Source organism: Solea solea, chromosome 12 (assembly GCF_958295425.1).
Source record: "Solea solea chromosome 12, fSolSol10.1, whole genome shotgun sequence".
NCBI classification, from domain to species: Eukaryota; Metazoa; Chordata; class Actinopteri; order Pleuronectiformes; family Soleidae; genus Solea; species Solea solea.
In genome coordinates this window covers 6695775-6757763 of record NC_081145.1, presented here as the reverse complement: position 1 = coordinate 6757763, position 61989 = coordinate 6695775, and the positions used below count along the sequence as shown (strand labels likewise).

Below are 61989 nucleotides of genomic sequence, written 5' to 3'. Positions count from 1 at the left end.
GGAAACGAAGGCACTCAAGCTGCATTGTGGTCAGTAATACATGCAGCATGTTTACTATGGTACTGTGTCATTCTGAATCCAACATGAATCTCTATAGGAAGTTGACATTTGCATATGAGACATGCTGGAACAATTATGATTCTGATGATTATCTACAGGTCCCATCAGACACTGAGGACCATCTGTACAGCAAGATGCCTTGCATCTTCCCTCTACAAGACTTGGTTAGTCTAAGCATTACTTTCTCACATCATTGACCTCACAGATCTGTTCTCTCTCCGTCAGGCTTATCTGTATATCCATTTAGGGTAGTGATGTTACTGTGGCCAGACAAGTTGCCATCGAGGAGGAGCCTTATCAGAGTCCAAATAATCAGGGAAAGGAAATGTCTTATTCAAAGTTGCATATTATGTATAGAGAGAACCCCTCGCCGGATGGGAGTGCATACAATCCCTCTCCAGAGGGAACGTACCCTGGATTTGAGGTGGAGATTGAACAGCAACTTGCAAAAGCTGATGCACTCTCCTCCACGAGCAGAGAGCATCTCTCCGTGAGCTGTTTTATGACTGTGGAGTCATCGATCTCGACACTGTCTGCATCCCCACCGATCCTGCTGCTCCACCAACCTTTGTACGACAACACAAAATTCCGTTGGCTGCTTACGAGTCTATCCAAGAGATACTCGACAAGCTATTGGAGAAGCAATTGGTTTCTGGACAATGAGAGTTGATCCAGCAGACCAGTACAAGCTGGCCTTCTCATTTGGTAACCGGCAATACACCTGGACCCATTGTCCGTTGGGGTACTCAAATTCCCCGGCCGAATTCAACATATTGCTACATAAGGCCATGAGCGACGCTGCCGCTCGTGGAAATCTTATCTATGTGGATGACATCCTCATGAGGAATCGGACGTGGGAAGAACACCTGGCTGAGATCCAACATGTGCTGGGGCTAGGTTGGGCCAGTGGTGAAGACAGAAGGTAGAGTATGTGGGTTTGACCGTGGGCGCGAATGGGATTGAACCCCAAGCAGGGAGAGTTCGAGCCAATCAAGACCTTAAGCCCCCCTGGACGTGTCAGGACTCGGAAGCTTCCTTGGGATCTGCAACTACTCCCGCCAGTTCATTGAGGACTATGCAGAGGTGGCTAGACCTCTCAATGAGCTTCTTAAGAAAGACAGAACCTTTGAGTGAGCGCAACCCCAAGACCAGGCGTTCCGCCTAATGAGAGCAAAACTTTGCACTGCACCCTGTCTAGCTTTCCCAGACAAAGACGAGTTTCACTTAGAGGCTATCTTCTCAAGTCGCTGCATTAGCGCAGAGGCATGACACTGACAAGCAGGTCGCTTGGAGCTTACACCAGCCGACCCCTGACTGGTGTTGAGATTAAGTTTTCTGACCACCGTGTGGGTTGTGGAACATTTCCACAGCTACATTGGGGGTCAGAAAATCGTCATTGAGACCAATCATCAACCAGTCACCTTCTTGAACAGCCACATTGCCATGTGGATGATGACGTCGAAGTCAAATATGCCCAAAACCACAAAAAGTCTCTTGGGCGGTGTTGGGGCCGAGATGTCTACTGTAATCCACTATTCTATTGTTCTTCATGGGAAAGGCCTACATGCAGTTTCAAAAGCCTGATTTGAGTTTTAAACAAAGTCTCAGTCCACCATTTGGGACATTCTTGGTTTTACGACGGGTCAGTTTATCTCATTGGCCGTTCTGTTTTATGGCCTTGCCCCTGAAAACACTATAAAACCAGAGGACAGACATTCTTGTTCCTCTTGTTTCTCTGTTTGGTGCTCCACCTTTGGGGGCCGCCCAAAGGGCCCCAGGGGCCCTGGAGTCCAGAGCTCCGGCATGTGGCCCCATGCCCCACGAACTATGCCCTTTTTGAAGAAGCCGAGCCAGTTTCACACTTGCTGCCCGAGTGAGAAACTTGATTTGCGTCTAACCACTGTTGGGCCCAGCATAAGTGGACTGTGAGGCCTTACTGCATTCTTGAAGCCTGACTGCGGCCTGGTCAAAAGTTAGGGGTCATAAAAGCCTGGCCTCATGGGCCGAGAGAGACAAAGACATTCCTCTGGCCCCCCACTTTCAACGGGCGGGGGCCCAGAGTAGGCCGGACTCAAACTCCCAGAAACCACTGCGATGTGTGACATCAGCAGCATACGGCTCATTGCCCATTGGTGAGAATCACTGGGGGTCAACCCCCCCCCCCAGGGGAGACCTTAAAACCCACAGGCGGCCGTCACCTCCTCCCTTCCAACCTGACATCGTCTGCGTTAACGGAGGTCACAAGCCCCTGTAAATCGTTCATAACTCCCCTTGAGAGTTATTCCAACTTTACTTGCATTAGAGGAAGTGGCAATTGAGCATGCTCCTAACACGGTCGACCCGCTGTCCCTATTGTATGCTGCACGCTGTGCCCGCTCTGTCTCTCCCTCATCTCCACTTCCACGCACGGCTGTAAATCACTTGTGTTAAAATCAGTGAGATCGCGACTAGCGAACTGTATATATAACTCAGGTGTATTTCTGATTAATGTTAACGTGTGTCACGCACACGCTGTGAAATATAGTTGTGATTGTAGTTCAGTATAGATCGCGACTAGCGAGCTGATTGTGTTTAACGGCCCGCACAACTGCTTGTGAATATTATTTGTCCTTTGCACGAAGCACGATCACACGGCAGGATAGACGATTTTACTCGATCTGTAAAACTAGAGTAACTGGACAAACTCCAGTTAAACTGATCAAGGGAAATCTATTTCTAGAAGTGGGAGGAGCGTTACCGGGACAACCGTCGCGTCATAGACCCCTCCCCTCCTTGTTTACCTTTTAGTTTCGTTTGTTCACTTCCTGGTTCCCACGTAGTCACCGGCTACCAGGGAGGGACACGCCCCGCTGCGCACATTCAAGTACGTTATCAATGGTAGTTTAGATTAGAAGATTAATGTATGTTATTTTTCTTGTTTATTAACTTAAATTATAACCTTTTCTAAAGTACTGCTTTCTGTCTTTTGTGTTTGTGTGTAACAAGGGTAATTGAAAGAAGCCAGTGTATGACCTCACACCTTCCCTTCCTAAATTTTACCTTTATTATGAATTAATGATAACTGATAGCCGAGAGCCATCTCAAGGTCGTCAAGTGACTGTCATTCTCCTCTGTGAGAGGAGTGGTGCCCCGTTTTATTGATAATTTTAAGAAAATTAATAAAATCTATTATTCACATTTTCTCACCAATTACATCGTTGAACCCCAACACAACGCATCCTTCCAGAACTGAAATGGGGACGCTGCAGCCGCCAGCTGCCATCCTCCGACCCACGATGTCCGCACCTGGGCCGACATCTCTCTCTCTCCGAACCTGACGCCCTCCACGGAACGCATAGAATCATCAGCTGTCCGCTGTGATCCACACCACGGCCCATCCACGCTCCACGACTCCAACAAACTGGACCGGACCCGACGGACGGCACAACTTATCAGCTCACAGAAGAGTGTTCTGGGCAGAGTTAGGTTAGGGTTCTGTGTTTTATAAACTTTCCTTTGTGTTGAACGTGTTGGATTGCGCACCCACACTTTCGTATTTGTTTACACGTTTATTAATTCCCTTCTCATGCCGTGAGATAGTTTTCTTTGATCGCCCTGTATGTTTAAATGTGCTGCTGAAAGCAGAGCACACCACTGCAGCCCCTGCAGTGATGTTTCTTCTGCCGCGGTGAGAGAATGTCGGTATAAAAACGTTAAGATTCACAGACTGGCCTGGCTTTGCCTGTGTCAAGTCTGTGTAGTTTAAACTGACAAACTTTCACGTACGCAATCCTTTTGTTTCATTCACTGAACACACTGTGCTTTAAATCACACCTTTGGTCTGCCACTATTCAAACGCGATTCTCACTCACTTTCTTTCATACATAAATGGGAGTCTCCTCATAGGCGCCATCTTGCGTCAAACCCGTGTCTCTACAGCCATGCTATCACATGTTCGACCCAAGATCTGCGACCTCGTGTTAATGTGTTTCTGGCACCATCTTTGGTGGAAGCGTGCGTCTACAGTCACTGCTACTGTGCATGCCTTCTCCACTTTGGTGTTGGAAGTGGGAGTGGCTTAGCTCAGCCAACCGTGTCACTCCCCTGTCTTATCTTTGTCTCATGTTACACTCACCCACACGCATATTAGTGTTTATAGCCCGTGTTGTTGTAGCTTAGCAAGTGATATTTGTTGATTCAACCAATAGATTTTCGTTCTACATTAATGTTCACTTTTAGTGAACATGATTGTTACATTTATTAACCTGAAGGGATGCTCTGTCTTTTGTACATGAATACTGTAACGGTGGTTGAGAGGGTCTGTGCTCGGATTCATACCTTCAATACTGTTAAATTGGAATATTGTTATGGGAATTATGTACCTCATGTAATACATGAAGACAAATGTTCAATGCAACCGTTTGATGTGACCTGAGACCATTGACCCTTTGTATTGTTTTAGGAACTGTTTGATGTGACTTGTGAATAGAGACAAAAGGGTCAGCGACTTAGGGCAAGTGATAACAGACCCACAGAGGCGGGGGTCTGCACCTTATGGCAGGGCGATAGCTGACCCATTGAGACAGATAAATACCTTGCGATTCCTACAAGACAGGGAGTCTTCGCTTTGTAACTGGCCTGTGTGTGTTGCTTTGTGAATGCTCCTCTTGTACAAGATTAAACCCTTGTTTGGACACTGAGCTGACTCCGATCTCCTTCCTATGGATCTCAATTCTTTTGACAACTTGGCGCCCCAATACCTGTTGCTCTCTTCACATCAACGGACCTGAAGACCTTGCAAGGCGGAGGTATGAAAAAAAAAAAATCCTCCTAAAAGTCCTCCACCACAGGGCTCTTAAAGCTCCGTTTTGGTCAGTGAGGCCAGGTTCCGTGAAGAGTGGGACAGTGACGGGGCCAACCAAGGAGGGGAGACGATCAGCCAGACAAACATTCAGTCAGGGTCTCAAATCTTCAAAAGGGTAAGAAACAACCATTTCTAAATTTAAAAACAAATTCAGCTCAAAAGTCACAACAGTAAGTTGAATATGCGGTGCCAGACTTCGAAAGAAACTGTAAGTCATGGTATTCTTCTACTGAAGTGAAAATTGAGCATAGCAATTCGGCAGATAAAAAGTAACAACAGTAAGTTTGAATATGCGGTGCCAGATTTTGAAAGAAACTGTAAGTCATGGTATTCTTCTACTGAAGTGAAAAAACCGGTACAGAAATGGATCGATCCTAGCTTATAATAAAAATAAATTGATTTAGGGCAGGGACCTAAAATATAAATTAAAAGCAAGTCAGGGACTTGGGGGAGCAGAACTCTCTTAGATTTAGGGCAGGGACCTAAAATTATTACCGTCTTTGGAAGGACAAGGTTTAAACTAATCCCTCAGGGCTGAGAAAACAGGCGTCAGGGACTTGGGGGAGCAGAACTCTCTTAGATATAAGAAATGAATAGACCGGTAAAATAAATAGATAAATAAAAATTTCAGCTAATAAGTACGACAGTAAGTTGAATATGCGGTGCCAGATTTCGAAAGAAACTGTAAATCATGGTATTCTTCTACTCAGTGAAAATTGAGCATAGAATTGTAAAACTTAAGATAAAAACAAAATTTGAATTTAAGATTTCTTTTAAAGTCGACATATATATTTACACTTGGAACGGAGAAAAATTTGGACTAAGTGTTGTCTTGTGTTGTTTTATGTGCCTGGTGACATAGGCTCAGGCTGCAGAGTGTTTGTGGGGAAAAGCTGTTTTGACATGAGGTCATTGCAGGCTGTGAAGCCACAAGGGCTGCTGATGGAGAGATGGTCCTTTACAGTGACAAGCAAAATACCAAATTTTATTTGGGATTTGTTCCTGATAGTGGATGCATTGTTAAAAACAAGAATAGATAAATAAATAATAATAATGGTAATAGTGATAATAATAAAATAAAATTGAATAAAATAGAGTTGAAGGAGATTTAATTTAGGCTATAGTTAATAATATAATAGGATTAAATTGGTTCTAAGAGCTGACTCCTTGTGGTGAATGTGACCAGCTGTGTTGGCGGGGGGGGAGACACACACAGTGACAGAGAGAAGGGGAGTTTCAGATACAAAAGTAAATTTCATAGGAAAAACTAGAAATGAGCAAGAACCAAAATAATAGATTGGAGGTTCGATTAAAATGAAATAAAAACAGTACTAATAAATTAACATATTAATTAAATAAAAAAAATAGTAATTGGGGTATAAGTGTTGTTGAAACTCATTATAGGAGATGAGGTGTTTGCTGTGTGGATGTGGTTGATGTGATGAGAAGATAACTGAAGTGGTCATAAACTAAGTAATTATAAGGCTGAAATAATATAGAATAATGTATATTTCCATAGACATCTCTTGAGTGTATTTGACAATTAGTTTAGGAGATATCAGAAGTTATGAGGAGAGACGTAGGATGCTGTAATCTCTTCAGGAATTCCACAGCAGAGAAGAAATGGAGGACCCAGACGAGTTGACGATTCATCGGCGCTACTAGTCAATAAACCAGGTCATGCACTCACACACACCAGGACACAGAAGATGAGGAGGAAGAAGAAGTATGTACACTAGAAAACACTGAAGTATTTTTGAGTATGAACCAAAAGCCATAGTCACCCTGTTGGTTAATAATCATAAAACTCGTTTTCTATGCGATAGTAAATTGCCACTTCAACACTGTAATGGTATGAAGGTGAGATCTGTAACAGGACACATAGTCACAAAGCCACTTAGTCGACCTGTGTCGATTACTGATCTGAGAACATAATAATTTGTTTAAATTTGTTACAATATTGAGTCATGGGATTACCCATGTCTCAACAGGAGGGATGGTATCTACAATAGATAAACATATTTACTACATGGATTTTAAAACTAAGAAAAATGTGTGCCTCATGATTAATGTATTCTAAGCACAATGCTCATGGCAGACTAGTCAATAAAACCAGATCCAGCACCCACAGGAGGGCCAATTAATCCAGGAGATTGGGTGTTGGTGAAGTGGTGAGCTTCACGCTGGGAAGGGCCCTATCAACTACTACTGTCGACACCTACAGCAGTACACATAGCTGAAAGACAGACAATGGATCACACACTTCAAAAGAGCACAAATGCCAGTCAGATAAGTAGAAGAATTCACCATGCCGGAATTAAAGCTGTGTTTAATAGCTGTATGACCACAATTGCACTCCTTATTTCAAATATAGTGACATAAGGCCAGGTATGATAAAATGAGGAATAGATCAATAGGAACAATCTAGGTGGGACACTAGGAGAGGTGCAGTGATAATACGTGTGCTATTGTCACAATTAAGTGAGATGAAGTTAGATTTAGTTTCCGGTGCAGCCTAGAGCTGTGGCCGTCACAGGGGGCCTTGTGAGATCCAAACCTTGGAAAATAAAGTTTTGGGGGGGTTGAAAAAGACTGCCTCATTTGGTATCAAGAGCCAGAATCCTACCTGTGTCCTGAGGGAAACAAGAGATGTGGAAAATATGTGTAAAATACTAAAGGAGTATTATAAAGAGAAATGCACCAGCAGGATGGTTTGATCACTCCTGGCTTGATGGGTAACTGTTAATAAAAATGTGTATTATAATCAACAGAGATTTTTTGAATTTCACTAAGGAAGCAATTGGAAGCATACATTATGAGTTAGATAAGACTAGTTTAATGGCATGGCAGGATAGGATGGCTTTAGACATGATGTTGCTGAAAAAGGAGGAGTACTGTATAATGTAGAATGTTTGGAGATATGTGTTGTACATTTATTCCTAAATAATACAGCACCTGATGGCAGCATCACTAAGGCATTGGAGTATTAACAACCCTATCTGTAGAATAAGATAAAAATTCAGGTTTCAAAGAACCTCTGATTGGATGGCTTTGGAAAATGGGCAGGTTCTATACGTTATCTGTAGCTGTGATAATTGATATTCTAATCACTTGTGGATTTTGTATTCTTGTTTGAGAGGACTGTTACAGAGACTCAGGACACCGCTTTCAAAAAAACAACAAAAAACTATGCTGCATGAAAGAGTCCTTACCACCGATGACCACCGAGAGGACTACAAGAATGAGGCACCAGAAAATGTTACATCTGATTTGACAAATTATGATCTATATGGTACAATGTGTGATGAAGATAAGAACAACATGGTTTAAGGACATTTTGTTTATGTGTTTATTCTACTGATTATGATGGTACTACAGGAAATCTAGAAGTTGTAGTGTTCTGAATTGGTCCCCATTGAATTCGTTTTGGGGTAACAATATAATCAAAATGTTTTTGAATGTATGCTTTTATGCCTTGTCAAATGGAGTACCTGCGTGTGGTTGCCGGGCAGCGGGACCGTGAGAGAGTTTCCCTATCTAGAAAGAAAATGGTTAATTGGAATGTTTTGAACTGCTCGATAGGGTTTTCGCTCTCACACTCTACAACATTTGTTAAAATTATGCTGGAAATCAGCATAAACAGGAGGGATATGTTATGGGAATTATGTACCTCATGTAATACATGAAGACAAATGTTCAATGCAACCGTTTGATGTGACCTGAGACCATTGACCCTTTGTATTGTTTTAGGAACTATTTGATGTGACTTGTGAATAGAGACAAAAGGGTCAGCGACTCAGGGCAAGTGATAACAGACCCGCGGGGGTCTGCACCTTATGGCAGGGTGATAGCTGACCCATTGAGACAGATAAATAACTTTGCGATTCCTTCACCTTGTAACTGGCCTCTGTGTGTTGCTTTGTGAATGCTCCTCTTGTACAAGATTAAACCCTTGTTTGGACACTGAGCTGACTCCGATCTCCTTCCTATGGATCTCAATTCTTTTGACAAATATCATAGTCAATTACAGTGATTATTTAAGACTGATTTTAAAGGCATATATTGTCTTTTCCCTGTTTTCAGGGTGGTGCCCTGTTCGAGAAGTAATCAACATTTAATTCATTTTTCAAAATATTTAATTTTATCAATCAAATTATTGCCACTATAGTTGATCCCAACAGCGGGGGATGTCACTGCACTCTCTCTCCCTAGCCACGACCTCCATTAAGAGGAGAACATTAGTGATGGGACAAATGAACTGAGGCATTGAGGCTTGTCTCGAGTAAAAGTGGGCGTGTCAAATGAAGCCGCGCTTCGAGGCCTGTATCGATTCCGGAAAATGACGTAACCGATGACAAACGAGGCCTCGGTTTGGACAGATCACGTCATTGGTTCGTTCACCGTATCACTTCCCAATAAAACGCTTCAAACCTCGAGGCACGCTGTGGGTGTTGTAGGCGTTTATGGTGAGAAGAGTTGGAGAGAGTAAGTGAGAGTTAGAGAGAGTTGGAGACAGTTAGCGAGAGTTAGTGAGAGTTGGAGAGAGTTTGTCAGAATAAGAGTAGCAGTAGCAGGAGAGTAGGAGAAGTAGAAGGAGTAGTGTAGATCATTTCCCCCACTGTAGGGCTTTGATGTGAGATATATATTTTTCTTTCCTTTTACACTGGTTTGTGTTTGTTTGTGTGTATGTCAGTTATTATGTTTGTAAATGTCACTCCTGAGTATATATGTGCACCTTCTGTCACTTTCTTCAGTCACATACACTCTACTTTGACTCATGTATGTAAAGACGTCACTGGGAAGCCACAGTTTGACAGCAGTGTTGTGTTACTCATTCTTAAAGATAACATGTTTAAGTGAAATATGTACAACTGTTTTGTGTATCATTAATAAAATGAGTTGAAAAAATAAACACTGGTGTTGGGGAATGATTTATTCATGTGATGGTGCATGTATATGTTAAGCGTGATTTTACTACAAAGCACTGTAGGAGCATTAACATTCCTGCCAGTTCCATTTTTGTTTGTTTTGCCACAAATTCCTTTTCACAAAGATGGAGCCAGCAAGAAAGAGGAAGTCCTCACCTGTATGGGAGTATTTTGAGTTGACTGATCATAATAAGGTTTGTATGTGTAATGATATACATAAAATAGTGAATATTGTATACTCGCTATACACTGAACTATCAGTCCTAATATGTATGACTTCCTTAAAGGTGAGGTGCTTGCTGTGTGATAAACAGCTAACATACAGCAACAACACTTCCTCCATGCTTCGCCATTACAGAGCACTGCATGAGCATGCCCAGCCTGCCAACAGGCCGGATACAAGCCAAAGTACCATCAGATATTTTTTTGCATGTTGTCAAAATCTCGTGTTCAGCTCCTACAACACACCAGCATCACTGTTAATTGATAACTGTTACAGGTTCCAGAAAAGCAATGGTGGATGAGGCTGTGGTCAACATGATCATCAAGGACTCCCAGCCGTTCTCCGTTGTGGAGGATGTGGGCTTCAGGGAGCTCATGCACCTAATGGATCCCAACTATATTCTCCCCAGTAGAAAGGTGTGTGAACAGAGCCAATGTGGTCATTTTTATGTTGGTCATCATAACAGCTCTTCTTTTCACCCTCAGGCTCTGAAAGCAATGGTGGATATAAAATATCAGGAGGCCAAGGAGAAGGCCAGAGAGCAGGTCCAGAAGGCTGTGGCTGTCAGTCTCACGTCTGACATGTGGACGTCCATCAATATGGACGCCTACCTGGCAGTGACGTGCCATTTCTTTGCCGATGAAGACCAGCTCTGCACTACTCTGCTTGGGGTGCAACATTTTCCAAAGGCCCATACAGCAGAAAACCTTGCAGCGGGGCATGTACAGCTCATGGAGGAGTGGGGCATCAGAGATAAGGTGAAGTGTCTTGTCACTGATGGCGCATCAAACATGAACGCTTGTGTGAGACAGCTAAATGTGAGGCATGCAATATGCATTGCTCACACAATAAACCTTATTGTTCGCAAGTCCTTCGATGATGTGGAAGGACTAAATGAATTAAGGCAGAAACGTAGGAGGTTGGTGACCCTCTTCCGCACAAGCACTACTGCGAAAGAGCGACTGGACCAAGTGCAGGAGCAGATGGGAAGGCAGCCCTACAAAATGATAATAGAGGTAGACACGCGTTGGAACAGCACATTCCTTATGTTGCAGCGGCTGTATGAGCTAAGAGAGCCAGTGGGGGCAGCCCTGGCCTCACTGAAAACAGACATTACCCCCCTTACAGCAGCTGAGTATGACTCTGAACAACACTCTGAGTGTACTCGCCCCATTCCACCAAGCAACAGTTGAGGTTTCTGCTGAGAAGAGGGTATCCTCCTCAAAAGTGATACCTCTCATGAAGATGTTGCATCATGCAATAACAAACAAGATGCACACAATGAATGCATCCACCATTGCGAGGCAGCTGGGGGACAACCTTGTTCGACGTCTGAGGGACCACATGAGTTCTTTGGAGTCAGCAGGTGGCCTGACAATGCCAACTTTATTGGATCCAAGATTTAAAAAATTAGGATTCGAAAATGCAACCAGGAGACAAGAAGCAGTGAACCGGCTGAAAAATGAGTGTGCAAATGTAATAAGGCATGAAGCCTCATCTGCCTGCCCAGACCAGCTGCAAAACACTCGCGTGGCTCAATCTGGTGGCAATAGTAAGTAACCCCATCTGTATCCTTGATTATGACAGTGGTATTGTGCATGACACCCCACCCCCCTTTTTTGTTATTAGGTGAACTTTGGCGGCTGTTGGATGACGCCATAAACAGCAGCGGGAGCAGCTCAAGTGTGGTGGCAGATGCCGTGATTGAAGTGGATCGTTACTTGGCAGAGATGAATATTTCAAGGGATGAGGATCCACTCGTATATTGGCATGGACATAAAGCCATGTATCCACACCTTCACAAACTGGCAGTAACCTGGTTATGTTCGCCAGCGTCTTCAGTGCCATGTGAGAGGGTTTTTTCGAAGGCTGGAGAAGTGTTGTCTAAAAAAAAGGAACCGCCTGAATCCAAAAACATTGGAAAAACTAGTGTTTTTGAATAAAAATACAAACTCTTGAAATGTTGTCATTGGTATTTTAATTAAGAACAGAGCTCCATGTCTGTGTTGTTGTCCACATACTTACACATGATCATACTATAGAAATATCCATTGTTTATTGTTTCTGCACACATAAGTAAATCATACATTTCAGCTCAAGTCGTGATACAATGGCATTGACTGTAATTTAATTTGTCCAGCAGATGGCAGTATTCACTGTTTCATTGAGGCCTCGATGAGTGAACCTTTTGGTGAAGCAATGGGCTGGAAAGCCTCAGTGATTCACGGGGCTTCATTTGCCCATCACTAGAGAACATCTGTGTTACATGCCCAGTAGGGGCATTATGTCAGTTTCCTGTTCTCTTCTCCCCACTCTCCCTCCCCTATCCTTCCACCAGGTGCTGATCAAGATGAGCTGCACCTGGGAGGACATGAGGCCACCGCCTTGACTTCAGCCATGGCCAATCACCTGACGGGAGGCTCAATAAAGGGGAGCCTGTTGAGGAGCTCTCTCTCTCTCATTTTGTCTACACTCAATGAAATTGCTGGAAGACAACAACAGTCGTGGTAAATGGTGTGTGGTGGGGAAGGGAGTTAGTTCAGCTTGGGGTACCCTGTACATGGCAGAACGTAGTTAACACTGTGTCTATATACACTAGTTTAGCGGTGGAGCGTTGCCACCCATGTAACATTTTGACAATCAATTTTGAACTCTTGTTTTTAGAGAGGACAGGGTTTTTGGTTTGGTAACGAAGGTTTAGAGTAGGACTGGTTTTGTTTTATTGATTTCATTTATTTGGCACTCCACCTCCCTCCTTTCCTCCCCCACCATGTGTAAACCTGGCTGTTGTATTTAAGTTACTCATTATTAAATATTATTTCTTTAAACATCAACTTTGCCTCAGTTAAAATCCTTGGTTTGTCGAGCGAGCTGAATATATTGACTGCAAGTTTGCTTCTGTGTTTAACTGCGGTGCTGTCCGCACAGCTGTTGGTGAATATTTGTTTGTATTTCCTTTGTACTGCTGCTTCACGCAGAGCGTGATCACACGGCAGGATAGACAATTTTACTCGATCTGTAAAACTACAGAGTAACTGGACAAACTCCAGCTATACTGTGTGATCGAGGGAAATTGCCATTTCCTGTGTGCCTCCTCCTTCATATCTTCTCTCGCTGATTATCTGTGGGATCCTTACTCCCTTTTATTATTTTGATCACCCTGTGTCCACAACGCGGCTCGCAATTACGTGGTGAGACGGAAAATCTCCTTTGATCTGTTAGAATCAGTTCAAGTCAAGCACAGCCGGATAAACTGCGTGATTAAGAGATTTCTGATCAGCCACGTCCCCTTTACATTTCCATCGTCACTGCTGACTAAATTTCCTCCCTCACCCCTCCTCTTTCACTCAGCCCCCAGCCCATGAGGCGAGAGCCGACAGTCGGAATCTGAGCATGGGCGCAATCTTGCGTTGCCTCTGTAAGCTTCAGAGTACTGTTATTTTGGCACCCTCTGTTGTCACTGAAGTTGGAACCAAAGTAGTAACCCGAGTTGCAATTATAGAACTGGTGCATTGTACTCTCTGTAACCTTTGAACCTGAAGAGGTGGGTTCTAGCTTCGCCTGTCCAGTTTTAAACTGAGGAGTTCATATCAGGATTGTCACTTGCCCTGTTTCTTCAAGGATCTTTGGCTTTACAGTAATGTGTTCATCTATTACCAGAGTCACAACTTTAGTTCCATAGAGCGACTCCACCCGCACACCTTGGTCTGTCTGAATCTCAAGTTGTGGAGCATAGTAAATACAACTATAGTCCTCTTGATCTTGGTGGACCGTTTGTATAAGAAGGCTACTGTCTCCAATCTCCTGCCTTCTACGATCACTAAGCAGCACATACTACTTTTGAGGATGTTTGAGGGGTTTTACCACAAGGTGTCCCCAGCCAACATTCCACACTGTACACTGACATGGAAGCTGAACTGGTTTTCCCACTGTCACTTCAACTCTAGTCTTCATAAGGCTTTGGTCTGGTCTTGGGCTCCTTGATCTGACTGGATGTTCAGGTTCTTCTGGGACATACTGTAGATTGATGTCACCAAATCCTCTTTCTTGTTTGCCGTCTGAGTGGTCGTCACCCTCAGGAGCATTCACACAATCATCATGATTGTCCATGCCATGGTCAGCCTCTCCCTCGGACGCCAAAATGTCGTTTGTCAGGCTTCTTTCTTATGAAAGATAGGCGATGAGTTAATGGTGTCGAAAGAAACCCCTCTGACACAGGACTCTCCCACCAAACAAAGGGATTTTATTTGGTTACAAAATCAGGCATCAGACCAAGCTCTGCAGCAGCTCGGGAGAATGTGTTCCTGCCGAATCTCTGAACAATTCTGACCAAAAAAAGCAAAACTAACCCTATATAGATTATCTAGCATTATCACTATAGGCATCACATGTTCCGACACCCGCCTTTCTCCTGTTTCCATGGTGCAATGTGTACTGTATTTGAAAAACAAGTCGGGTCCGGATATACCACTGTCTCATGATTTTGTTTTTAATGGAAACGTTTTGACCAGACAGTTTGAAAGTTTGTATATTATTAATGTTTTATTATTTTAACTTTGAATTTTAGATTTATTTTAAAGTCGGTAATGAGGCTTAAGCACTTGGCGCCACCCACAATTCAAACAATCAAGCTCTGCAGGAGCCTGATAACGAGCTGATCATCTGAATCAGGTGTGCTGTAGCAGGGCAGTGTTCCCAGGACCAGGGTTTGGAAACAGTGCTTTTAAAAAAAAACATATGAAAGTCTGATGGTAAAAGTCTTGTTTACCCGTCACTTCTGTGAATGGATATCAAGTACCCAATCTGAAAATTGATCCTAATCACTCGATGTGTCTCCCAATTACCTACGACCGACAACTGAGCAGACGCAAGTACAAAGTAGTTGAGCAAGATAAAATTTATAACCATCAAAATTAACTACAAGACAATTGTTTTAAATTGATGTGCGTTTATTCAACTTCTTTGTGAATGTGTTTTTGCAATGGCATCACCATAAAAACCTCTCACTAGAAAATGTGTTTTCCATTCAGGGACTATTGTCAATACCCTATTGATACTCAGCAAGTATTTCTGTATATTAAGAGCTGCTAATATCTACTGATATTCAACTAGTAATTTATTATTAACGATTGGTGAACTAATAACATTACAACTCTGGATTGCTTGCTCAGCAATCCCATTAATGAAATGGTCAGCCTTTCAACAAGCGCTGCAAAGATTTTGCAATTTTACCACAGAGAAATTGGTCTGGTTTCAAGGTGAGCTCATAGAAGCTATGGCTGTAGGTCTATTAAATGTTAAATGACGTGAATATTCCATGCACATGTTCACTGTACAGCACGTGCTGCATGAATTATCAGGGTTTTAGGGTGTTATTACAGATATTGGCCACAGATGAGTGTAGAGTTTGCAAATGAGCTTGTGTTCAATTATAATTTGTAGTTTATGCAAAGTAAATAACTTTGAGTTTAACAGTGCCTGACATTACCTTTCTTTTTGACACTTTTTTAAAGCTTTGTTTGAAACTCCTTGCTTGAGTTTAATCATATTTTCCTTTTGGGGACATGCTGGGGCTGGATCAGACACTACCCTCCTTTTTGTTATTTTGCCAGGATGTCCAACCCTTGTTCATTTTCTTTTGAAATAACTGTTAATATAAAACAAACTACATCTACCTGCCAAGACACACCTCATCGGGCCAACACTACTCACCAGTGATCACAGCTCTTGTTCTTAGCCCTGATGCAAGACTCTCCAGCGTGCATTTCAAGACTAACTTTCCATTACCAACATTTCTGCCTGTTCCCTGGACTGTCTGGTGAGTTTTTCATTACCAACTGTCTTGTGCTGTATTGCGTTGCATTGCATTCGGGTCTGTACTACACCCGTTTCATGACCTGAATGACCAAGAACCTTCAGACAAATAAGTCTTATGATGTGTTTGTCCAGGATGGCATACCAAAAAAGAGACCTGTGCTTCACCCTCCCCTACAAAAATTCCCAAGCTGGAGGTGAAGCACAGCGCTTTACAAATGAAGTTTGATCTTCTAACTGTAAGTAAATGCCTATATACATGCTTCAAACTAATTATTCAAGACGCCAGACTGACACTAAATACCATGTACTATACAAACATTGCAATGATCCAAGTGTGATGAGGCAGGACATTGCCTTAAAAGTAATTGAGACCACCACAATGACTGTCTCCTCTATAAAAAAGATGTAATATTTTATTTACTTAAGTGAAATCCAAACATATGAATGTAGCACATTGTCTTGTTCATTCTTTTATTATGGTTTATGAAATCCAAGTAAGATTGTAGTTGCCCATATACAATTTTCCTCTATAACTTTGTACACAATGGAAGCTTAGAAATCAAGCCAAGTTAAACAGTGGAGATCTTGTTTTAACAGGTAAAACAGAGCTGAGAGAGCTTTAATGTTTGTCAAATCCCAATGAAAATAAAACCGGCTTTTTCTAAAAGGTGGCAGGGGATTATTCGTAGAGATGGGACGTTTGACAAAGACTCCGAAGCCTGCTTCACTCTATTGAAGCAGGCTGGTTCGAAACGCTGTGTCGAGGCTGGTTTCAAATCTCCCTGACAATCTCCACAACGAACCACCGGAAGTGAGGCGATTGATTCAAAACTTTGGCGTGGCTTCATTCATTATAAGGAGACGCGAGATGCCCAGTGTTCCCCCCTGCTTCATAGCGTTCTGAGCGACTAGCCTACTTGAGTGGCGGAGAATCCGAGTGGAAGAAAGCAAACCCGGGTATGGGAACAATTCGACGTTGTGCCACCCGCCAAGGTAGGTGTTTTCTAAGATAATATACTTTAATATGGTATTACATCTTCCCACGACACTTGCAAGGATGTAATGGTTACAGAAAATGAATGGAATGATATAGCTTGTAATATTTTCAACTTCATATTATCTTGACTGTTTTAATATCACGTTTAAATACATTTCTTAATGTATTTTTTAAATTTAGGTTCAGTGCCTCATATGCTCACGAGAGCTGGTGTATGGAAATAACACCTCCTCTATGTTGTGGCATCTTCGTGCCAAGCATGAGCATGCAGCAACTTCTCAGCCCAAGCACCTCAGCTAAAGCTCACCCTGCTGACCCTTCTGGTATTGTAACTATTCAATACAACCTATTCTTCAGTTGAATCCAAATAAGATTTAATAGTTGCACACATGTAACCTAAATATTTTTCTTTTAGTGTCCAGGAAGCAACAGCTGGATGAGGCCTTGCTGAACCTTATAGTTATGAATACACAGCCATTGTCTGTGGTGGAGAATGAAGGCTTTATAGGGCCATTGTCCACCTCCTGGATCTGACATACATGATCCCAGGAAGGAAGGCCCTGAAACAGATGTTGGACAAATACAAGACCAGGCCGTAGCAGAAGTTTCGAAGGCGTCCACTATCTGTTTAACAGCAGATATGTGGACCTCCATTAACATGGATGCCTACTTGGCAGTGACTGGGCACTTTATCACAGAAGAGGTCCAGCTCAAAACTGTTCTGCTTAGTGTCAAGCAATTCCCCTGGTCCCACACTGCAGCACATACTGTAGAGGCCAAAGCCACTCCGATGGCAGAATTTGGAATAAGAACTTGTGCCAATGTACTTCACATTAACTGTTTTGCCCACATGTTAAATCTGGTGGTGAAGAAGTCATTGTCACAGACATCTGACCTGGATGACATACGCACCAGGGCACGTAAAATCGTGGGGCATTTCAAGTCGAGCACTACAGCAAAATAAAAGCTCTGTGAAATACAGCGACAGATGGGCCGACCAGAGCACAGACTTGTGCAAGAGGTGGATACCCGCTCAAACAGTACATTCGCAATGCTCCTGCGAGCAGAGGGAGCCCCTGGGTGCAACCCTCAGCAGACTTAACACCCCCCCCCCTGCCATTTTCTGCTGAGGATTATGAAACAATCAATCAGTGCATCTCAGTCCTCTCTCCCTTCCACCAGGCCACTGAAGAGATGTCCACAGAGAGGAGGGTGTCTGGATCAAAGGTGATCCCCATTGTAAAGATGCTGAAGCACCAAGCTTCAAGACAGTGTGCTTCAGTAACACAACATGGCCACTAACTTGGTTCATAACATGAACCAAGAAATTTGAGGAGAAATTTGCCATGCTTGAAAAGGTAACTTCATTAACACTTTCAACATTATTGGATCCCCGATTCAAAGAGGTGGGCTTCTGCAGCACAACAAGCTGCCAGGCAGCGGTGGAAAGGTTCACCAGAGAATGCACCAATATAATGCCTGCACCGGCTCTGCCACTGCCACCTGCGGAGGGTCCATCCCCTGTCCAGAGCAACAGCCTCTGGGACCTACTGGACAGCCACGTGGATGCACACTTTATTTTGACACTGTAGCACAAGCCCACATATTCACAAAAGTACCTGTACAATGTTGCATTTGAATCTTTTCATATTATGTCTTACATCACAATCATGTTCTTAATGATAATCAGTTTATGATCCAACTCCTGGGATGTCCCACCATAAGTGGTTTCCACTGAATTGCATAACAACTTCTTATAAACTCAGTCACACCTCCAAAACACATGTTTCAAGTAATTACAGGCAGTAACAGGACAACACATTTAGTCAATTGACATTATATAGTAACACTTTCACATGTGAACAATGATTCTTAGAATGAAGACAAACTGCTTAACAACTTTATTGCTTTTGTGTTGGAATTGGAATCGATGATGTGTGAATCATTTGGAGGTTCATTGCTGCTGTAATTGCAGTTGACCACTAGATGTCACTGGTAGGGTCTTTCTTTGAAGCTTCAAATCTTGTTTTGGTACAATCAGGAAAAAGCCTCAAAAGCTTCACAAGGTTTCATTTGCCCATCTCTACCAAATAAATCTACAAGAGTAGACAAATGAAAATAAATTAAAATAAAAAGTGAGCATCACTAAAGAGTGTGGCCAACCATGAAAACGTTTTTTCAAGACGTGAAAAATACATTTTGTTCCCTTTTCCCACATAAATGAGAAGGACAACTGATGGTGTTGAACCTCCTGTTGCATCCAACCCACTGAGCTCACCACCACGAAACTCCTCCCTATATAACCCAGCTGATCATCATCAGCTCACAGCTGAGAGAACACCTCACAGGTGTCTCCAATGACTCCTGATGAACAGGGTAAAGTGTGTGGCTCAAAATGTTTGAACAGACCCAAAACCATATAATGTTCAAAACATCATGGATAACAAAGTGAAAACTAAAATTCTTACACATTTTCTAAGAGCTTCCATTGATTTTGTTCTGTTTTTCATCCGTTCAAATGCTTTTCTATATGAACTTGTATTCCTTCTTTATCAAACTTGGTTCCACATTATGATTGAATTTTCAAAAATAAACAAAACAAATGAGAACTTAATTACTACTGGAGATAAACAGTCTGCAAATACATTTTTTGTGTGTGTGTGTGCTTGTGTGTGTGTAGGTAGATGTCTGTGTGTGTCCAGACCAATGTCCATAGTTTTAGAATTTTCTTGAAAGATGTAATATTTTATTTACTTAAGTGAAATCCAAACATATGAATGTAGCAGATTGTCTTGTTCATTCTTTTATAATCAACTATGTTTTGAATGCATAGGAGGGTTAGGGTAATCCAAGTAATCTAAGTGATTAAGTTTGTGTTGTCAAACTTAAACACTGCAATGCAATGGCGATGTCCTCTTGCCATTTGTCAGTGTTAATACACAGCTGATAAAGAAACATTTTACTTGACTAAATTTTGCACATTCCTGTAACTTTCTTTCTTTTTGCAAAATGAAACTTACCCATAAAAAAAATTAAATATTTCGGTATTACAACAAGTGAGTTTGGGGAGTTGCCATTTGAATTTAACTTGTATATATGATTTTATTTATTTACTCATCGCACTTTTGATGTTAACTGGCTGAGCATTTTCTTTTTAAAGACTGTATAAATATAAAGTGCTATATACATGCATTATTATATCATCATCATCTTTGGACAGTTGTAAAATAACTTTAATTGCCCTTCCAAATTTCTTTTTAACACTTCCAACATAAAACCATGAAGAAATTTAACAGACAAGACATTTAGCCTTCAAAAACACGTGATAAGGGAAAGCCTATTATTTCAGCCTGCTGCCAGAAAATATACTCCCCCTTTATTTACATTTCTGATCATGCTGAATAACATTTGAACAAGTTCCATCACTCCATGTCAAAGTTTTATTTGATAATGTAATATAATGTATTTTTATTGGACATTATTTCTCTGGTGAGCCTTTCCACCGCTGCCTGGCAGCTTGTTGTGCTGCAGAAGCCCACCTCTTTGAATCGGGGATCCAATAATGTTGAAAGTGTTAATTTAGTTACCTTTTCAAGAATGGCAAATTTCTCCCGCAGGTTGGTGTTCATGTTATGAACCATAACATATTTTATTTAATCTCTCTCTCACTGTTACAGATCGACTAAAACTAGGTTCATCAGGAGCCATTGGAGACACCTGTGAGCTGATGATAATCAGCTGTGCTATATAGGGAGTAGGTTTGTCAGTGAGCTCAGTGGGTTGGGTGCAACAGAGAAGTCAACACCATCAGTTGTTGTTCTAGTTTATGGGGAATAAGGAATTGAAATATTTTGACTCTTTTTAGTGATGCAGGATAAAGCTTAATTGTCTCAGCCAAAGTGGAAAACAGACACTTGTGATCATGTAATCTGTGGTACTGCTCAATGAGGTAGAAACTCTGGGAAGCAAAGTCAGCTATAACCAGTTCCCTGCAGCCAGTGCAGCTCCATTAGCCTCCTCAGCAGCTCCCATGCAGCTGGGAGATTGTCTCTAATAAGAGGCGTAGTGCTAAACCTAAAAGTCCTGCTCACCACCAACCAGTTCACACCTCTAATAAGTTTTCCCCACTGAGCACCACACAGACTCGGAAGCAAACTCTGGTGATTGGTGACTCTATCCTGAGGAATGTGAAAATGGCAACGCCAGCGACCAGTCATGTGTTTTCTCAAGGCCAGAGCAGGCGACAGTGTCTGAAACGGCTGGCTAAGGATAACCATAGACTCAGTGAAGTTACCATTCATATCGGCCATAATGACAACCGATTACGCCAATCGGTGGTCACACAAGAAGAATGGCTCAATGTGCAGATTGTAAACACATTTGCAAATAGTGTTTTAGACAGCCTGAGGCAATGAACACCAAATTACTCCATGCATCACCTTGAAATACTGCAAAAACTGTGGAAATATCAATGGAAAATCAGCATAAATTCACCCCTCAGTGTTCACATTGTGCAGAAGAATACAACAAAAGGACATTCTCTGATCTTTAGAGTAGGTGTAATGCCCGCTAAACATGTAGCGGGCAAATTGTTCAGGATCCGTCATCAATTTGCATGTAGCCTAATTTTCACGCATTGAGAAATGACCCCACAAAGAATTAAGCAACAATTTGTTGACGCTTCGCATGGCTTTGTTGACAGTGATTTTTTTTTTTCAGGATTGAGATATATCCCCTCTTTCTCATAATAATCCTGAATGTATTTTGCTTTAGATTCTTCATCTTTTGCAAAACTAGGGTAACCTGATGCCTCCTGTTTTCGCTGCAAGAATGTCTTTACATACCCTTTGAAGAAATTGTCACTCTTCTCAGCAAAATGACACACCTCCATCAATTTTGGATACAATGTAACCCTTTTCTACTGCTTTTTGCAGCTTGAGACTGACCCATGTTCCTGAAAGACCTCTCAGAATCTGAATGATTGCATTCGACAGACTGGTTTTCAATCTCGGTGCAGGTGCGACGCAAAGGGAACATTAGTTTATTGTTGCAGCGATATGGAAGTACTGGATGATACAATCCCCGGGGTGGTGACACAGTGCATTTTATCAATCCAAAGTATTTGTCAATAGATTCAAAATCGTGGAAGATTATTTCAGGGGGACCGATGGGGTAACCTATGGGCCTGCACGGTAGGGTATAATGAAGTAAAGTCATAATAATGTATTTTTTCAACCTCTGCTACTTTGTGAAACAATGTAAGTATTGGTACGACCTCCAAACGGCAATTTTCGTGGGTCGAGTCTTTCAGGTGCGTTGTCATTTTTCAGAAAGGCCTTCAGCCTTTGGTCTGATGTTTTGGCTCGTTCCCACTCGCATTCCCACATCATTCGCACATGCAATTTGTGTGTCTGTCTAAGACACCAAATGCTATATTACTTACAGCGTTTTTATGTCTGGGGGTGTAGCACTTTGGACATCCATGCCAGAAACATCCTGCAAACTGGTATGCAGTGCGCACACCATCCCTTTCACAAAAACCATCAACATGGTACAGGCCAAATTGTTCCTCTCCATGATTCAGGGCATGCCGAATTTCTATATTGCTTTAGAAGCCTTCAAATTCTAGCCACTGTATGGATGCATTGGAGAAGGTCTTGCACTGATTGATGTATGCACCATCATGTGTTAATACTAGTGTGTCAGGGGTTAGAAATTGTGTTTTAAACACAGCCATGCAACATGAAGCAAGTGTAGTGCACTCAAAGGGGTCCAAATTTGTACACAAGGAATGCCTCACGATAGATGATGCAAGCTTTGCGTAAAACATCGTTGATCCCATAGGACCGTAGCTCAAACTGGAAATCTAAATTCTCATGACACACTGTATTGTACCACTGTAAGAACTCTATCCCTTTTTCTGACATGTCATACCCGTAATAATGGGGGTTGGGGTATGGCCCTACATAGTCAGCATTCTCAGATGTGTTGAACAGGTGTGGGAAGTAGCCTTTTTTGGAATCATCAAAACCTAAGGCTGCAGGAGTTTTCAATAAACGCATTGGAAGAAATCTGAAAGAATCAAGCCATCTCTGCTTAAATAAGTCGTCATACATAACACTTTACTTCCACGCATGGTTAATCTAGGGGTGATGCCTCGTTTGGTAAAATAATCCAAAAGTATGTAGTTGTCAAACCCTGACGCGTTGTGTGTATGAATGTGTAATTTTCAAAATCAATCGCGCATACAAAATTGGCCTCGTGTTTACCGTTCTCTGCTGTTGTTTCAAAGTCATAAAACACATTTTGTTTGTGGTTCCGATTTGTTTTTGAGGTTGAATGAAGCACTTATGCACCGTGTCTGAATTCAGTGCATCACCACAATGCCCGCATCCACCTTTTTGGCATTTATGGATAGTGTTTGACTGGCGACTCACGGTGTACAGACGGCCACAGTCTTCACAATATTTGGTTCTATCACAAGGCCTGAATTTTTTGCAACGTTCGGTTTGTTCAATTGCTTCTTTATGTTTTTTTTTAAAGCAAAACTCAGACCGGCAGAGGCTCAAACAGTTGGTGCAGTGTATGGTTTTGCATTTTGGTGCTTGTAGCAAGTGTCAGAATGGCACACATTACAAAAATATTTACATTTGTCGAACGCCTTGCTTGTGTAACCCTTGTTACAGAACTCGCACACGTAGGGGCTTCCGAAAAATCCTGTTTTGGATCATATAGTAATGATCCTCGTACAGAGAGCCATATTGTGTTTCAGTGGGATTGTTCATGTGTCTGATACATTTCGAATTTTTTGGTACCAAAGTTGTGGTGAATAACAAGAATTTTAACATCCAAATGTTTCTCAAATTTAGACACATCTCCTAAGGATACTTTGTGATTCAACGTAAACCCCGCTCTTGAATTTCACCCTCAGCTCTCTGTGGGTACATGTGGTACGCTAAACACAAATTATTGTCTGTTTGTTGGATTGTCAAGACAAGCCTGCTTCTTTTTGATTATTTGGTCATATGCCACACTTCCTAATTTATGCCTCACACCACCCCGTTTGTTTAAAGCGTCTGTGACTACAAATTCAAGACTATCGTCTGAGAGTAGTCTGTCATTGCTTTTCATAACTTTCTTGATTTCGTTGAAAAGTTTCAGCATTGTAATTTCATGTGTTAGGTGTTTAATACACGTCGCTTGACCATGATGGACCTCTCAATATTATGTTTAAAACACCATCTGGTGCCAGAAGCTTTGTGGAAAATGACATCTCTTAATTTATGTCTTAAAGTTGACATTGCAGTTAAATCCCCCATTCTGATGCTCCTCAAATCTATACGTTGTCTAATTTCAAGACCGTTGACCCTTTCCCTCTCCGTTTATATTGAAATCGATCAGCCAATTCAACACTGAACCGTTTGTGTTGTACTTGCGGTAAAATAGTGTTTGCGGTTTGGAGGGTTTGAGTGTAAAGATTGTGAGTTGTGTTGTCTGCGAGGCATTGTATCGCCACCCATTTGAGGAGAGTGCAAATCATCATCCAATTCGATAAATTCTGAGGCATCTCTTTTTAGTATACCCACATTTTGCAAAACATCAAGAAGCTAAACCGGGGTAATTTCAAAGTCCTCTTCTAAAGTGTTAATTCCATTTTCTTCTAATTCTTTGAATTGTTTTTCAATATCAAACCAGCTTTTGTGGGGAGAGTGTCTCATTTTCAAGCCAATTGTAGTCGCTGTCATCCGTGTTATATTTCTCAAATTCTTTCTCTACATCCGATCAACTTTTGAGGGGAAAGGATGAATCGTTTTCACTAACATATTCATCATCGCTCATGACAGTTTCGCATTGCCTACCATATTTTGATTTGCTTGTACATTTACGTGACATGATTAAACATTACAAAATGGGACAGTTTCAAAATTTATTGAAATTATCTAACCCTATAGTTTAATGTTTGGGGTGGAGTGGTTAAGACCGGTACCGTGTGTGAAAGACATCATGGTCGTAAGTTTGACTCCACCCCTGGCTGATTGTACTCAATTCCATTGTAAGTCGCTTGGATAAAAGCATTTGCAAAATGACATGTAATGTAATGTAATTTACGGACGTTAATTAGGGTTTGAGCAACTCTGTAGACCTGCCTTGAACATATCTTAAAAACACATGGAATAGGAAGTGGAATGTTCAAAGCAGAGACAAAAAATGCATCTTCGCCATTGTCATCTGTGTTATGGGTTGCACCTCTGTGGATATGTTTCTTTTTACTTGGTGCCAAATTATGGTCACAGCTTCCCCTACGTGGACATAGGGCACATACATTGTAAGTGATTTACTGTACATTGAATGTGACAACCTATGTAATATATTATATTTTTCTTGGTTATGTATGCAATCATGGCAATAAAACACTCTTGCAAAAAAAACTTTGCATTATCACATGATTACACCTGCAGTGTTACATGACATTTGCATTTAAAACACCAGGAAGTGAAAGGATTACAATATGACAAACCTTTACAGTTGTTAATGCATGTATTTACGTATTTAATTGTCATGATGTCATAAATTCATAACAATCACTACTTGATATGAACTCTTCAGATCAAGGCACATGGGTATCTGCACAGCAAGGACGAATAGATAATTAAAATAACGACAATATTAATACAACACAACATTATCACAACAGCAATTACATATGGGGCAATAACACATTTCATAATACGACAAATACAATAGCAACTTCTTAATATGGAGCAATTACACATTTCAATTCACTATGTAGATGTCCAGGAACAAACTAAAGACAGACTATAAAAACTAATACAAAATTAGTTATTACACTTTCCATGTTTGATCAAACATCCTCAATGTGGTGGCATAAACTGTCATCACTTAAACACAGGACTGCCTCATGATCACTAAAGTATGTAGGCAGCACAAGTGATTCAGCCCCATTATCTGCTTGTTTAATGTAAATGTGATAAATTAAAGTGCCCTTCTCTGTTGTTGCTTCGGTTACAATCTGACAAAATCCTTTTTCTGTGAAAATTGGACATGTTGATGATTTCAAAAATCATCATTAAAGTCTCCCATGACTGCAATGCTTTCATTCACTGAATCTAGCAATCAAGAGATCTGCCTAAATGTTCCTTAAAGTCATGAGATAACATGGTGGTCAATATAACACTGCAATAAGTAGATGTGTAGATGGATATGTGTAGCAAATTTGGACACTATGCACTCCAAATTAAAAGAAGGGACTTCTATTATCTCAAATTCTGTGTTATGCACAATATAAGAGCCAACACCACCATGTTGTTCTTTTAATGCAACCAATCTGGGGTCATCATTAGTGTAGGATGAACTACGTGAACTATGAAAACTATAACCCTCAATGTTTACTGATCTAATGGAAGACGTTGCAGCTAACCAAGTCTCAGTTACAGCAATACAGTTAAGCTGTAACTGCTGTGTACACAACACCAAACCCTGCACATAAATCAAAAAACACCAAACCTGCTTGCCCTCAATTGCTGCCCTGTCAAACTATCAAATAAGAATAGAGACATTGTCTGAATAGCGTCATTGTCAGCCCTACAATAAATCTTCTCGTCAAACTGTTCAATGATCAACCCAGACAAACTCCTGACTTGACTTAAAGCAACATGCCTGTCCAGCTGCAAATATCTTCTCAAAACACACAACAACATTATCTACTGTGATACCCTGAACTTTGTGTATTGTACACGCCCATGCTAATTTAAGTGGATATTGACGTCTCAGGCCGCCTTTCTTACACGCTCTCTCCTCCTCTGGCGCAATAGCTGTGGAACCCACTAAATCAGCTGCAACACTTGGTGACTGTCTTCTACTCTCTGCACCTACATTCATCAAATTTCATATACACCTTTTTTAGGAAACTGAACATCCTCTGATTGTACTACATGTGTTAGAACACCACATGCTCCATTCACCAGACCATCAACTGCTCAGCCAAAGAAGTATTCTTAGCTTTAGCATGATGGCCTTGAATTAACTCCAACTTCCCTGTTCTCCTGTTCTGAAAATCCTGAGCTTCAATAGTCACATAGTCACGACACACATCATACAACCGTTGAATATTGTACTCTTTCACTTAACATTGGTGTCCATTTTCTATGAGTCCTAACCCTGTTCAACAATTCTGCAAACGGTGTCTTTCTGCCTGACAACTTCTGTTAACTGTACAACTGAAAACAAAGACCACAAGTCAATATTGAAATCCTCTACATACAGGGGTTTCCCTCTTACTGGAGGTAACTGGTAAAAATCCCCAACTGCAATAACACAAATGTTTCCAAATGGCCGGTTGCCACTCTGTTTCATTTGGCGTAGTCTACCATGAATATATGCCAAAAGATTGGGATTTACCATTGAAATTTCATCTATTATCAAAATTTGCAGATCAATGAATTTAGCTCGTAGAGAATTGATTTTTTTTTCCTCACCCAGTGCAGTGTACAGTAAGCGTACATCTACTGAGGTGAAATGTTGCTGCATTCAGATTGTATGCAGCAATGCCTGTTGGTGCAGTTATTAAAACACTGACATTGTCAGGATTACTACACAATGGTGATAATGAATTGACTCACATTGAATAGCTTTGATCAAATGACTTTTTCCAGTTCCAGCACCACGTGTAATAAAAACATGAAGAGCAGGTGGATTTTTCCCTGAGATCTTGGCTAAACACCACTGCTGAATCTGATAGAAAACACGCATCTGTGTATCATTCAAAGATATAACCAACAACAATCCATCGCTCCTACACATTACATTGTTCCTTTTCTCTAAATGTTGTACCACTTCATGACTTACAGCTAAATCAGGAATATGCTCCTGCTGATCTACCACTGCCTCCTGTCTGCGTCTACTTCAAACCTGTTCCTTTTTTTATTAACTACTGACTTTACTGGATGTACTGATCCATCACTGAACTGGAACGTAAAACTGCTGGAACGTTTCAAAGCTCTCTGGTTTTAGCTGATCATCAACACGATACGGCATGAACAGCTGCAATCTACTCAAATGAAAGAATTCTGGATTTTTTGTTTCAGAGAAACGAGCATAACGCACAACAGCAGGTTGTCCTGACTCTCTTTGTGACAAACCACAATTGTTGCTCAATGCAATTTTAGTTTTTATACCTGTCATCCACATCTCTTTGTTAATATCATCTGTAGTTGCCTTTTGTTTTAACACATTTAAAGGTTAAACTCATCTTTACTATATTCTCCCCTGTTGGTACAAACGTGACCTTTCTAGAACACTCCTTCAGATGCATGTTAGTCAAGCTATAAACTGCTTCCTGAGCACACACATCCCTGTTATGCAAATAAACACCGCAAAGTTTTTTCAATGCCTCTTTTGCACTAACATTACTGTCCTTAGCTGCTCCCCTTTGCGCATTTGATAACAACCCCATTTCCTTTTCTGCCTTAGAAATGTATGAAATTATATACACAACACATGCATAGGCATCCACCACATACTGAATGTCCAAGTTTGCATTCCAACACTTCAAAAGTTGCTTACTATACTGGTTAACCCAAGCCTCTTTCACCTGCCTGTTTAACACCACTTTGGTACCTGTAGTCGTCCGCTTGTATGCATCCTCAAATGCTTCCTGAGTTATATTTAAACTTTCAAACAACTGCTCCACTGTATCAAAGCTCTGATTTTCATCTGACAGTGCTTCCTTAATGTCTTTGAAAATGCCATGCGCCTTTCTTTCTTCAAAATCACGCTCTTTACATTTGAGACACAAATTCTGTTGAATCTGTTTTTTTACAATTACATTCTACTATCTCATCATCTTTAAGGCGACATACAAATGTTTGTGCAGATACTGGTCTTGGAAAAATAAAACGACAAGCTGTGTTTTTCTTTTTACATGTTTTTGAATGCATCTGCACAGATGACACAATGTCCAATAATGTGTCATCAGAAGGTAGTTCACATGTAACATACTTGTCAAACTCGACTCCCTCTTCATCTGTGTTTTTGTCAATTAAGGGAGCATTCTCGATCCAAAACAGGCAATGAACATGTGGAGACCCGCGCTGCTGAAATTCAACACGATAACAATAGTCCTTGATTTTACCTATAGGGTTTGAAGGAGACATAAAGACTTCCTTTAAAAAAACAATGCCACTGAAAATCATCCTAGCTGCAGTTACAGGATTACGACGCAACAACTCGCATTTGTCTGCCCACTCTAACTCTTCAGCTGTCTGTTCTCTCCCTTCCTGTTTCAAAATACTACCCTTCCTGTTTCAAAATACTACCAAGTAAGTTAGTCCAGCGCATGTCTGCTGCAGAAAATGAACAAAACCAAGTAGGCACACCAAGCTGACGCACACACGCAAGTAGATCCCATAGCGCTGCCTGCCAAAATGAAGAAGTGCCTCTAATAGGCTTAAGGAAACGATAACCATTATCAAACTAACAACTTCCTTAAAGACTCCTCATTAACAAAATCCCTCACTCTCTTAGAAACATGACTTACTTTGCCTTTCCTCAAAGCTATGGACACATTTGACACAACCTGTTCCAACTCTGACATGTACTGTGCAAAAAATATATACTCCACATTCTGCGCAAACCTGCCATCAGCATGGAGAATGCGGTTATTAAGATAACGAGACAAAGTAAACCGATGGTCTCTGTTGTCATGAAACACAGAATGTCCCTGTGGAAACGATGGAAAACATTTAGCTTCATTTTCACGATTAGAAAGCAATTTCACAGGACTATTACCTTCTGCTGGAGCCACATTCAAAACACTGATCAAGTGTTTCCTGACCAATATCTACAGGCATGAGACAAGTGTCTTGGAACATACAATGTTGCTGCCTGTCATGCAACAGATCATCCTCAGCTTCATCCACCTCAGCAGGTGTTTCATCCGTTTCTACACTACCATCACTGTCTTGTTCTCGACAAAACTCATTCAACCATTCCTCATTAAAATCAACTTCTTTATAGTACTTATTATTCTGTTTTAAAAACAACAAAGCCTACCTTATGCGCAATGTGTCAACAAACTGATACTCATAATGTCCTTTTATACGTTAACTTGCGCTTCAGTTTAACACGCAACAAAGACCCCTCCATATTGGAACGAGGAAGCAAATTATTGGTCTCCACAATATTTGCAGGCACACACGTCACTGGGCCATGAACACCATTTTGTCCTCCTTTAGGCAATGCCAACACTTAAAGGGGATATGCAATCAAATGTTACTATAAACTATTTAAACAAGCCAATTCAGGCGGAACAGAATGAACACTTAAATTATTAACACATTCAGCAGGAGTAATTTTACTCTATCTTGGAATTGCAACAAATCCACAAGTGTCCTCTAGGTGAATCCAACAACTTGACAAGACGGATCAGTGAGGACTCAGACGCAGAGGCCTTTTATTGTCTTTATTGGCACTAACAAAACACACAGGCAGATCCTCTTACTGAGGGGAAAACAAAGCGTGGCTATAAAAAACTATAACCAATGGGGAGCGCAACGCTCCTCAAAAGAAACGTTGCGTAACTATATACGCGGAAAAAAAAAATCACTCCGAAGAGGAAACAAAACTCAGACTATGGTTATCATTAAACACTTAAACAGAAAACTCTCCAAACGGAGGAAAAACAAGGCTCAAGGCACTTCAAAACGAAAACAAGCTCAAAGCACAATCCTACTGATTGGCGATCTATAACTAACTAAGACGAGGTCAAACACAAAACGCAATCTAAATGATTGGATCTACTCAGTCTAGCTAATAAAACATAAGTCACAATCCTAGTGATTGGAGTTTCCTAAAAAGCTGTGAAAAAATGAACAAACAGAAAATCTCTCCCAAGGAGGAAAACAAAAGGGGCTATAAATCTTAACTAAGGTATTAACTTACAGGCTAGGCTAAGAAAACTTACAAAGGAAAAGCGTCGCTCACAAAGAGCATCAAAACTTGTGGCATCTGTGGCTGTGACAAGGAGCTCGGGTGATCAGGCATGGGCAAAAAACACACTGGCACTGGAACAGGGGAACAGAGAGTTTTTAAAGTCCACATGGCTTGATTGTCAGCAGGTGTGTGTAATCAGGGCCGGCAGGCCGGCAGAGGAGGGGGCGGGGCAAACTGCCGGAGTGACACAACTGACATGAACTTGCACAATTGTCATTACATTTATGTAAATACTCCTGAAATGCATTTTGCTGCAATTAACGCCATGTCTGCACTCTTGTTATAGTGACTTTTATTACAGTTTAACACCTGATATTTAAACAACCTTTGACAAACGCAACACACAAAATCTGGTCCATCTTTCACTTTAGACAAGAACTGCTCAATAACAAAATCAAAATCTACTGCCTTGTCTTTCAATAGCTGTTTCAATTTGTTCCCTGCGCTAACACTCTCCTGAAACTCTGGATTACTATTGTACTTTCTTACACTACTCCTTCTTTTCTTCTGTCTGTAACTCACATTCAAACAGTACCTATTTTTGCTCATCTGTTTCATTTTATCTCAATGGCTGACATCTTGTGTGTACTTCACTTTATTTAAATGCTTTTTCTCTCTATAGCTGACATCTTGTGTATATTTTAATTTACTTAAGTAATTCTTGTTTGTTCTATAGCTGACATCATGCATGTATTTTACATTAGACCAGGGGTGTCAAACTCATTTTTGTTCAGGGGCCACATACAGCACAATTTGATCTCAAGGGGGCCGGACCAGTAAAAATAGTAAACTAATAGCATAATAACCTATGAACAACAAGAACTCCTTTGTTTTACATTTAATGAAGGATAATTTTACAAAACATGAAATTTCTTGAGAAATATAAGTGCAATTTCAACAATATCATGCCTAAATTTACTATTTACACAGCACAATGGATCTATAAAGGCACAAACATTTAGTCACGGGTATATGGAGCATTTGACATTACGTTTAGATTAGTGTGAAATTTTAACAAATTCATCCTGTGGGCCGGATTGGACCCTCTGGCGGGCCGGTTCTGGCCCCCGGGCCGTATGTTTGACACCCCTGCATTAGACCATTCCTGACATTTCAACTTCTAACATATTTTCTCTATAATGAATTTTCTTTTTGAAGACATATGTACTTTTCAGATATTTAGAAAAACAATAGTTTACATTAGAAGTACACATCTTGTCTGTCCCCTGTGCCTCTACTTTACAGTGCTGTCTAAGACTGTAGCCTCACCTACTTTGCAGTAACTATAACAAAACTGTGACTGTGGCTGATGAACACAAACAGTCTCATAGTGGTTACCATTGACATTATTTAAGTACACTGCCTGACTGGAATACTGCCTATTCTTATAACTATATTCAAGCCAGCGATCACCAATTTAAGTGAAAATGGAAACTCCTAAATCTGCTGCTGCTTGAATCTCGACCTCTGTCGCCCAACTGCCAACGTAACGCATCCTTGACTTATTGACATATTCCAACACAAGAGAACCCACTTCTCAAAATACTCCCATAAGCTGCAGCATTAGCTTCTAATTGCTTAACTACAGCTAATCTGATTTTCCTGTGATTTTGTGAACCACACACAGCTTGACTTACTGATCTAAAGAAACAATTACCATCACCTACTATTGTGTGCTTTTTGCACGGAGCCCCCAATACACCAACTATTGAAGACACATCAACTTTCTCTGACTCCACATTTAATTTGTCACAAAGTTTGCGCTACATCATTGCGAACAGGGTCAAACACTAATTCCTTAGCTGTAATCTCACTAACAAATGCTACATCTGAATCAATTGGATCACTCCTTTTAACCCTCGTTGAATTACGAATAGGCATGGAAACCTTGCGCTTTGCACAAATCTTACCTGATGACTGGCAAACACCACCATCATCTCTGCTATTACCACTATCTACTTTCAAAGTGACACAAACACCAGCAATCTCAGTGTCTCTTTGAATCCTGCAGCTAAACAACTGACATGCTGAATCAAGTGTTCAAGACTACTAAAATACACAACACTCTTTCCTTTGGGATGCACCATCCCATCTGCACTGCGTACATGAGTCAACAGCAAACTGTTCTCCTTGCCTAATCCCACAAGCATGGGACAAGAAAGTGAAAAAGCATGCTTCATATTCCTTATACATCTTTTCCAAACCGTCCTTCAGAGTTGTGAACACACCTGCCTCAAACTCTCCCTCAACCACATTGACATCTCCTGTCACAAATTTACCATAATCAAACTCATAACTATGGCCACGTCTGTCTAACTGCTTTGGTAACTCTGGAATACACGGCATAGTGTGCCCAACACAAATCATGTTATTGTCACCACAAACAACAGCATTGTCCAGATGTCTTGATTGCCAAGAAAACACACTCTTAACCTTATGCATTGCCATGGCAGCCAAACACTGTACACCTCCATATTTAAAACGCTTATCCCCCTGATGAAAAGATCCCCTCCCAAAACTTGGCGGCAGTATCAAAACACCCAAAAGAAATGGAACCCTCACTGTTGGGGTTCAACGATGTAATTGGTGAGAAAATGTAAATATGAATAACTAATTAATTTTATTAAATCAATAAAAACGGGGCACCACTCCTCTCACAGAGGAGAATGACAGGTCCAGTAAGGACTGTCACTTAACGACCTTGAGATGGCTCTCGACTATCAGTTATCATTAATTCATAATAAACAAATTATTATTAATTAAGGTAAAGTTTAGGAAGGGAAGGTGTGAGGTCGTACACTGGCTTCTTTCAATTACCCTTGTTACACACACAAACACAAAAAGCAGTACTTTAGAAAAGGTTATAATTTATTAAAGTATTTAAATTGATAAACAAGAAAAATAACAAAATAAACATTAATCTTCTAAACTACCATTGATAACATACTTGAATGTGCGCAGCAGGACATGTGTATAAACGTGAGAGTGTATAAGAAAAGGGGGGGGGGGGCGTAACGCTCCTCCCACTTCCCCAACGTGACCGCTGCGTCACTCGCTATTACCACGAGGCAACGTAATTTGCCGACTCATCTCCGCTGCTGCTGATTCTCCTCGGCTTGCAGCCGAGCTTTATGTTGTTGCACCATGAACATTCGACCCAGCAGGTCTGGAACAGTGCGCTTGGGTTTACCTGTGGGATTATTTACATAATCGAGCAGTTCATGGAGAGCAGCGTCACAGCTGCTCTCATCGTACCTGCTCAACTGGCTTCTCTCCTCAAGAAAGAAGTGACTGAGATCGGCCACTATGTCCTGCAGGACAGCGTCGGTCTCAGCTTCCTGTGGCTGAGCTGCAGCAGAAGGGTCCCTTGGCTGGCTCATTTTGTTTGCTCAGTAGGCGACAGGTGCGGCCACTAGGCTATCACAGTCTGCAGACTCTGAGTCCCAAGGCCGCACGCAGTTCCCTACTGGCTGAACAACACAGGGTAGGGCGCAGGAGCAAAGTCACCCTGGCCTTATTAAATAACAGTCAGCCTTACGGGGACCAACTGTGCACGGGGATGATTAGCCCGTGACTTACTGATTGCGTTAACTGCTACAAGGGGATTAACAAACACAGAGATACACAAAAGGGGTTATACAACACACTTTAAGTGAATGTTAGTAGTGACACTTGTCAATTATCAATTTGTCAACTAAACAATTCAACATACACTTGGCAGCACAATATCCACAGTTGGTCTGCTAGCACAATCCACACCACGCGGTGACCACAATAGTCAGTCACCAGTCAGTATCCTAGCTGATGAAGGATGTTCCTTCCTCAGGTTCGTTTGGATCCTCGGTTGGAAAGAATGGAGGAGGCAATGTTGAGTTTGAGCAAAGCAGTGCTTGTTTATTCTTGAGTTACAAGTGGCACAAAGCACAAAGTGTAACCCGAGAGTCGCAGCTGGAGTCTGAGTCGGGTGCGGAATTCCGTGTATCTTATAGCTGTGCTAGGGGGTCGTCTGAGTCGTGTGAGTCATGTCCTTATAAGGAGTCGTTTGTCTGTTAGGGCTGATGTGGCAGTTAGTCATGTGGTGTTATGCAAATCTTGTGGCACCAGTGTAGTGCAGCTAAAGCCGTTTAAGGGAGTGAAAACAAGATATGAGACTGGTACATCTAGTAAACAAAATATGTAAGTCATGTCAGAGGAAAGATACTGTCTTCAATTAATATGTAAGTCATGTCAGAGGAAAAATACTGTCTTCAATTCCCCCTTTTGGCCTCTGAAGGAGGCCAACATACATGGTGGAAGGAATGAGCAAAACACAAAATACAAGAAATCAACAAAAACAAGAGAAAACAACAAAATTCCAGAAAGACAGAAACAGCAGCAAAGATCTAAAATGGCACAACCAACATACATTAAACTGTAAGGGTGGGGTCAGGGGAAGGGTCAAAGGAGGGAAGAGGGGCATAAGATAACATCTGGTAAGCAGGTGGGTCACGTTTCTCGACGGCCTGAGTAATGAGACGATTGCAAAGGGACCGGGCGCAAGGAATACAACAACAACCGCAACAGACCAGAACAGCCACAAAAATGGAAACTGAGATCAAAACAGAAGATACCAAAGCCTTATAGCGGCCGAACGCGTCCATCCACTGATCCCACATGGAAGTGTCCACTCCCGAATGTTCCTTCATTTTCTTGTTCAACGTGCGCAACCCGTCTAGTGCCTGAGTGAGACGGCCGTTGGAATCCGTATTGTTAGGGATAAACGTACAACATTGGTCGCCAAATATAGCGCACACACCCCCTTTTTCAGCCAGGAGCATGTCTACAGCAATCCTATTCTGGAACGCCATTAGGGATGTGGCCTTCAATTGTTCGTGTACCGCGGCAAATCCTTCTTGGGTCCAATTGCCGAGCCGCTGCACATTATAATGGACGTAATTAATCCGATCCACATTTTTGTTAGTCGTGCACCACCAGCAGAGGATTGATTCAAACCCAGCGGCAACTTGGTCAGCGAGTTTGTATTCGTCGGGTACGCCTCGGGGAACTCCTATGGCATCAATGTATGTGGGGTCAGATTGTGATAGCCATTGGCGGGAATCGGAATTGTCGCGCTTCACCCGCCCCCAATGCTCGGGCATCAGACTAGATAATTGATTTAACAGGGCTTCCGCAGAAGTGGGATATATCGTGACAGGCAACAACAGGGTAATCAGCGCACATCTACCGAATGCGTTTCGTGGCATTAGGTCATATAGTTTGTCAGTCCCGCACCACCACCAGATGTCACTACGAGACCTGGGGTGGAAAGTGGTCTCAGCTGAAGTGTTCGACGCGCATAGTGCTGAGTTCACCCGGCCAATGTATTGCCCGGTACCAGTCAACTGGACACAGGAGAAGTTCGCCACCGCCACAGTTGTGGAGAATATTGGTTTTAATTTTTCGCCCGATGTAAGGGGATGAACGTAATCCCAAAACGAACAGTTGGTGTTACCGGGATTGGTGCGGTTCATAACGTCCATGATACAACTGGCTGGTAACGCGGCGGGAACTACGCGAAGCAGGGGTCTTGATCCCATGCAGACCACGCAGCTGGTCCTAGACGCGTTGGCCGCCTGTTCAGCCAAAAGTAGCCAGTTATTGCCGGTAGCAGCAACGCCCGTGGTGGCCCGAAACCAATCATCAGACGTTTCCAATGGTTTAGACACAATCAGTGCAGGTCCGGTTTCCCCAGATCCTTTGCTAGTTTTAGGGGAGTTTACATCGTTTACAATAGTTGTGGTCGCAGGTTTAGTAAAATTTCGAGTACATATGCGCAATTGCCAATATGGTTGGGCAACTGAGGAGTCCCCATGCGGTGCCAGTACAAAGTCCCGGCACTTTGATTCGGTAATGGGTTTTATGATAAGGCGAAGTCCTGTCGACGTTTTCATGAGTGTCAGAAGATTCCTCCATGCCTTCGGTCCCTCACCTGAGGTCCAACCACCCCAGTCATCCCCAGTCTCTTCCACTAGATTCTTCCACTGCCAGTCATCCCATCCTCCCTGTGTTAAGTACCATGGAAACTTAGCAAATCTATAAGCGGCGATAGAAGCCCCATTTCTGGCTAATCCTACGGAAGACCAGGTCAGGTCAGCGGTTGAGTGGGTACCTGTTGGAATACAGAGGGTCATAGATCTAATACCTTTTACTAAGCAGTCAGGAGGTTGGTTTACCACCTCTCGTTTTTGCCTTTTAAAGTCATCTACAGCCGTCACGAGAGAGGGTGATAAGGTCGGGGTCAGGCACCAAAGAAGAGGAAACACTATGATACAAGATAGTAACATCAAGCAACACATGGATCCGCGCAGTGACCAGTCATAACGGCGAAACGGGTGCCAGGGGTGGCGTTCCATTGCGCTTCAACTGCTCCTAACCTAACCTAAAATTGAACACTTCAATACCAATGTACACGTAATATTTGTCAATAGTATAAAATAAATTTTAAAATAAATTTTAAATGGCGCCCTAACCTAAACGCGTGGTCCCTGTCAGGAAAAGGTGGATTAGTCCCCACAGAAAAGTAACAATGACAAACAGCCAACAAAGAATAACAATGGCAGTGGTGGAAGTTGACATCTTTGTCCTGTCACTAAGTGCTGACTGGTGGTTGGATGCCACACATCGGAGAGTATAGGTGGCTCATAGCTTAAAGCGTGTGAATACGGAGAGGATTAATGCACAAATATTTAATAACAACTGCAGTACAGAATGAGTTTTAGTCTCTGCCAAGCTTGCTTTGCAATTCGTATGGGCGAAAACCTGCGGCCTGATTATTTTATGCAGGGAAAATACACCATACAGCCCCCTGGCCAAGGGCGGCCTTAAAGGAACAGATAAGAGAATACACAGATGGTGTCAATACAATGTGAATTACAGCGATGTTTCGTTCTTCATCAGTTGTGCGTTTCTGGATAGCCTTGGGTGTTCTACCCGGCTATTAGACACCGAGGGTATTATTCTGACCCTGCGTTCGGTGCCTCCCTATCGGGCGCCTCAGGAGGGGGTGAAGAACCTTTGTCTGGAGAGCACTGGGAAAGATGGTACCAGGTGTCCCCCTTTCCGGCCAGCCGGACGGCATGTGAGGTCCTCTCAGTCACTGTGAACGGTCCCGTCCACCGTGGCTCAGTCCACTTTCTCTTCAGCACCTTCAGGTACACTCGAGGGGTGACGTGTATCGGTTGTCCTTGCCCTGGGTCTCTGGCGGTCTGCCTGGAGAATCTGGAACCCAAGAACTGAACGTTTGGCATATATGAGATGTGCGGTTTCTTACCCAAATCTTCTGTTGGTGTCAAAGGTCCCATGGGTCCGGGAAAAGAGCGACCTGTATGGAGCTCAAAAGGCGAGTATCCAACTCGAGGGTTAAGAGACATTCTTACACACATCAATGCCATCGGGAGGGCCGTCAGCCAATTTGTCTGTTTTGTTGCAATGATTTTGTTCAATTTATCTTTTACGGTCCGATTCATTCTTTCCACCTTACCCTGTGACTGAGGGTGGTAAACTGAACCAAACTTATGTTGGAGCCCCAACATTTTTTCAACTTTCGCCAAATCCTTGTTTTTGAAATGAGTGCCATTGTCACTCTTGATGGATTTGGGAAAACCATATGTTGGAATGAAATGATTCACCAAATGTTTACACACATTTACACAGCATCCTCCTTTCTACAGGCGTATGCTTCTGGCCATCCCGAGTAAGCGTCAACCATAACCAACAGGTATCTGTACCCATTCACAGGTACCAGCATGTCTGTGTAGTCGATGGTCACTTCCTGTCCTGGAGAGAAAACTTGGCTTGTATTACACCCTTTTTCAGGTTTCAGGGTTGGTCTCACCGTGCATGTATTACACACTTCACAATGTTGCACATAGTCTTCCACCATTTCCTGAATAAATGGATGCCACCATGCTTTTAATCGTCTGATGGTTTCCTGTTTTCCCACATGTGTGGGGCCATGTGCTTCTTCAATCAAACTCTTGAGCATGGCAGCTGGAGGTATGGGGCGTCCCCCTTTTCCCCAGATGCCATCTTCAGTTTGTATAGCACCCTTGTGTTTCCACATAGATTTTTCCTCAGGGCTTGCTGCTGCTTGAATTTTCAGCATTGTTTGGGTGTCCAATTTGGCTGGGATGGGAGTATTGTCCTGATTATCACTTAATACTGCCATTTGAGTGTCCATTGGCACATAACCAGCCATTTTCTTTGCAACTTCATCTGCTGCCCGGTTGCCTCTTGCAACCGGGTCATTTCCAATTGCATGCCCTTTGCATTTGATCACTGCCACTTTAAAAGGACAGTGCAAAGCCTGATGTAATTTTAATACATCATCAGCGTTTTTTACTGGAGTTCCCGAGGCAGTCACGTATCCAGTCCTTTGCCATTCTGCTAGTCCGTAGTGAACTGCTGTAACTACGTAAGCAGAGTCAGTATAGATATTTACAGTCAAGTCCGTTGCACATAAAAGTGCTTCTGTCATGGCGATCATTTCTGCTCTTTGGGCAGATTGTCTGCCGTCGATCATTTCTGTCTTTACTGTTGTATGTTGTCCGTCTGTCTGTCGTATGACCGCGTAGGAGGATTTCAGTCCGTCACCCTGTCTGAAACAACATCCGTCAGTGAACAGTACAAGGTCTGGGTTTGTCAATGGTTCCATGTATAAGTGTGACCTAACTGTCTGTGCTTCTTTATCTCTCTGTGCACATTCATGTGGTTCACCTTCTACAATACCATCTGCCATGTTTGCACCTTCATGTTTGAAAATCAAATTTTGTGCAGTCAGAACCCTTTCCAACTTTCTTTGCCTACTGGCTGTCATCGTGAACAATTTACCAGTTACATACTGTACCACACTATGTGACGTGAGGATATGTACAGGGTGCCCCATGGTCAAATGAGAGGTTTTTTGCAAAATTTTAGCTAGTGCCGAGGCATATCTGGCACATGGTGGGCTTTTGGCCTCATAAGGGTCCAATGTCACTGAACAGTACATATTTACAAATCGGTCAGTACCTCCCCCTTTTTTCTGAAAAAGCACGGCGGAGACAGACTGCGATTTTTCAGAAACATCCAAGTGAAACGGCTTGCGATAATCGGGGACACACATGTCTGCTGCTGCCGCCAGCAGTTGTTTGAGAGAAATGAAAGCCGTATCAGCCGATAAGGTCCATTCTAAAGTCGCGGTCAGATTCCGCGCTCCCTGTGCGTTAATCATCTGTCGTAATGGAGCACAATGATCGCAAAAATCTGGAATGTAATGCCTGGAATAGTTAGCTAATCCAAGAAAACTCAACATGTCTCTGACTGTAACTGGTTTGGTGTGATGGAGAATTGTGGATCTGTGAGAAGAACTAAGTCCAGTACCATTGGTGGATAGTACTCTGCCCAGAAAGGTAACAACTGGTCTGCAAATCTGTAGTTTGGAACGTGAAAGTTTGAAGCCGCAGGAATGCAAGTGTTTCAGTAAAGAGCCAGTAGCCTCAAGACAGGCTCGCTCCGTGGGAGCCCCCAAGAGCAGGTCATCTACATACTGGACCAAGAGAGTGCCCACAGGAAGGTTCAGAGTTTGCAACAAGTCTCTTAAGACAGAGTTAAAGATACCCGGAGAGAGAACAAAGCCTTGTGGTAACCTGGTATATGTGTACCAGGTTCCTTCGAACGTGAAAGTAAACAAAGATCGCATAGCCTGAGACAAAGGTATGCAGAAAAATGCGTTTGCCAGATCAACAACTGTAAAGAAAGAGTGTTCGGGCGAGAGCATTGCCAATGCAGCATGAGGGTTAGGAACCGGTGCAATGGGGGTGAGAACTTTTGAGTTAATCAACCTAAGGTCATGTACCATACGATATTTGCCGGTCCCCTTCTTTTCGACTGGCAGAATAGGAGTGTTCCAGGTTGGGTCAGAGGTTACTTCTAGAACACCTGCCTGTAACAAACCAGCGATGGTTTCTTTGATTCCCTTCCGGCCTACAGGATCGGTGTAATACTGAGGGACATGGACATAGCCTTCAGATATGTCAAATGTAATGGGAGCAACGGTAGAACAGAAACCAACATCCGTTGGTGAAGTTGCCCGTAAGGATGAAGGCATTGAGTCAAGTAATGGGCCTGCCCCTTCCGAATCTGTATATTCACGACCATGGTGTCTTTGTAAAAGTTCATGGTGCAAGATGGCAGGGACAGGTTGCTCTGACAAAGAAATGCGGTACATGCCAGACGAGGGAGAGAAAGCCAATTTAGGGTGGAAAGTAGACTGCCAATCTGTCAGAGAGACGGCGCGTTTGGTCATAGGACCCAAGTAGCGGTGTGAGATGGAGCAATACCCAGAGTGATATGGGGACTACAAGGGGGCAAGGAGGGATCTGGAGGTGACTCCATTTTATACCAAAGTTGTTGATCGTCAGCCAGAATGGTTTGTAGAGCAATCCCTTCAGGCCCTATCAGTAGAAATGGGTTTGTTAACAGCCATTCTTGACCTGAGATTTTACCAAAAGCTTCCTCGTAACACACATCTCCTGACCTATCATAGTACAGTGTACAATGTAATGGATCTATAGGGGACATGTATGGGCGGAGGGCAATGCACCAGGGCCACCAGGACCGGATTTCGGCGTCAAGTACTTGCCAGGGTGTGGATAGTAGCTCAATTTGGGCCCAATATATGTCTGCCATGGGCTCATGTGGAATGGGTTGGTCAACGTCCATCAACGGAAACATTCCATTGCCGCAATTCTCCATGGATGTATTGCATTGTAGTCCGTTCGGAAAAGTGAGCAACAGTCCGTCAGAGGAGCAGTGAATCATTACTGCCAACCTAATCAACAAGTCTCTTCCCAACAGATTGATGGGGCATTCAGGCGCATAGATAAAAGAATGTTGATGTGTTTGTCCAGCAAGAGAAACAGAGACGGGCATGGTAAGTGGCAGGCGCTGCAACTGTCCAGAGAAACCAACAAGTGAAACTGTTTGGGAGGAAAGAGTTATGAAACCAGGCAAAGAGGACAAAGTCGAATGCCGAGCTCCAGTGTCCACCATAAATGGAAAGGAAACCCCGCAAACAGTCATCATGAGGGTGGGGTCCTGCAGCCCACCCAGTTGATCTCTTTGGCCCCTTCATTGTTGGGGGTATTGTCCACCCGGTGCCAGGTTCTGGTTAGGGTGTTGTGGGTGTTGTGGCGGACCTGGAGGTGGTGGTCCTTGTGGGTGAAATGGGGGTGGGCCATAGCCACCACGCCCCTGTTGTCGTCTCTTATGAGGGCAGCCCGTTGAGATATGCCCGTACTCACCACACGACCAGCATTGTACCGACCCCTGATCCTGATTCCAGCCACCCCGCTGCATGCCTCCTCGACCTCCTGGAGGACCATTACTTCCCCTGAGGGCATGATTATTGTTATAGCCCCGCCCTGCATACATCTGACGCCCATTCCTATTACAATACGCACTTCTACCTGAGTACATCTGCATATGTGACTGTACCTGAGGTGGGTCAAAATCCCATCCTGTGTGACCCGTACCTGGCCATGGTGGCTGTGGAATGTATGGAGTGTAAGTCGTGGGTGCTGGTTCAGTTTGAACATATTAGGCTTGAACAGGGGCTTGCGTTACTGCCCTGTGCTTCTTTGATTGAGAAGCTATCTGTTTTGCGCTCTGCACCTGGAGTGCGAGTAGCTCATTTTTTAGTTTTTCCATTTTGTCCTCATGTGATCCAGCCCTGTCTGAATATTTCTGTAAGTGATGCTTAAGATGGGAGCACCATCTACTATGATCGGCGGTCGGGAGGTCTGGATTTTCTACCATACTATTTTTAACAGGTTCTGGCATGCCTTTAATTACTGCTGACCTAAATAGAGAAGCTGCCATTGGAGATTGCATGGGGTTTTCTCCTGTTTTGCTAACAAAATCTTCTTCTGCTCTAGCCAGAAAAGCTGAGGGCGACTCAGCTGGTTGAGGTGTATATGAGAGTTCCGCATATGTTACAGTTGGGGTGGGAAAGTGTTCACGAATTGCCTCCCTCAGTGTCTGTAACATGGCCGCCGTTAGAGGAACAGAAGGGTCAGCCACAAGCCATGGACAAGCAGCTCTCAAAGGCATGAGTTGTGTAGAGGAACAGCATCTTGAAAGTATAGAGCTAATATCTCCGGCTGAGAGCAATATACCATAAGTCAAAGCTCCAAATTTGCGTAACCATATTGCTCCTCCTCCTGTGAGGGCAGGAAGTTGGCAGGCTAAAGCAGTCACATCAGTAAATGAGAGGGGTTTGTATTGTGTGTGTACTCTACCATCAGTATCTTGTCTATGGAAAACCGGAAGCTGATACGCACCACCCTCCGCTTTCTCTCCATCATTCTCCTCTCCGCATTTTACAGACGCCATCAATAATTCTTTGATTGCTTGACTATCTTTAACTCGCTGTCGAGTTCCTATGGGGGACCTTATCGCGGATATTTCCGGCACTTCTTTTGTTGTTGGAAGCACCTGTTGTAGTCTTTCTTCTAATTCTTCCAGTTCATTCTCTTCCTCTTCTTTACCTGCCTCGTCTCGCTCATTTCTCTTTCTTTCATGTTGGTGTTTCTCTATGTCAACCAGTATTCTCTGCATTTCCTTCTTCATTTTTTCCCCCAACATGGGATTTGCTCCCATAGTCGTGGCGGTAGATAACGTAGTTATCATGCCTTTACCCAACATGTCTTCATCTACGTAACCTTTTTTCCATCCGTCCAGTAATTTCTTCACATTGCTCATTTTAGCACTCACTATTCCTTCTAAAGTGGTAAAACCGTCAGCATCACCTCCCTTAGTTTCTGCTTTATTTGTACTAGCTGAACCTGGTGTTGTGGTTACTTTTACTTCTAACTGTTTCTTCCTAGATGTTTTGTTATCAATCATTTCTCCTTCCAAACTGCCACTAGTAATCTCAAAAATGGGCAGTTGGAATTGAAAAGGATTTGTTGGTTCTATTTGTTGGAAAGGGTTCTTGTTACTTGGGTAAGGAGGCGGTTCTAAACTCGCCCGTGTCATATGTGTCTGACTGTGAGTGTGTGTGTGTGTAGTCGTGTAGTGGAGGATACAGGCCACCAGGTGGAGCAGTAGGCTCACATTCTGCGCTCTGGTTTCCACCCTCACTTTTTACGTCATCAGTCTTTGCTGCGCAGCCAGTCTGCGCACCAGGCTGTTGTTCCGGTTGGGGCAACATCCCTCCTTCTTTCCACATGTTTGGTCCTGTGCACAGCGCGACACACCGCACACGCTGTCTCAATTTTTCCAATTTCTCCAGACTGGCGCTCTGTTGCCGCCCTTTACTCGACCATTTTGACACTTTTTCTGCCGTCAATTCTCGTCACAATCCGACCTTCCGCTTTATTCATCAAATTCAACAAACTCTTTTTCACCTCATAAGGCGGAAAGTGTCCACTTTTCTGACATTTCTCAAACCATTTCTTTAATTCATGCTGTTTCTTATCTCGCTCCCCCGCTTCATGATTGTGTCCATGAATTTCCAAAGCAGCCTCAAACTGCTCTTTCAGTGTCGATCCACTGTCCCTGAGTGTCCCTAAATCAAACCACTGTTTCTCAGCGTCAAATTCTCCGTCCATTCTGTTAACTTATTTACGTCGGGCAGCGCCCTTCTCCACAACTTTATTATTATGTACTTCACTTATAAAGAAGCCTACTTCAAAACTTTACACATTATTATTTTCGTAACCATATGATTTACGTCACCACAGGACAACCTCTTTCAGGCGTATAAGGCTACCATAACCATGTCATTTTCGTCACCACAGGACAACCTCTTTTAAGGGCTACAAGGCTAATATTTCAACTTTTTATACCATAACCATGTCATTTACGTCACCACAGGACAACCCCTTTTGGGAATACAAGGCTAATATTTCAACTTTTCACACTATTTAATCTATCCCCACAAAACCTTTACTGTATTATCCGGATTTCACCGCAACAGCTCACTTCAAAAACAACATTGCTTTTAGACGACTGAGGTTCGGAATAGAACACCAAGCGTGAAGGTAAAATTCCTTCTTACCTTATTTCAGGTTAGGGCCCCGCAGGGCGTTCCACCGAAACCAACAGACTTTTGCCAATTCTTCAAACGTCTTTCCTAGAGGATCCTGTTCGTGACGCCAAATTGAAGGATGTTCCTTCCTCAGGTTCGTTTGGATCCTCGGTTGGAAAGAATGGAGGAGGCAATGTTGAGTTTGAGCAAAGCAGTGCTTGTTTATTCTTGAGTTACAAGTGGCACAAAGCACAAAGTGTAACCCGAGAGTCGCAGCTGGAGTCTGAGTCGGGTGCGGAATTCCGTGTATCTTATAGCTGTGCTAGGGGGTCGTCTGAGTCGTGTCCTTATAAGGAGTCGTTTGTCTGTTAGGGCTGATGTGGCAGTTAGTCATGTGGTGTTATGCAAATCTTGTGGCACCAGTGTAGTGCAGCTAAAGCGTAGTTAAAGTCGTTTAAGGGAGTGAAAACAAGATATGAGACTGGTACATCTGGTAAACAAAATATGTAAGTCATGTCAGAGGAAAGATACTGTCTTCAATTAATATGTAAGTCATGTCAGAGGAAAAATACTGTCTTCACTGATTAACAATTTTTGCAAGTTTCGGCGATAGACGTCCGAAACAAATCAAACTATTAAACGAGCTAGCCGCTTAAGCTTTTGTATGAGCGTGCTAGTGACAGGGTAATATATTAAGAAGCCTCACACGGGGCATCAATTATGTTGGGGTTCAACGATGTAATTGGTGAGAAAATGTAAATATGAATAATTAATTGATTATTTTATAAATTTTCTTAAAAATGATCAATAAAAACGGGGCACCACTCCTCACAGGAGAATGACAGGTCCAGTAAGGACTGTCACTTAACGACCTTGAGATGGCTCTCGACTGTCATTAATAAATTTAGGAAGGTAAGGTGTGAGGTCGTACACTGGCTTCTTTCAATTACCCTTGTAAACACAAACGGTTATAATTTATTAAAGTATTTAAATTGATAAACAAGAAAAATAACAAAATAAACATTAATCTTCTAATCTAAACTACCATTGATAACATACTTGAATGTGCGCAGCAGGACATGTGTATAAACGTGAGAGTGTATAAGAAAAAGGGGGGGCGTGTCCCTCCCTGGTTGCCGGTGCCGCTACGTCACGTACAATTGCGTCACTCGCTATTACCGTGAGGCAACGTAATTTGACGCCTGTGCTCAGACTCCGACTGTCAGCTCTCGCCTCCCACCAGCTGGAGCCCAGTGAAAGGAGGGGTGAGGGAGGAAACGGAGTCAGCAGTGACGGGGGAAATTTGAAGGGGAGTGAAGTAACAGGACGTGGCTGATCGTTGATCACGCAGTTTATCCGACCGGACTCGACTTAAACTGCGATTGTAACAGATCAACGGAGATTTCCCGTCTGACTACGTGATCACGATCCGTGTTGAAGACACAGGGTGATCAAAAATAACAGGGGGAAAAGGATCGCACAGATCATCAGCTGGAGAGAAGAGGGAGAGGATATGAAGGAGGAGGCACACGGGAAATAGAGATTTCCCTCGATCAGTCTAACTGGAGTTTGTCCAGTTACTCTGTAGCTTTACAGATCGAGTAAAATCTCTATCCTTTCGTGTGATCGCGCTCTGCGCGATGGACATAATATTCACAAGCAGTTGTGCGTTCGGCACCGCCGTTAAACACAGAAGCAAACTTGCAGTCAATAAATTCAGCTTGCTAGTCGCGATCTATACTGAACTAACTACAATCAGAACTATTTCACAGCGTGTGCGTGACACACGTTAACATTTATACAACAGTTCGCTAGTCGCGATCTCACTGATTTTAACACAGGTGATTTACAGCCGTGCGTGGAACATGCGCACGGTAATATGAAAAGAAAATAATAAATAAACAGTGAGATTATCGGGTGTGCACTACCCGTTCCTATAATAATCACCGGGATAAACTTGTCTGCCCAGACATAAATCCTGTTACTATGAGTTGTCTTCTGGGGCAAACGTGGGGATGAGGGAGAGACGTCTCAGGGCGCGTCTGGATATGGCTGTTTGGAGCGTAGCGTGCAGTGTACGGCAGTGACGGCTGGTCAACCGTTGTTAGGAGTATGCAATAACTCTCAAGGGGAGTTATTTACAGCAGTGGTCCCCAACCTTTTTATCACCAAGGACCGGTCAACGCTTGACAATTTTACCGCGGCCCGGGGGGGGGGGGGCTGGTTATATTGTAATATATTATTATTATTATTATTATTATTATTATTATTATTATTATTATTAATAAACAGCTGAAATAAAGTTTGAAGCGTCAGATCACGCTTCTGCATGTTTGTGTGCGCGCTAAGACTCACAAGCTCTCCTCTTCTCGACCACTGCTCCAACGCTCTCTAACTCTAGTTGCTATGGTAACGTTTAAACATGCCTGCAAAATAAGATACCGATACGCCACAAAAACGAATATAAAGTGCATGAAAATTTTAACTCACCATAATGGTCTCTAAGTGGCGAAGCAATTTTGAAGGCTTCATTGCCTCATTAGCAAGCCGGTCGCCGCATATTATGCAGAGCGGGCTTGGTATGTGGGAATCACCTGCCGCAATAAATCCATATTTCAAGTAGCTCTCCTGGTATTGTCTGTTAAAAGCTTTCTTTTTCTTGGAAGTCGTAGGCTCTTCTTCTGTCTCTTCACTGGGCCTTTTCCCCTTCGCAAAGAAACTTTCCAAAGACATCTGTTTCTTACTCATTTTGCTAGCTTGTGCGTTAAAGTTTGGCGCACAGATGTAACCGAGAGAATCCGGTCATTTTTCAAAATAAAACGTTTTTCAAAATAAAAGATTGCTCATACTTGGATAATAAATAAAACGGAAATTATTAATTATTTCTTGTGCGGCCCGGTACCAATTGATCCGCGGACCGGTACCGGCCCGGTGGTTGGGGACCACTGATTTACAGGATCCTCAAACTCAATAAAAACAAAAATGGACAGGAAAAATCTTTAGCTCAGCCAGCAAGAATGAACGATCTTCAGGGGGCTCGTAACCTCCTTTAACGCCGACGAGGTCAGGTTGGAAGGGACGAAGTTACGCCCGTTCGTGGTTTTTTAAAGGGGTCCCCTGGGGGGTTGACCCCCAGTGATTCTCACCAATGGGCAACGAGCCGTATGCTGCTGATGTCACACATCGCAGTGGTTTCTGGGAGTTTGAGTCCGGCCTACTCAGGGCCCCCACCTGTTGAAAGTGGGGGTCAGAGGAATGTCTTTCTCTCTCTCGGCCCATGAGGCCAGGCTTTTATGACCCCTAACTTTTGACCAGGCCGCAGTCAGGCCTCACAGTTGACTTATACTGGGCCCAACACTGTCTGTATCAGAGATCACTGTGACCTCATCTACACCTGCCCCAACAGACCCTGAAACTTGCTCTAATGCAAAGGATCAGTCCACCCAAAAGAAATGGAACCCTCACTGTCTGTATCAGAGACAACTATGATCTCCTCTTCACCTAAACTAACAGACCCAGCATGACACATTACAAAAAAGCATCAACATTCGCAGGGATGGTCTTCAATGGTCACAGGACTGTCAGGTGATGGTCTACTCATCACCTCCACAACATCTGTAGCTGCCCCCTCCTAGAAAACACAATGAATGTTAGACTCACTGATGACTTCATCACTGTTGTGGCACTATCAACACTAACAGAATTCTTAAAAAAAATCATAATCTAAACAATGACAAACCCAAGTATCACGTGTGTGTGTGTGTGTGTGAGATAAATGCAAATCTTCCATTGCAACCCATCTTCATAGTTATGCACAATGCCCCAAAATTTACTCTTTCTGGTCTGGTGTTTTTGATATAATGTCCGAGGTTATGAGGTTTGTGATAAAGCCAGAACCCTTACTTATTATTCTCGGGGTGTCTGAAACCTTTAAGAATTTAAACAAAGCATAACAATTTTTTATTTCATATGGTCTTATAATAGCGAAAAAAATTATTTAACTTACGTTATGGAAGAGTGTAAATGCACCAACATCTAAGATGTGGCTGGATGAATTGACTAATACGCTCCATCTGGAAAGAATAAGATATGTTCTGAAAGACAGTCTCCAACATTTTGACGCGACTTGGCAACCTTTGATACAGTACCTTGCTGATACAAACCCAACTTAATATTCGGTCTCTTATTCAATGCAGGGTTCTTATGATATTTTCCATATGGGTCTTCTCCAGGGGGTGAGGGGTGGGTTTTGTTTTTATTTTGTCAACCTGTTCTGTAATTATGTTTGTTTGTATTATAAATGCCCAATAAAAATACATGTTAAAAAAAAAAAACAAGGAAGAGGTACCTCCTGATTTAAAAAAACAAATCAAACATGTTACCCATTGTAAACACGGCCGTATTTATAACAGCCTGGACTTGTGATACTTCTCAGGGAATCAAATATTGAAAAATACAACATATGCACTTGCACGTAAATATTGACCATCAACTACTAAGCTAAACAGTGACATTTGTTTACACTTATTTAAGAGCAGAAATTATATACATTTCACACAATCTGCCCTTACCTCCACGCCAATCCCCAACCTCTATCTTAGACAAAAAGAGAACAAAGCAAACACATTAACTGCATGCTCTTCCACAATTTACTGCCCAACACCAGAAATAACATAACACGCTCAACTGTCTGCTTCCATCAGCTCTTCAAAGTGTTGCATAATCCATTCAAAAAATTATACAACTTTCACATAATGTGCACTTACTGACACAGCCTTGGGAAGTTCACGCCACTCCTCCACCTTAGAAGAAAAACAGGCAAAAAATATAACTTCTCAAACCTTCTGTTTCCCACAACAATTCTTTAGAGCAGAAGGGCTCCTAGGACGCTTCACTCCCTAAAAAAAAAAACATGCTTAAGAAGCAACTATGGATAATTACAGCAGTCTTGACAGATATTTTTTTACAATAGAATCAATGGCTAATAAACACTCTTTGCATGCACATTACCGTTGGTCCCTTGGCAGAAGTACTGGGCTCCTCCCGATCAAGATTGCATGGACGGATGCTGTCCATCATCTCCAACATTGGCGGGCTGAACCAGACAGAAGTGAGAGGAATGGAACACTCCTTGTGGGACAAAAACAACAAGATACAGATCAATCAACATAGATTTCAAAGGGTGATTTAAAAACAAAACATACCATGAACTGAACCTTCCCCCTCCCTTAGGGGGCGAGCTGCTCCCCTGTCACAAAAAATATCATTAAACATGTACAGTTTAACCATTTGTGCAGTGACTTGCTTGGAAATGTCGCAAGGTTCAGAGCAACCGAAGGGCCTAGATGCCGGTGTGGTCTGCCAGTGTTCACGGCTGTCAACAGTTCGGGTTCTGAACTGTACAGTCCATACTCCAGGGGTCATTGAAAAGACCAAAGTCCATCGGTCCCTAGAGTTGAGTGGGCACAGTTCATAGTCCAAAGGGTTAACAGTAAGAGGGTGGTATCTGGGCAGATGTAATAAGCTAAGCTAGCTAGTTATATATGTCAAAAGAATTGAGATCCATAGGAAGGAGATCGGAGTCAGCTCAGAGTCCAAACAAGGGTTTTAATCTTGTACAAGAGGAGCATTCACAAAGCAACACACAGGATCAGTTACAACCTGAAGACTCCCAGTCTTGTAGGAATCGCAAGTTATTTATCTGTCTCAATGAGTCAGCTATCACCCTGCCATGAAGTGCAGACCCCCGCCTCTGTGGGTCTGTTATCACCTTTTGTCTCTATTCACAAGTCAACATCAAACAGTTCCTAAAACAATACAAATGGTCACTTGTCACAAGTCGCATCACACAGTTACATTAGCAATACAAAGTGTCAATGGTCTCAGGTCACATAGGTTGCATTGAACATTTGTCTTCATGTATTACATGAGGTACGTAATTCCCATAACATATCCCTCCTGTTTATGCTTAAGCATAATTATAACAAATGTTGTAGAGTGTGAGAGCGAAAACCCTATCGAGCAGTTCAAAACATTCCAATTAACCATTTTCTTTCTAGATAGGGAAACTCTCTCACGGTCCCGCTGCCCCGGCAACCACACGCAGGTACTCCATTTGACAAGGCATAAAAGATACATTCAAAAACATCTTGATTATATTGTTATCCCAAAACGAATTCAATGGGGACCAATTCAGAACACTACAACTTCTAGATTTCCTGTAGTACCATCATAATCGGTAGAATAAACACATAAACAAAATTTTCTTAAACCATGTTGTTCTTATCTTCATCACACATTGTACCATATAGATCATCATTAGTCAAATCAGATGTAACATTTTCTGGTGCTGCATTCTTGTAGTCCTCTCGGTGGTCATCGGTGGTGGGGACTCTTTCATGCAGCATAGTTTTTTGTTGTTGTTTTTTTTTTTTTTAAAGCGGTGTCCTGAGTCTCTGTAACAGTCCTCTCAAACAGGAATACAAAATCCACAAGTGATTAGAATATCAATCATCACAGCTACAGATAACGTATAGAACCTGCCCATTTTCCAAAGCCATCCAATCAGAGGTTCTTTGAAACCTGAATTTTTTTTCTTACTCTACAGATAGGGTTGTTCTCTTTTGAAGTGTGTGATCCATTGTCTGTCTTTCAGCTATGTGTACTGCTGTAGGTGTCGACAGTAGTAGTTGATAGGGCCCTTCCCAGTGTGAAGCTGACCACTTCACCAACCCCCAATCTCCTGGATTAATTGGCCCTCCTGTGGGTGCTGGATCTGGTTTTATTGACTAGTCTGCCTTGAGCATTGTGCTTAGAATACATTAGGCACACATTTTTAGTAAATATGTTTATCTATTGTAGATACCATCCCTCCTGTTGAGACATGGGTAATCCCATGACTCAATATTATAACAAATTTAAACAAATTATTATGTTCTCAGATCAGTAATCGACACAGGTCGACTAAGTGGCTTTGTGACTATGTGTCCTGTTACAGATCTCACCTTCATACATTTACAGTGTTGAAGTGGTAATTTGCTACCGCATTCATCTTCTCCAATTATTATTTTGCATGCTTCAGTATCGCATAGAAAACAAGTTTTATGATTATTAACCAACAGGGTGACTATGGCTTTTGGTTTATACTCAAAAATACTTCAGTGTTTTCTAGTGTACATACTTCTTCTTCCTCCTCATCTTCTGTGTTCTGGTATGTATGTGTGTGTGAGTGCATGACCTGGTTTATGGACTAGTAGCGCTGATGAATCATCAACTCGTCTGGGTCTCCCTCCTCCTCCTCCTCCTCTTCCTCTTTCCCACCAGCCTCTGTGTGTCCTGCCCTTTAGAGCGGGACACCTTTGAGCCCAATGTCCAAATTTGCCACAGTTATAGCAGCTCTCATCTCCAAATCTCCGTCCTCCCCGTCCTGCTCCTCTGCCTCTCCCCCTCCAGCCTCCATGGTTAACATTGTTGCATCCTGTCCATCCCCAGCTCTCGGGTTGGGCATTTCTATCATTGGATACATTTCTTCTCCTTCTACATTTAAAATCACTGACTTCTTTGGATGAGAGAGTATTGGCATGTTAGGAGGGTTATAAGAATTATACCACTTACCAGATCGTGTTGTTTTTGGATCTTCTATGGTTTTTTTTCTATCAGTGTTGGAGTGGAGAGGGTAGGAGCAGAGAGAGGAGGGTGAAGGGCTGGAGCGGAGTCCTGTGCAGGGGGCGGTGGTAGTTGAGGGTTGACGTACGGGGGAGGGTTGAGATGGGAACCCAGAGGCACATAATCATCATCCTCCTGTTTATCTCGGTTGGAGTACAAAACAGGATAAAGTTTATTACTTTTTTTTTTTTATCATTTTCTTTTTCCTCTTTCTCCTGTCTTTTCCTTTCTTCATCCTCTCTTTTATCAATTTATCTGCCTCTTCTTACTTCCCTTTGACTTTACCTCTATCTTTTCTACCAGTTTTTTTTACATTCTTCTACCTGTCATTTTCATCTAAATCCATATTTATTTTCCCATCTTTTTATATACTTTACATTATCTAGTGCCTTTTTGGCCCATTCGTTTTGCATCACCTTCATATTGAACCTCGTCAGGTTCACCACAACATTTATAACAACTATTACCATTTCCCATTTTGATATAAAAATTACCTTCAATTTTATTCGTACTTTTATTTTAAGGTTCCTTTTTTTTATATATATATATATATATATATTATTATTATTATTATTATTATTATTATTTTTTTATATATTTTAATCAAACCTCCAATCTATTATTTTGGTTCTTGCTCATTTCTAGTTTTTCCTATGAAATTTACTTTTGTATCTGAAACTCCCCTTCTCTCTGTCACTGTGTGTGAGTCTCCCCCCACCAACACAGCTGGTCTCATTCACCACAAGGAGTCAGCCCTTAGAACCAATTTAATCCTATTATATTATTAACTATAGCCTGAATTAGATAATTAAATCTCCTTCAACTCTATTTTATTCAATTTTATTTTATTATTATCAGTATTACCATTATCATTATTATTTATTTATCTATTCTTGTTTTTAACAATGCATCCACTATCAGGAACAAATCCCAAATAAAATTTGGTATTTTGCTTTTCACTGAAAAAGGACCATCTCTCCATCAGCAGCCCTTGTGGCTTCACAGCCTGCAATGACCTCTTGTCAAAACAGCTTTTCCCCACAAACACTCTGCAGCCTGAGCCTATGTCACCAGGCACATAAAACAACACAAAGCCATGGCGCACACATTAAAACATCACAAAACACAAAACAACACAAGACAACATTTAACACACAATATATATGTCGACTTTAAAAGAGTTTGTATCCTAAGTTTGCCAATTCTATGCTAAATTTTCACTAAGTAGAAGAATACCATGACTTACAGTTTCTTTCGAAATCTGGCACCGCATATTCAACTTGCTTTTGTTACTTATTAGCTGAAATTTAATCTATTTATTTTACCGGTTTGTCTAAGAGAGTTCTGCTCCCCCAAGTCCCTGACTTGCTTTGGATCCCAGACCCCGACGCCTGTTGTTTTCTCAGCCCTGAGGGATTAGTTTAAACCTTGTCCTTCCAAAGACAGTAATCATTTTTAGGTCCCTGCCCTAAATCTAAGAGAGTCCTGCTCCCCCAAGTCCCTGACTTGCTTTTAAATTAATTTGTATCTATTCTAATAAGCTAGGATCGATCAATTTCTGTACCGGTTTTTTCACTTCAGTAGAAGAATACCATGACTTACAGTTTCTTTCGTTACTGGCACCGCATATTCAAACTTACTGTTGCTACTTTTTATCTGCCGAATTGCTATGCTCAATTTTCACTTCAGTAGAAGAATACCATGACTTACAGTTTCTTTCGTTACTGGCACCGCATATTCAACTAACTGTTGTTACTTTTGAGCTGAATTTGTTTTTAAATTTAGAAATGGTTGTTTCTTACCCTTTTGATGATTTGAGTCCCTGACTCAATGTTTGTCTGGCTGATCCGTCTCCCCTCCTTGGTTGGCCCCGTCACTGTCCCACTCTTCACAGAACCTGGCCTCCCTGACCAAAACAGAGCTTTAAGAGCCCTGTGGTGGAGGACTTCTAGGAGGATTTCTTTTTTCATACCTCCGCCTTGCAAGGTCTTCAGGTCCGTTGATGTGAAGAGAGTTACAGGTATTGGGGCCCCACGTTGGGCGCCAAGTTGTCAAAAGAATTGAGATCCATAGGAAGGAGATCGGAGTCAGCTCAGAGTCCAAACAAGGGTTTTAATCTTGTACAAGAGGAGCATTCACAAAGCAACACACAGGATCAGTTACAACGTGAAGACTCCCAGTCTTGTAGGAATCGCAAGTTATTTATCTGTCTCAATGAGTCAGCTATCACCCTGCCATGAAGTGCAGACCCCCGCCTCTGTGGGTCTGTTATCACCTTTTGTCTCTATTCACAAGTCAACATCAAACAGTTCCTAAAACAATACAAATGGTCACTTGTCACAAGTCGCATCAAACAGTTACATTAGCAATACAAAGTGTCAATGGTCTCAGGTCACAGAGGTTGCATTGAACATTTGTCTTCATGTATTACATGAGGTACGTAATTCCCATAACAATATACACATTACAACAGTCACAACATACACAGTCCTTAAGCTGTTGGTCCAAGAGAGGCACCTAGGGAAGGGTTAGGTGCTCGGCAGAAAGGAGACAGGGCAGTGTGAGGTTGGCTTAACCTTAAAGTGGTTAGTAGTAGCCAAAGAGTTTTCAGGCTACTTTGTGCATCAGGAAATGAAATGTGCAACGAGAGCCGTGACGGCCCAGCAGCTAAGGAGAAGGCCAAGGGCAATAAGCTAGATTGTCTCTATAACAAGCCTGTGGTTTCAGTACTTTTGGGACTGAACCTCACCATTTAGTTCCCTCTGCAATAAGTTGCTGCTGGAAGGTGATGTGACCGTTAAAAGGGCGTCCATGATCTTGATCTCACAGTCTTGTTGATTGGAGTCAAGGTGAGTGGAGGCCTAGGTCATCAACATGCACAATGGTTCCTGGAGGAACCCTTGAAGGAAAAACAATCTATTCTTGGCAGGTTCACCTTAGCCTTGTCATGCCGGTCACGCCATCAGGACACCGTCCACTTCACCTGAGTCTTTGTCTGGTTTCTTGAACAGACATGCAGCCCTGGCACATTTACACAGATAATTGGTTATTGGGACACACCCAATGACCATCTTTTGTTTAGGTGCGCAGGTGTAAAGTGAGGGATCTTCATTGTGAAAAGCGAGGAGGTGTTTCAGTTGCACATGTGTTGACCTTTCCAACAATCGACGTAGAGTACAAATTTCAAGTGAAACACATACTCTAGTTTGATTAGAAGGTTCAGTCAAAGTCCTATCTCTAACCTGTAGGTTTCAAAGATAGGGATTGCACTGCCGAGACTGCGTGAGGTGTACCTGAGACACAACAACCAAAGTGGTGGTGGAGGTAAGGATCTATTCGACCTGGTCAAGTGGGACTAAATAAGTCAGTTAGCTATGTGGAAAACGGCTTATAGGTTCAAAGAAAAAGCAATGGTTGACAAACACATTAAACAAAGACTACAGGGCCAGGAATAGGCTCTGAGTGAGGAGCGGCTGGTTTCTTGGCAGCAGCCACTTTGTTATTCGTGACTTGACCAAAGGCTAAGGTGGAGTTACCCGAGCTAAAATTTGACTTGGTCGGCAGTCACAAGCAGAGAAACCATTGAGGAGATTCTCACTGATGTGCAAAGAATCTGTTGTTGAAAACAGACGTGGAGCACCAAGGTCAAACCCCTGAAAGTTCAAGTCACTTTACACGTGCTATGTGATCAAGTGAGCCTTTAACAAGTCAGGTGGATTTGGAGCCTGACTCAAGTGCAAAGTGAGTACATCCCCCTTTGCCACCACAGATGTATGAATCATGCACGTTACCCTGGGAAAGAAAGAAGGAAGGGTTGAAGTGCTACTAAGTGTAGGTGGAGAGGGGGACCCAGCCTCCTCCGCTTCTCTTCCCCACCCAACAAAGTCCAGCTTTGTGGCTGAGTCCACATCTGTGACCAGGCTTCTTTGGCAGACACTGGGCTTTACCTTACGTCTGGCAAAGAAGCCACACACACTGTCGGATCCAGCCCTCTACTTCTCACGTGGCAACTTCAGTTTTCTGCTGCTTGGCATACTTCCCTTGCTCTTCTGGTTCTGTGCTGGCTTGCCTGGCAAACAGCATGTAACAAGAAAGCTTGTGACCCTGGACTCAGTTTCTGGTGATTCTTAGCTAGTCGCCGAGCCTTGTGCTCTTGCACCAGAAGCAGTTGTCTAAGTAGGTCCAGGATAATGCGTTTCAGTTTGCCTACTGGGTCAGTGAGGGGCTTGAGGAGGTTTTATCTCCTCAGGTGAGTTTATTCAGGATGGGCTAGCCACTATGTCCTGTGGGACAAAAGTGGTCACATCACTGGCGTTTTGAGCAGTGCCGGCAGAGTTCCTTGGCGGGCTCATCTTTGTTCAGCTCGGCTGCTGACATGGCAGGCTAGGGTTCAACACAGACCACGTTATCCTGTGTCCTATGGCTAACAGGGTGCTGCAGTTTCTGTACTGGGCTAGGCGCAAGGAGAATTGACCTGTGGCCTATAAGTGGTCGCAGCTATCTGTGTAGGCTGGGACAATGCATGGGGAAAAACCCATGACTCACTAGCAGAGTGCAGGGGAAAGTCCACCCGTCTTTCACGAAGTACCACAGTTCCTGTGAACTGGGCTAGGTGCAGGGAAAGCTCAACCTGGCTTAAATAAATAACCACAGCTCTTTATAGCTGGGCAGTACACGGGGCAAAGTCCTCCCGTGATTCACTAAATGCCACAGTTCCTGTGAACTGGGCTAGGCACAGGGAAAGCTCGACCTGGTAAGCTACTGTGTTAGCTAAACTGTGCGCCGTTATGTTTAACTAACTGCTAAAGAGGTGTATCAGGGATCAAACAACTTAGCACACAATATTAAGAGTATTCAAATCTGATCCAATTATCACAATTGAATGGCAGGGTGACCACCAGTCAATAGCTTAGCCAGTTAACAATTTCCACCAGGTTTCAGAGATAGACATCCAGAAACCGGTCAAAAATTTAAACAAGCTAAGGTAACATGCTAACACACGGGACAATTAATAGGTTTCGGTGATGGACCTTAAGAAACCAATCAAAAATCATAAGCTAGGTTAGTATGCTAACACATGCTTAGCAGTAGCAATACACCATCACGAAGGTTTGGTTAACCCAGCAGTCAAATTCAGGAGGCAAAACTCCAAAAATTCTGGAAATTTAACGCAATATCTGGTGTTTTGTACATGTACAGCTGTGACAAAGTTGGTATATTTGAGAGCCTCACACGGGGCATCAATATGTTGGGGATCAACTATAGTGGCAATAATTTGATTGATAAAAATAAAAAAAATTGTTTGGAAAGTGATTTAAATGTCAATTCATTCTAGAACGGGGCACCACCCTGAAAACAGGGAAAAGACAATCAATCTATGCCTTTAAAATAAGTTTAATAATCACTGTAATTGACAAAGATATCCCAATTTAACAGTATTGAAGGTATGAATCCGAGCACAGACCCTCTCAACCCCCGTTTGTCACAGTACAAAAGACACAGCATTCCTTCAGATTAATAAAAGTAACAATTTATTAAATCAAACAAACAATGAAATTAAACAATCATGTTTGAACAAACATTAATGAATGAAAATCTATTGGTTGAATCAACAAATATCACTTGCTAAGCTACAACACGGGCTATATGCGTGTGTGAGTGTAACATGAAACAAGGATAAGACAGGGGAGTGACGCGGTTGGCCGAGCAAAGCCACTCCCACTTCCAACACCAAAGTGGAGAAGGCATGCACAGTAGCAGTGACTGTAGACACACGCTTCCACCAAAGATGGCGTCAGAAACACATTAACACGAGTCGCAGATCTTGGGTCGAACATGTGATAGCATGGCTGTAGAGACGTGTTTGGAGCCTATGAGGAGACTCTCATTCATGAGTGAGAGAGTGAGTGAGAATCGCATTTGAATAGCAAAGACCAAAGGTGTGTTTCAAAGCAGTGTGTTCAGTGAATGAAACAAAAGGATTGCGTACTCATGCTGAGTTGAAAGCCAAAGAATAAAAATGGGTTTTAAAAATGGACAGTGAGGGGGCTTGTCTGATGTGCAGCGGGAGGACGTTCCAAAGTTTTGGACCGGCAATGGAAAAGGCTCTTTCCCCTCTGAGCTTCCGCTTAGACCTCGGTACATCCAGGAGCAGCTGGTCAGCTAACCTGAGACACCGAGCAGGAGCGTAGGGATGGAGAAGCTCAGAGGTAAAGCAGGACGAGACCATTTAAAGATTTAAAAACAAGTAAAATAATCTTAAAATGCACAGGCAGCCAGTGGAGGGAGGCCAGAATAGGAGTAATGTGCCCCAATTAAGAGGCGAGCAGCAGCGTTCTGGACCAACTGGAGACGTGTGAGGGAGGACTGGCTGACTCCAAGGTAGAGTGCATTGCAGTAATCCAGCCAAGATGTAATAAAGGCATGGATTACTGCAAGAAAGGGCTTCACCTTTGCACCAATTTGCCAGTCCAATTTAAAATCACTGTCTATCTTAATACCCAAGTTTGAGACTACTGGCTTCATATATTGTGCCAAAGGGTCGAAGTCAGTGGGGGGGTTCACGAGAGCCGCTCGGACCAAACACCATCACTTCTGTCTTTTCATTAAATTTTAAAAAGTACAGAGACATAACGGAAGTGACTTCAGACAGGCATTTGTCTTTTTCAGTGGCACATAGATCTGACTGTCGTCAGCGTAAAAATGAAAGGAAATGCCGTGTTTTCTCAGGCCGGAACCCAGGGGAAGCAGATACAGAGAGAAGAGCAGGGGCCCTAAAATTGAACCCTGTATGACAGCAGAGCGGGACTCAGAGCCACCAAGGCGTATGCACATAGATCTTCCCTCAAGATATGATCTGAACCAATTTAGGGCGCTACCACTAATGCCCACTAGGTGCTGCAAGCGTGACAATTAAATGTTGTCTACAGTATCAAACGCTGCAGTTAGGTCCAGCAGGACAAGTCAACTGCCACGAGGATGTTATTAAACACTCTTAGTAAAGCTGACTCCGTACTATGCATTGTTTTAAAACCAGACTGGAAAACCTCCAGAATATCGTGCTCATCCAGGAATTACTTTAAGTGAGCATAGACAACTTTTTCCAGGATTTTGGAAATAAAAGGCAGCTTGGAGATAGGTCTATAATTGGCTAGCATACCACAATCAAGGCCAGGTTTCTTAAGCAGGGGTTGCACCACAGCATGTTTAAAACTTAGAGGACAACGACAGACTGCTGTTAATAATGGCCAGAACTGACTGCCCTATAAAAGGGAAAACCGAGGTCTAGTGTGTGGGGCCACACTACTCCAAATTAAGAGTCAATAAGGCTTAAAAAGTCCTTCACAAACTGTTTCAGGACAACATGGAGGTTTGCATAACTACATGCTTCACACCTAGCCGGCATGTATTAACTCCTCCAGTGATACAAAACCCAACCAGTAATCCCATTCGGTTCTTGTTTTAGATGGATCTTTCTTGGCTCATCTGCAGCCTGCAGGTGGCAGCGGCCGCAGAGATAGTGGAACCTTGTCCACCCACCAGCATCTACCTCCAGGACATTCCTGGACTCTTGATCACCAGGTGCCGACTGTACTCTCAAAGAGTATGTCCCTTTGGACCGATGGGACGTCTACCATAAGCACATGCCCATACCTATGCGTCTCACTGAGGGTAGACTGAGTGGGGTCTCTGGGCGAGCGACACGACACACGCTTTAGCAACTGCAAAAGTTGCTTGTGACCGAGAAGGATTTGGGGACCCAGAAGCAAGTATAACTTGAGAGTTATTCCAACTTTACCTGCAGAAGAGGAAGTGGCAATTGAGCATATTCCTAACACGGTCGACCCGCTGTCCCTGCCGCACGCTGTGCCCCACACAGCTACCCAGGCGCGCCCTCATCTCCACTGATCGCCGTCTACGAATCGGACATTCACCACGGAGCGGGAGCCCCACGTCTCTCCCCAGAAGACTGTAACAGGGTAGACCTGTATCAAATAGATTAATGCATTTTGTGACACTAGTGGTGGATTTGGTGGTGCATGTGTGGGTGTGGCTTCACAGTGTGTGTGGTGATTTCATGGTGATGGGCTGATCTGAAACAGGTGTGCTGGGCAGGATTTCAGCCAGCTTAATTACCCCCTCACACACTCTCTTCCAGTCTCCTTCTGCGACAGGTACCTGTGTGCATGTGCTCTGAGGTTTCCCTAAGAAACTATGTGAATGTATATCTTGTGTTGAGTCTCCCTCTGCTCTTATGTGACCATGTGACCGTGTGACATGGGCTGGAGTTGTCTTAAGACAGTTGGTCGGACTGGAAGTAACTACAACGGCTGAACAGCAGCACCTTGCAGCCACACAGTGGAGTGCAGCGATAGCACAGCCACACCGAGTCAGTGCACCAGTTGACCAGCGGACCCAGCCTGGTGACAGTGAAGCTCAGCCACTCACCAGGCCACACGGAACCCACACCTTCAGTCACCCCTTCTAGTACTTTTAATTAAATTCCCTTGGACTCAATCAGCTTTTTAGATGTTTATATGAATAATAAAAGACTTGTTAAATTATACCTCCGTCTTGTTGTTCCCTTGCCCACTATCCACTGGCTGGTCAATTGCACAAACCAAGGAACACTTTACAAGACAACTCATAGTAAGAGGATTTATGTCTGGGCAGACAAGTTTATCCCAGTGATTATTTTAGGAACGGGTAGTGCACACCCGATAATTTCACTGTTTATTATTTTTTGTGTTTTCTTTTCATATTACCGTGTGCATGTTCCACGCACGGCTGTAGATCACCTGTGTTAAAATCAGTGAGATTACGACCAGCGAACTGTATATGTAACTCAGGTCATTTCTGATTAATGTTAACGTGCGTCACGCACATGCTGTGAAATATAGTTGTGATTGTAGTTCAGTATAGATCGCGACTAGCAAGCTGAATATATCGACTGCAAGTTTGCTTCTTTGTTTAACGGCAGTGCCATGCGCACAGCTGCTGGTGAATATTTGTCCATCTGTGTATGTTCATCGCGCCACTGCTTCACGCAGAGCGCGATCACACGGTAGGATAGACGATTTTACTCGATCTGTAAAACTACAGAGTAACTGGACAAACTCCAGTTAAACTGTGATGGAGGGAAATCTATTTCCCGTGTGCCTGCTCCTTCATATCTTCTCGCTTGCCGATGATCTGTGTGATCCATATTCCCCTTTTATTATTTTGATCACCCTGTGTCCTCAACATGGATCGTGATCACGTGGTGAGACAGGAAATCTCCGTTGATCGGTTACAGTTTAAGTCGAGTCCGATCGGATAAACCACGTGAATAGGAGATTTACGATCAGCCACGTCCCGTTACTTCACTCCCCTTCAAATTTCCCCCGTCACTGATGA

At 42.7% G+C, this 61989-nt stretch overlaps 1 protein-coding gene across 1 annotated transcript; it reads right to left on the bottom strand.

The window, feature by feature from the left end:
- Positions 1-34746: 34746 nt before the first annotated feature.
- On the bottom strand, positions 34747-42298 carry LOC131469970 (uncharacterized). The gene is given in 3 exon segments (XM_058645448.1): positions 34747-38566; positions 38569-41253; positions 42005-42298. Coding segments are annotated over 3 exon segments (3675 nt in total). The 3' UTR covers positions 34747-37870.
- Between the last annotated feature and the right edge of the window lie 19691 nt (positions 42299-61989).